This window comes from Plecotus auritus (assembly GCF_963455305.1).
Source record: "Plecotus auritus genome assembly, chromosome: 4".
Taxonomy (NCBI): Eukaryota; Metazoa; Chordata; class Mammalia; order Chiroptera; family Vespertilionidae; genus Plecotus; species Plecotus auritus.
This window is the reverse complement of record NC_137775.1, coordinates 138,767,170-138,828,117: the sequence shown is the minus strand read 5'-3', so window position 1 is coordinate 138,828,117 and position 60,948 is coordinate 138,767,170. Positions and strand designations below refer to the sequence as shown.

General features: G+C 43.5%; 1 protein-coding gene across 1 annotated transcript; it reads left to right on the top strand.

Moving 5' to 3' along the window:
* The first annotated feature begins 3,909 nt into the window (after positions 1-3,909).
* LOC308246283 (TRPM8 channel-associated factor 2-like) lies at positions 3,910-27,917 on the top strand. The gene is made up of 8 exons (XM_080664316.1): positions 3,910-4,360; positions 6,949-7,584; positions 15,126-16,117; positions 16,384-16,481; positions 20,726-20,939; positions 21,263-21,502; positions 22,173-22,510; positions 27,158-27,917. The coding sequence occupies exons 2-8, from the start codon at positions 6,962-6,964 to the stop codon at positions 27,410-27,412; spliced, it is 2,760 nt and encodes a 919-aa protein (XP_080520442.1). The 5' UTR covers positions 3,910-4,360; positions 6,949-6,961; the 3' UTR covers positions 27,413-27,917.
* Positions 27,918-60,948: the final 33,031 nt, after the last annotated feature.

Sequence of the window (60,948 nt, the reverse complement as noted above, 5' to 3'; positions counted from 1 at the left end):
CCAGAAAGAGCAGGCATTGCAGTGCAAAGGATATTCATTAGCATGCCTGGCTTAAGCCCATTCATATCTAGCCTTGGAACTGGAAATGGCTTCACTTTCCCCTGCATCCTGTAAGGAAGAGATGGGTTATCTGAACAGAGTTGGGGTTTAGTTAGAAAGGACAGTAAGGGTGGAGTAGGGAACAGAGTTGAGAAGGTGGCCTCAGTGTTTCCTACATGGCATCTCTTAAGCACCTTTCTCCAGACTGTAGACCACAATCCAGATTCCTTCGTACAACCTCAACACCTGACCCAGGGTCTCTTCAGAGCTAGCACTACGCGAGTCATGTTAACAAGTGTCAGTCACCATGAACAATTTGTCTTTCTCAAATCAAGCCTTTCGCTTTCACATCTCCACGCTGTGCCTGTGATGCAGTCTTATACTGCAATGCTCTCTCTGCCAACGAAGGTCATAAGTTCGGAGCTAAGTTTTAGTGCCACCTTCTCTGTAAGTTCTCCTCTGAAAGCTGAATTAGAAATAATTGCTTCTCCCTTTCTGTTCCCTCGTACTTAATTTGCAACCAATTTTGGCATCTATAGAAATTGATCTGATATGGTTGTTTTTCATGCCTGCTCTCCTCTAGACTTATTGACCATAGGATCATCGCCATCTCCCAAAATGCCTCCCAGAATATGTGCCTAATGAGAATAGGTTGACTTTCATGGAGTAGTTTCTATTTTCCCTTCAGTGGGATGAAAGGTCTGAGATCTGCACCTCCTCATGAGCAATGACCCTTTAGTCAGAACCCATGCTAGTCATCATCTTTTATTTCCAGGTGTCAAACAGGCCTTTATTCTGAATCCTATGTTGTTTTGTTTCCATTTTTTGGCCAACTCCTGATCCCAAAGGGCAAGTACCTTGGTGATGGTGGGCTTGCTTCTGCTCTCTGACCCTGGAAAAATCACCTTTGCTCAAAGCTCTTTCTTCTATTAGATCAACACCGAGATATGCTCAGGAGTGTTTGCAAGAGTGGGCCCAGGTGGCATGGCTCAGCAGTTGCGCGTCAACCTATGAACCAAGAAGTCATGGTTCTATTCCATGAGAGACTTGTTAAAACCTGAGAGCACAAACACACGGAAGAGATCCTGAGCTCAGCTTTTGTAAATATTTTTTTAATATATTTTATTGATTTTTTTACAGAGAGGAAGGGAGAGGGATAGAGAGCCAGAAACATCGATGAGAGAGAAACATCAATCAGCTGCCTCCTGCACAACCCCCACTGGGGATGTGCCTGCAACCAAGGTATATGCCCTTGACCGGAATCGAACCCAGGACCCTTCAGTCCGCAGGCCGACGCTCTATCCACTGAGCCAAACCGGTTTCGGCCTGAGCTCAGCTTTTGACAAGTCATACTTCTGACCCACTCCCTCCATATCCATCTCTCATTTGGCTACCCGAAGGTCAACTGTTTCCTGATATGAGACCTAAGAACTCAACTAACCTCACCTCACATTGGGCTTTCATCCTGAGTATTCGAAATCCTGATAGTTTTTATCCAAACTGTCTCCCTTGTGTGGGTTTCTCCTTGCTCTTTCTTTCTGAAACCTCATTGCATTTGGTCCTGTGCCAACAGGTTGCCATTAGTCCTCCAAATACTCAGTTAATTACTCACTAGTAGAACAGAAATTTCTTAAACATTCACTATATACTTATTCATTTATTCAACATACATTTATATATTTGTTAAGAATCTAGAGTCTCCAACATGCCAGAAATGAAACTAGGCAATGAGGACCCAATGGTGGCAAATGGAGGCAAACTCTATACTCATAGCATGAGATCCTATAAGAGAGACCAACAGTAACCAGAGGACCATACAACTAAATATAAAATTACTAGAGGCCCGTTGCACAATATTCATGCAAGAATAGGCCTTCCTTCCCCTGGCTTCGCTCCTGGCTGCCTGGAAGACGCCAAGTCCTCACTCCCGCTAGAGCCACTGCTCCTGTAGCTCCCTCCGCTGCTCCCCTCCCCCTCATAGCAGGTGTCCTGCCCCCTCTTGGCTGCTCCATGCCTGCATATGCAAATTACCCACCATCTTTGTTGGGTTAATTTGCATACTCACTCCTGATTGGCTGTGGGCGTAGCAGAGGTATGGTCAATTTACATGTTTGTCTATTATTAGGTAAAATAAGCTAGATGAGAACTAAGAAGAGAGGTATTGGGATAGTCAGGAAGAGACTTTGGTATAGTTTGCAGGTTAGGAAAGTCTTTTCTAGGGAAGTGGTGACTAAGCTAAGAAAAAAGTCATTTTCTAGGAGAAGGAAATTTCACTTTAGGAGGAGTGCGTGTCACATACTGAGTAAACTTAAAGGAAATCTATGGGGTAGAGTCCTGGGAGAAAAGAGAAACCACAGTGTTAAATCAGGCTGAAGAACTTAGCAAAGGTCAAGCCATGTGGAGGCTGGATATCTAAGTCAGTAGCCCAAGGCAGATGGGAAGACATAAGTATGCAGAAACTTTCATAACCAGACTTGAACTTTAGAATGAACACTAACTGCAGTGTTCATCTTATTATTGGAACACCAGCCATATTGGATTAGAGCCTCACCTCATCAGCCTCATTTTAATTTAATCACATCTTTAAAGATCTTCTCTCCAAATACTGTTACATTCCAAGGCTAGGCCGAGGTACTGAGGACTAGGACTTCAAAATATAAATTTGGGGGAAGAGATGAACACAGTTTAATCCATAATAAGAAGCAGTTCAATATGTATTAAAATAAGAATCAGCACTTCATTCCTGGTTGCCCCAACTCTCAAAGAAAAAATAACTATTTTAAAATACTGAAAGTATGGTTTGGTACAGTTCCAAAGAGAAATATAGTAATAATATAGCATTATGTCAATTTAAGAGAAAAGACTGAAAATGAATCAGCCAGCACTGCAAAGTGTGCATTGGAGGCAAGCAGTAAGGATGGAATGTGGACTTGTGAAGGAGTCCCCTGGTGACCTTGGAAGGAATAAAGTGGTAGAAGTAGAGGCTGCATAGCTGAGGTTTGAACCTCATTCTTGACAAAGGAGTTGGTGAACCATGGGGAAGAAATGGTGTGTTCTGCACAGGGATGCAAGGAAGGGAGTTTAACCAATATATATTTTAGTCTAGGAAAGAAATCACAAAAATGAAAACACAAAAAGGAGAGGGAACTGGACAGCAATATCGTGGAGGAGGTGCTATCTGTTTTATAAAGAGCATGACCTCCAGGTGTGGTGAAGAGACTGGTCTTGACAAGCCCCCAGACAAACGAGAGAGAATATGACTAAAGAGTCCACTACATGTTTGTGGGAGTAACTGCTGCTGATTTTAAAGGATGCTTATGAAGAGACAGTCATAAACCTTTTCTTAAAAAATAGGTACATCTGATAACTTTAAAAACAGAGTGATAATTTACTTGTAAAACCAAAGTAAACACTCACCCTTCCTGTATCCTCTCTCCCCCGCTAAAATCAAAGCAAAATAAAGCTTCACCGAATTAAAAATGGTGTATCTGTTATGCAAAGCTGTGCAAAATCAGAATTGCGCAAATCTCCTAGTACTACTCTCACACCTTGATTTTCACCTTCCCACCCCTTAGGTGAAATTCAAGCAGCAGCCACTCTATAGCTTTAGCGATAATTTCTGCAGCCACGCAGGGACCTATGTGTGCGGTGGTGTAACTGGCACAGTTCCTTCCCAGCAGCAATATCACTAGGCATGATTTCTGCGTATAATCCCAGGCCCAGTTCTCTCTGCTGAGTTCCCCGGACCTCTGCGAATGGCCCACAGCATAGGTTGCATGGCAGGTGCTGACCACCAGGGGGCAGACCCTCCCTCAACGCGGGAGCTGCCAAGCGGTGGTGACTTCCTGGGTGACACACCCCGGAACCAAAGAGGGCGGACCAGAGAGGACAGGGCCCAGTTCCTCCGGGCACCTCGATTCCACCTTCTGTGGTGCGTTAAGTTGTTGCTGAGGCACAAACGGCCCAAAATGTGGTTTATTGCACACTTGGGTTTGTGTTCCTCACCCTGTACCACAGCAACTTTGCAGAGTGCCCTCTCGAATTCCGGGACCCCTCAGGGGATGTGGGAGAGCCGGTTTCAGTCCGATACCCACAGGCCAGGCTGAGGGACCCCACCTTCCAGAGGGACCCCGCTCACTCTGCAGACTCCTGCCTGCTGATGTGTCACCCCACGTGCAGCCAGCGGGGGAGTGACCCAGGGAGGTTGGCTCCAGGGCGTGTCCCGCCAGTCTCACCTAGTCCCGCCCCACCAGCCACCACCCAAGACCGCCTGCATTAGTCCCTGCACCGGAGCCAGCGCTGCGACCCGGAAGACTCAAGCGTGAGTTTTCTTCCTTTTTTTTTTCTTCTTTTTTTAAACTATATTTTTTATTGTTGATAGTATTACAGATATCTTCCATCCCCCTCCCTTTTCCCCTTCTCCTCCCTGCCCCTACCCACCCACCGCAGGTTTTCACTACCCTACTGCTCGTGTCCATGGGCTGTGCATATAAGTACATAAATTATTTGGTTTATCTCTCCTCCTCCGGCCCTGAGTTTCCAATCGGAGCACCCCACACACTGCGGCCCTGGTGGTGGCAGGCGCATGCGCGGAATCTTCCTTCTAGCAGGGCTTCTGTCTCTTCTTCCCGCCAGGTTTTTATTTTGTTTTGTTTCGCCGGTCGGACGGTATTCACTATTTGTCTCAAAAAAACTTTTCTCTCGCCCCTTTGAACTTGTGAGTCAAGAATTTGACAAAGATGGGTGTATGTGCGTGCGCACTTTGGTCTATAGAGTTGGGAGTCAGTGTCCCAAGTTTATATTACTCATCTCCTGTGTTTTGTGTTTGTTTTTCCTGTAAAACGAGGGCTGTCCAGATTAATGAAAGACTTCCCTTGTCATCTCAGAGGTAGTGAACAGGATGTTGACCTCAGGCACCAGACCTCTTTCCTGCCTTTCCCACTCCTGAACCCAAAAGCTGGGATCACGCACCCACACAATCCAGGCAGGAGATATCTGTCTCTGTGAATTTATTGTCCTAGGAGCAATACTGAGAAAGAGGTGGTAGAAAAAAAAAAAGAAAGAAAAAGCCCTGGCCTGTGTGTTCAATGGTTAGAGCCTTCACCCACACACCACGGAAGGGTCATGAATTCCCAGGCAAGGGCACATAACTCGTTGCAGGGGCATGTGCAGGAGGTACCCAATCAATGTGTCTCACATTGATATTTCTCTCTCTCTCTCTCTCTCTCTCTCTCTCTCTCTCTCTCTCTCTCCTTCTCCCCCTCCCTCCTTTCCTAAAAATCAATGGGAAAAATATCCTTAGGTGAGAACTAACAGCAACAATAACAAAAAAGCACCCTGGAATTTTACAGGAAGTAGAAGTCAAGCCAACTAGAGATCTCGTGGAGAACCAACATAGCAGGAAAAGAAAGTGCAGAAAACAATGGAGAGTCCATGCACTGGAGACCTGAAAACCCAGAGTGAGGCACTCAACTTTAGCCATACGGACAGTGGATAAAAGTGGAGGGCTCTTATTAGGGAGAAATATCTGTAGGATGGCTTGAGAAAGATGTAGATAGGAATACATCTGGGAAGGAAACCAAATTGGTCCTGTCTAGATATATATGAATGTAAACTAAAGGGAATGATGTGAAGGAAGATGAAGGAATGAGGTGGAAACAGAAGGGAGGAAGGTGGCAAATGCAGCAGAGGGCTTTGGTATCTGTCTTAGACGCTTCCCCAGAGCAAAACTTGGCAGAAGAACTTGAGTACAGGTAGTTTATTTGGGAATTGAGCTCAGAACCCAGAGTGAGGATGTGGGGAGGAGGAGACAAGGAAGGTGGGAAAGGCAGTGAAGGATGAGGCATGTCGCTGAGCTGTTTTCCACTGTGGGCAGCCAGAGCTCAGTTCCTCTGAGGACCCTTTAAGGACTCTAGGATGCATCTCAGGCAGCCACTGAAATTAGAAGTGGGCGGACAGGACATGGCACCAGCACCTAAGCATCTATTACGGGACCCTTGTTACTTGGGGAAGATCCAAAGGGAAGCAAGGGGACAGAAACATTTTCTCAGTGCCCACTGTGGACCCAGCCCAGGACAAGGCGTTTTTACATGCATTCTCTTAATCTTCAAAAACAACCCTCTAAGAGATGTATGATTTTTTTCTACAAATGGGGAAACTGAGGCTTACCTAATTTATCTAAGAGGAGCTGTTCTGAGGGGGATAATGAGCTTACTTTTAGGAGCAGTGAATTTTAAAAGAGCTCCAGAAATTACAGAATGCCACCCAAATGGAGGTGGTGAACTCCCCAGTTAAGATAAATTGGGAGGCATTTCTAACTCATTTAGTCAAAGAAGCTGTCAGAACAAATGCAGTTTCTGAAAGGTCACCTGACCTTTTTGTCCTGGGAAATGAAATACTAAGTCACCAGTTGCATTGATCTACCAGGCCCCGCAGGATCAGCCCCTACCCACTCCACTCAGGTCCTGCTCCTCCCTGCCCAGTTCTCTGCGGCCACCCTGTCACTTCTCTTTGTGGGACTGCTCTTCTCCTGCAGCACCCTGTCAGGTCTCAAATTACATGTCGGGTTTCAGCTTCAATGTCACTTTCTCATAAATGCCTTCCTGTTACTGAGTCTAAAGCACTTTTCCAGTCATTCGATGACACATCACTATGTTTTATTTTCATCATAACACTTATTAATTGCTGCATTTTATTATCTGTTGGTCTACCTATTTATGGTCCTTCCCCTTCTAAAATACTAGGTTCAGAAAAGTGGGGACCTTGTCTGACTTGTTCCTTGCTGCACCACCAGTGTTGGCACACAATGGGGACCCAAGAAATGGTTCCCATCCGAATATATTCAGTCCTTCTTGTGTTCATTCACTGCTTCACCTATTCTGATCCCACTGTCTTTGCTTTTCTCTGCAGAAGCTGAGTGATCATGGCAACAACTCCCACAGTGGCTTTCGAGGCCCTTCTGAATGGAGTGACGAGCTGGGATATCCCTGAAGGTCCCATCCCGTGTGAACTGCTTCTCATTGGAGAGGCTGCCTTCCCAGTGTTGGTGAATAAGAAGGGTCAGGTCCTCATTGCTGCATCCTCCTATGGCCGAGGCCGCCTGGTGGTGGTGTCCCATGAGGGCTACCTGCTGGATGCCAGCTTAGCTCCATTTCTCATCAACGCAGTGAACTGGCTCCGTCCCTCTCCTGGGGCTCCCGTGGGAGTGCACACCTCCCTAAAACCACTAGTTACCATCCTGCGGGGTTCCGGGATTGAGGCACAGGTTCAGCCAGAACCGGGAGACCCCCCAGGGGTTTACTGCATCAATGCCTACAATGAAACCCTGATTGCAGAGCTGGTCCATTTTGTGAAACGTGGTGGGGGCTTGCTCATTGGGGGCCAGGCCTGGTACTGGGCCAGTCAGCACGGTCGTGACAAGGTGCTATCCAGGTTCCCCGGGAACCTGGTGACCAGTGTGGCCGGAGTGTACTTCACCGACACCCATGGGGACAAAGGCCCATTCAAAGTCTCTAAGAAGGTGCCCAAGATCCCACTCCAGGTCAGGTGAGTAATATGTCCCTTCAGGGAGTCTTCCCCAATGATCCTATTGAAATGAGGACTAACTTTCCATTCCCTTTGCCACAGTGTCTCCATTATTCCCTAAAGATCATGATCACAATCTGCAACTACCCCACCTGTGTAGTTGCGAGTGCCTGTCTAGCCAACCCGAATATAAAACTCCATGAATGCAGTAATGTTGTCAGTGCCCAATGGGTGCAAGAGAGAAACAATTATTTTAGTAGACTATAGAAATTGATGAATAAAATATATAAATGACTACCCATCCAATATCATAACAAGAGAAAGTGTGGCCTAGAATACTAGTGTGAACCATGCAGGCAGCCTCATGTTCTGGAATGTACTGCTAGGGGAGCTGAGAGTCCGAAGTGTCCAGCCTCAGCCAAAAGCAGCTGGAACTGACCAACCCCATCAACTCAAAGGGTCCAAGAGGCCTTTATATTGAACCCAGACTCTCAGTTCAGATTCCTGCCTCCTTCACAGGACATCCCCTCTAAGGTTTTTCAGTGAACTTTCCTGCAGACAAATCTTGGTTAGAGGCTCCTGGACTGACCTAGCAGGTTTGCTGACATCAGATTTCTGCTGAAGGCACAGGAATGCCTTCAGGGAGTTGCTCTGTCTTCCCAAGGGAAGAGCTGGCTCCAAAATACAACAGAAGATCCTATCACTTATCCTACCCCAAGTGCAAGAGCTGACTGCACACCTGGGTTACATACCTGAGGGGGACACTGCAGTTATTTTTGTAATGCAAAACCAGGTCCAAAGGCACTTGCTGCTTCCATGCCAAGCCACAGAATAATCTGGAGAAAACATTACACTCAGATCAATAGCTTATTACCCTTATAACTTATGTAACCTACAAGGTCTGGAACATATTAGGAGCTGCTCATATAAAAGTAAATGCATACTAGTAGCTTAGACTTATGCATCTCATGAAGATTTCGTGTTATTTCATTCGCTTCTCACCGCAGTCTCCTTAGAGTGTGAGGTCTTTGCCTAAGGACCCCCAGTTTATAAGCAGCACAGTTCTGTTTTCATATTCAAGATACATAAATGTAGAGTTTCCGGGTAAAGACTATGTAAAAAGAGGCTAGAACCTGAAATCACCCTCTCCACCAATTTGACCAAATGAATGAAAAATACAAAGTAAGAAGCTGAAATTGGAGGTTTAGTGCTGATGCCTGTGGTGCTGAGCATTGGCCAGTGGAGAGATGGCTGGCTGATGTGTTACTCAGTATACAGCATCTCCTAACACCATCCCCACACCAGATGCACAATTAAAAGCTAAAAAAAAACTTGAAACCACAAATCCAAGAATGATCATCAATGCCTTCTCATGTTGTAGGGGAATGAACAATTTTTGGGGGGCGGGGGGGATAAGTGGACATCTAAGAAGAAACAACCCTCAGGTATAAAAGCAGCGAAACGATTGCAAGATTTGGTGGAGGCAGAAGGGATGCTGAGTTTGCCCACTTCCAAGCACGGTGGTGGGTTGAACCCCACAAGTGCATTCCATCCCTGGTTGGGTGGAGTAGGCCTAAGCTTTAGGTTCCCAATGAGTGGAGGGACTAATCCCCAGCAAGGACAGCAGTTGGCCCCAGCTGGCCTTTGCCTTTTAGTATATGAACCTAAGGCGATAAGAAAGTGCAAAGAAGCAATATACGGACCTCAATACAATCTAAGAAGGCAGATGGATATGTGTACAGAAACAAACTGGCCCTGGGTGACTTAGAACATCACAGAAAATTCACCCACACTGTATCAGGACATACAAAAGACCTGCCTATGCCAGCTGTGAGAAAAATCCATATACTATGGAAGGACAACAGAATCTATCACACCTGGAAGAAAAAGGTGACCCCATGAACAGAAGCAGATTTTCTGAGAAGGCTTCAAGAAAGCCACAAAAGAACTTTCTAAAAAAACATATCCTATATAATAAAAGCCTAATATGCTAAGTATCTAGTCACCCTGTGATGGGTCAATTGTTCAACCAATCAAAGAGTAATATACCAATGATATGCTAAGGCCGCTCAACCGCTCACTATGACGTGCACTAACCACCGGGGGCAGTTGCTCCGACTGGTAGATTAGCTTGCTGCTGGGTTCTGGGCGATCGGGGACTGAGCAAGATGGGCCAGACATGCCCTGGAGCCCTCCCATGGTCCCTCCCCAGCCTGATCGTGCACCAGTGGAGTCTCTTGGCCTGGCCTGTGCCCTCTCAAAATCCAGGACCCCTCAGGGGATGTTAGAGAGCCGGTTTTATCCAGATCCCACAGACCACTCCCTCTGTCTCTCCCGATGGGGACTAACTGGCACAAGCCCACGGCAGGTGCAGTGGGGCCCAGATGAGCAGGAGTGGCAGATAGGAGCTGCAGGCAGCATTGGACTGCAGGTTTCAGCCTGATCCCGAGGAACCCCACCCGTGCATGAATTTGTGCACCGGGCCTCTAGTGTTAAAATAAAACCAGATACAGAATGAGATGCAAACTGGATTTCAGAGTAAAGAAAACAAATTAAGAACTAAGCAACTCAGGTAAAATAAGTCAATTTGTCACCACAAGGGACAGGACAAGGCCAATGTGTGGTCAAATGACAGCAACACACTTCACACTGAACTTTCTCATCATTGCTGGCGTTGCTTTGACAGTTTATTCAGTAGCATTCAGAAAGCCATTGCCCATATCACCTGCCTGCTCATGTGTGATTTAGTGCATGACCTAAACATCACCACCTCTCCCTTCCTGCCTTCCTCCAGGCCTTCTGCTCTTCCAACTCTGAAGGAAGACACTTTGCCTTTTCATAAATGCAGTACTGTTTGTACCTTCATGTCTTTTTTAAAAAAATATGTCTTTTTTGATTTCAGAGAGAGGAAGGGGGTTGGAAGAAAGGGAGAGAAACATCAATGATGAGAGAGAATCATTACTTGGCTGCCTCCTGCATGCCCCTTACTGGGAATCTCAACCAGAAACCCAAGCATGTGACCTGACTGGGAATCGAACCGTGACCTCCTGGGTTCCGGGTGATCGGGACTGAGCAAGATGGGCCAGATACGCCCTGGAGCCCTCCTGGGTGTCAACGCTCAACTACTGAACCACACCAAGTGGACTTCATGTCTATTTTTAGAGCCTTTTTTGCACACAGTAGACCTGTTGGTTGCCATACACCCAACTGTGGGCTTCATGCAAAGACTCAGTAATTGAAGATAAATTTCTGGTGTGTAGACAACATTGGCTGTAGAGCCACCCTGGATTTGCTTCCTGTCCTTGCCACTTATTACAAAGAAACATGGGGTGAATTGCTTAACTTTTCTAAGTCTCATTTATAAAGTAAGAATACCTTTCAGGTTTATTATAATGATTAAAAGAGATAATCCCTATGTATAAATGCCTAGCCTGTATTAAACCTCCTTAAATAATAGCTACTTCCATTATGTTATTATCCAGACTTAAATATTGTAAACAGATATTATACAAGACTTATATTGGTAAATTGATATCTGAGATCATTAACATTACCCTTACCTGTTGAGAATTACCCAGCCTCCCCATCACCCTTCTGGCCTCCAATTCCACCCTGCTGTGGCCACACAGACCTCCTTTTAGTGCCATAAACTCTTCTGGAAGGCTCGGCACTGGTTTCTTCAGCCTGACCTCGTCCTTTTTCGAATATCTGTATGGTGGACTAAATCATCATCTACAACTCTGGGCTCAAATGTTGCTTTATGTGCAGCCCATCCTGATCACCTTGTGTAAAATTTCAAAATTGTGCCAGGCACTGTCAAGCATTTAATACAGAATGACGTATTGAGTACTGGCAACACTTAGAGGGTGAGTCCTTTTTTCAGAAGAGGAAATTGAAGTACATTCATAAGAAGTAGTGCAGCTCAGATGGCTCATCTCACCTGTTACATGTTAATTTTGCATAATTGCATCCACCAATCCCCTTCGTGTCTATGGCATGCCTTATTGTCTATAGATAGTGTCTCCCCCACCAGACACAGAATTAGGGGCTATTGGAATCAGAGACATATAAGATGTGGTCTGACCCCTGAGCAACTTTCTGATGATGTCAGTGTTTTTAAAAGTAGGTCCAAGAGCCCTAGCTGGTTGGCTCAGTGGATAGAGTGTCAGCCTGTGGACTGAAAGGTCCTGGGTTTGATTCTGGTCAAGGGGACATGCCGAGTTGCGGGCTCAATCCCCAATAGGGGGCATGCAGGAGGCAGCCGATCAATGATTCTCTCTCATCATTGATGTTTCTCTCTCTCCTTCTCCCTTCCTCTCTAAAATCAATAAAAAATATATCTATTTTTAAAAGTAGGGCCAAGAATGTTAGGAAACATCCAGATCAGTTTTACATATCACCTACTTCTAAAGTGTTTGATGAGGATCAATTTTCAGAATTATTACTAGTAGGTTCCAGAGCTGGTGGAACAAAGTACCACAAACTGGGTGGCTTAAACAACAGAAATATATCATCTCAGAGTTGGAGGATACAAATCTGAGACCAAGGCACTGGTAAAGTTGTTTCTTTCTGAGGACTGCAGGGGGGACCTGTTCTGGCAGTGTGCTGGCCTACTCTGGCCTTCCTTGGCTTGTAGAAGCATCACCTTGATCTCCACTTTCATGTTCACCTGCACTCTCCCAGTCTGTTTTTTGTGGCCAAATGTCCCCTTTTAATAAGGGCACTAGTCCTATTGGATTATGGGCCACCATACTCCAGTATGACCTTATCCTAATTTAGCTAATTACCTCTGCAATTATCTTATTTCCAAATAAGGTCACATTCTGAGGTACTGGTGGTTAGGGCTTCACATATAAATTTTGGAGGGACATAAACTCAACCCATAACAGTGACCATTAGGTATGAAGGTTCCTGTTTATCAGCTATAAAGTCCTATTTATATGATCAGATTCCGGGGCTATTTATGAATTTGAAATAATCACTGACATGTTGAAGACTTGCTATGTATCAAGCAGTGTATTTGCCAACTTAGGAATGTTCTCTCTATTTAATAAGCCCAGAAACCAATGAGCAAATGGCAACTTTGAGAGGGGAAGTAATTTTCACAGGGTCATCAGGCTGTTGGGTCAAGGAAGGAAGCAGGATCCTACCTTGCCCACCAGAACCAGGGCCCACCAGTGACCCGCTCAGCTGGATAGTAGCAGTTAGACATTTTTATAAGCACATGAGTGTAAACCCCCAGGTTAGCAATTTTATTAATGATGGCTCTCCATATTGAAGGTTTTCTATCATTAGGTGAAATTTTAGGAGGTGCTTTTCAGAACATTCTGGGAGAACAGTTAAGAATGGAAGCCAAGTCTACAAGCTAAGTCTTTTTTTTTTTTTAAATAAAATACTAAAATTTTATTGGCAATACATCTCTTAATAAGATATAATGGGAGAAAATAGTGTCTTTTTTTTTTCTTTTTTAAATTCTTTATTGTTTAAAATATTACATATGAATTCTTCTTCCCCCATTGACCTCTCCCTGCTCGTCCCCCCACCCCCCGCCATTCCCCACCCTCCGGCACATGCCCTCACTGCCCCCTACTGACTGTGTCCATGGGTTATGCTTATATGCATGCATACAAGTCCTTTGGTTGATCTGTTCCCCCCAAACCCCCCCTTCTTTCCCCTGAGGTTGGAAATACCACATGATCTCACTGATATCTGTCTATATATAAAACCCTAATTGACTGGAACGACTAGTTGCTATGACACACACTGTGGGGAGGAGGCCCCAGCTGGCCCTGGCCTGATCGCCCCCCTCCAACCCAATGGGGGTGGCTGGATGGCCAACCTCCCACTGTCCCCTCCCCCTGGCCAGCCTGGCCCTGATGGGCCCCGATTGGGGCGGGGCTGGCCGGACCCCATCCGTGCATGAATTCATGCACCAGGTCTCTAGTGTGGAATATAATGAACAACATAAACTGATGAACTAAAATAGATCCAGAGACATAGAAGCATCATACAAGCTAAGTCTTATAGCTCAATGGCATTACTTTCCAAAATAAGTCTAGAATCTGTATAAGTAAAAAGAGCTACAGGTAAAACTGTAGTTGTTGGTTGAGCATCGTCCTGTGCACCAAAAGGTCACTGGTTTGATTCCCAGTTAGGGAACTTATCCAGGTTGCAGGTTTGGTCCTAGTCGGGGTGTGTACAGGAGGAAGCCAATCGATGTCTCACATCAATGTTTCTCTCTCCCTCTCCCTTCCTCTCTCAAATCAATAAAAACATATTTTTATAAAAAAACAAAAACTGATGCCTGAACCTGTATGACATTTGCCATGTTAGTTTTAAAGTCAGATGCCAAAACTAAGATACAGTCCTCATTTTCACGCTGAGAAGAAATTAAGGAGAAACTGTACAAGAGCTACTTTTTTCAATAATGTTGTGTTACTCAAATGAATAAACTATTTTTTAACATTTGATTTTTATTATGAGACAAAGTTTTATAAAGATAGTTCAAATCACCTATAATCCCAATAGTCAAGATGCTTACTGAAGACATGTTGATAAATATGCTTTAAATCTTGTTTCTGTATCTGGTTTTGTTTTTTATTTGTTTTTGCTTTGTGTTTTGTTTGTTTTGCAAAATTTGGCTTATCTAGTGCACAGTAACTTTTAATCTGGTTAAAAAAATTTTTTCCCCAAAAACCACTTTCCACTATCTAATTATTACCTTAATAAGTACATAGTATGCTATCTAGGGTTACCATAATTTAACCAGTTTCCTGTTGTTTGGCATTAGAGTATCTACAAACTGGGGTTTTTTTAAAGAAAGAAAAAAACTGGAATACAAAACCTCTTCTGAATTCATTACATTTTGAACATTTCTCAATAAGAAGTAGTAAGTACATCACCAGATTTAAGTGAGAATTTAAAAAAAAGACTGTGCATTTGTATAAGTCTTCAAGTATAATGTTAAACAATGTACTTATAATGTGTTCCTAGATCAGAACTAGCACAAGGTGAGGGTACTTTGATGTTTTTTACAGCCCCACCTTTGCAGAAAATTAGCTCTGAGATATGTTTAAGTAGGCCTACTTTCTCAGGAATAATAGAACATTTCTTTTAATTTAATTCTGTCATATGCTTAACAATTTGAAAATATAGGAAATTCAAGCCAGACTAGTCCACATTCAATTGACTGACATGGGAAGAGGTCATTTGGAGAATGTGGATTTTAAGATGTGCAAATAAGGCCACTACCTCAGTCTTCAGTATTTCATCAAATCTAAGACAACATGAATTATAAGAGGCACCATTATTTTATGAGTCACTGAGAAAGAACAAACAATGCCAATTAAACAATGATATGCCATTGATTGTTAAGAGGTGACAAAATATGCCTTAGATGTGAAAAAAAAAATGGTTATGTACTAAAATCCTAAATGTTATCAGTAAGAATAAGGAGTTTGGCATGAACTTTGTAATCTTTGTACCCACACATTGATTTCTCCATGTAGTGAACTCATTTCAGTGGTTCATTGACTGACTGTGACCCCTTTGTCACTTTCCAGGTGTGGGGAGGACCTCAGGCAGGACCAGCACCAGCTCCTGGAAGGGATCTCAGAGCTGGACATCAAGACAGGAGGAATCCCCTCGCAGCTGCTGGTGCACGGGGCCCTGGCCTTCCCTCTGGGGTTAGATGCCTCACTCGGCTGCTTCCTGGCCGCTGCCCGCTATGGCCAGGGCCGGGTGGTCCTGGCTGCCCATGAGGGCATGCTCTGTGCTCCCAAGATGACGCCCTTTTTGCTCAATGCTGTATGCTGGCTGTCCAGAGGCCAAAAAGGCAAAGTTGGGGTGAACACAAGTCTAAAAAACCTGTGTGCCCTACTGTCGGAGCATGGCCTGGAATGCAGTCTGGAGCCCCATCTGACAAGTGGCTTGGCTGTCTACTGCTGTAGGGCTTACAGTGACAGTCAGGCTAAGCAGCTACAAGAGTTTGTGGCTGAGGGAGGGGGCTTGCTGATCGGGGGCCAGGCCTGGTGGTGGGCCTCCCAGAACCTGGGCCACTCCACGTTGGCTGGTTTCCCTGGTAATGTCATCCTCAACTGCTTCGGCCTTAGCATCCTACCTCAGTCTCTCAACCCAGGGTGTTTCCCCGTCCCCACCCCCCAGATGCTGAGCTACCACTTCCGCAAGGCCCTATCGGAATTCCAGGCTGTCCTGAACCAGGGGAGTAGGAACTTGGAAAAGAGCTGGCTGGCAAAACTGCGAGCTGATGGGGCCGCCTTCCTGCAGATCCCTGCTGAGGGGGTCCCTGCGTACATGTCCATGCACCGACTTATAAGGAAGATGCTGCAGTTGTCCGGCCTCCCAGCTGTGAGTCAGAAAAACCCAGTGGCCAGTGATTCCCTTGAGGCTGCAGTGCTCTGCCTAGCCACTGAGCTGGTACATTCTGGGACTGACTGTTCCAAGCTGGTGCAGGGTTGGGGAACCAGGACCTGCCACTCCAGCCTGGACCCCTCAGTACACCCCATTGCTGTGGACATCGATGGAAACAACCCAGGTATGGAGCTAGAGGAGAGTGCTAGGAGCTTTGCAGGACCCGGGGAATGTTGGGTTAGCAGGTGCTGAAGCCCAGGCAGGCAACTCTATTCTCTACCAACTACTTTCAGGAAGAGGGGTTGGGGGTCTTTTTAGAGTTTAGAAGGGATGAGAAGAAGAAGCATGGATGAGTTAAGTAAGGTATGCTGGAGAGGGCCTGTACCTGTGGAAAGGGCTGTGATGCTCCAGCAGGGAAAAGAACTCAGCCTTTCTTATGGCTTTTCTCAGGCAACGGTGAGTGCTGGGTGAGTACTGGACTCTACGTCCTAAATGGACAAAATGCAGAAGTCTCGCTGTCCGAAGCTGTGGCCTGTACTGGCCTGAAGGTAAGGCCAGAACATCCACTGCCCACATCCCAAAACCTCAGGGCTGCTTCATTCTCATCCAGCTCATGGCAATGCTACCAGGAACATGGGAAGGGAGTATTCTGCCCATTTTACAGGTTTCCCAGGGGATGCAACTAAATTTCAGGGGGCCTAAGGCAGTGAGTGACGACGTCAGAGTACTAAAATCAGATCCAGCACTCAGGCCTAAGCCGCGATTTCCACGCATGCTGTTTGCCTCCCGACAGGAATGTGGAGAGACACCAAGTGTGAGAGAAACCATTGCATATTCATAAGCGCACCCATTTTCCCCTGGCACACTGCCTTCCTGGGTTTTGCCTCTTTACCTTGACACCTGAAGGGTATATTTAATCTGGTCATTCACTACACTCCGAATTTAAATTCCTCCTACCTCAATTCCTGAAGGTCACTTCCTTCCACAGCTAGGGTCTCTTGTATCAGGCGCCTTTCTGGAACTCACATTAAACCTAAGAAAAGGAAGTCCAGGACTCCTAAGAGAGAAGTACTCAGTCCTTCAGACCTGGGGGGTTGGGAGAGAAGAGCCTGACAAAAGAGAGAGACACAGGCCTCCCCCTCAGGCTAGATCCTGCTGCCTGTGGTCACGCCTCCTGTCTGTATACAGGACCTCTCGGGCTCATCCTCAGCATCAAACTCAACACACTGGTTTAGGATCCAGTAGAAGGCATGTGTGACCTAGTCATAATCAGCCTCGGTAGCTGTTCTAATCCCTGGAAAAGTGACTCTACGTGCTTCAGTCCATGTTACTTTTGAAGTGCTAAAATATCATAGGTTTCCATGCGTAGCTCAGAGAAAAGGGAAGCTGGAGTTTGTCTAATTTTTTTATTTTTCTATTATGATTTACAATACAATATTATTTTATATTAGTTTCATGTGTGTAGCATAGTGGTTAGACAATCATATACTTTATACATAGTATTCCCCTCAATAAGTCAAATCCCACCTGGCACCATACATAGTTGTTACAGTATTATTGACTATATTCCCTATGTTGTACTTGACATCCCCGTGACTACTTTATAACTACCGATCTGTACTTCTCAATCCCTTCAGCTATTTCATCCAGTCCCCCAAAACCCATCTCCTCTGGCAACCATCAATCTGTTCTCTGTATCTATGAGTCTGTTCCAATTTTGTTTTTTCATTATTTTGTTCTTTAGATTCCACACATAAGTGAAATCAAATGGTATTTGTGTTACTCTGACTAACGCATTTCACTTAGCATAATATCTTTTAGGTCCATCCATGCTATTGCAAATGGTAAGATTTCATTTTTTTTATGGCTGAGTAATATTCCACTGTATATTTGTACCACAGCTTTTTTATCCACTCTCCTATTGATGGTATTTCAGTTGCTTTCATATCTCAGCAACTGTAAATAATGCTACAATGAGCATAAGGATCATATATTTTTTCAATTTAGTGCTTTGAATTTCTTCATACACACACACACACACACACACACACACACACACATACTAGAGGCCCAGTGCATGTAAATTCATGCACTGGAGGGGAGGGGGGTCCCTCAGCCCGGCCTGCCCCCTCTCACAGTCTGGGAGCCCTCAGTGGCAGGAGGCAACCTGACGATCAGGGGAAGGTGACACCCCATCACACCTCTGCTGCTACCACTGCTGGCAGCACAAGCCTCGGCCGGCCATGGTTACCTGAGCCTTGGGCGACCCTGGATGGTTGGGCAGCCGCCATCTAAGGCTTGCCTGCACCTCTTGGGCCGGCCCTGGTGGCTTGGGGGCTCAGGGGACCGAGGGACTCTGGAGGCAGGCGTGCAGAGCAGCTGAGCCTGCCTGGGGGCAGGCCTGGCCTTGCTGTGCGCCTGCCACCCCAGAGGAGCTGAGGGGACTAGGCGCTGCCAGCTTGTAGCTGTGGGTATCGCCATCTTTTGAGGGCATGACAGTCAATTAGCATATTCCCTCCTCATTGGCTGTGGATGCCGCCATCTTTTGCAATGGCGTGAGGGTCAATTAGCATATTCCCTCTTTATTAGATAGGCTATGTATCCTATCTAATAAAAGAGTAATATGCAAATTGACCATCACTCCAACACACAAGATGGCTGCCCCCATGTGGTCAAAGATGGCTGCCCCCATATGGACACAAGATGGCCAGCAGGGGAGGGCAGTTGGGAGGGACCAGGCCTGCAAAGGAGGGCGGTTGGGGGAGATCAAGCCTGCAGGGGAGGGCAGTTAGGGGTGACCAGGCTGGCAGAGGAGGGAAGTTGGGGGCAACCAGGCCTGCAAGGAAGGGCAGTTGTGGGGGACCCAGGCCTGCAGGGGAGAGCAGTTGGGGGGACCAGGCCTGCAGGGGAGGCCAGTTAGGGGTGACCAGGCCTGCAGGGGAGGGCAGTTAGGGGCAATCAGGCTGGCAGGGGAGCAGTTAGGCATCAATCAGGCTGGCAGGGGAGTGGTTAGGGGGTGATCAGGCTGGCAGGCAGAAGCGGTTAGGGGCAATCAGGAAGGCAGCAGGCGAGCAGTTGGGAGCCAGCAGTCCTGGATTGTGAGAGGGCAGTTGGACATCCCTAGAGGGGTCCCAGATTGGAGAGGGTGCAGGCTGGGCTGAGGGACACACCCCCGCCCCCTGCGTGCTCAAATTTTGTGCACGGGCCTCTCATATATATATATATATATATATATATATATATATATATATGAAGTGAAATAGTGAAATCACTGGTTCATAAGGCAGTTCCATGTTTAATTTTTAAAGGAAAATCCATACTGTTTTCCATAGTGTCTGCACCAGTCTGAATTACCACCAACAGTGCACAAGGGTTCCCTTTTCTCCACATCCTCACCATATTGTTTCTTGATATATTGATGATAGCCATTCTGACAGGTGTGAGTTGATATCTCACTGTGGTTTTAATTTGAATTTCTTTGATAATTAGTGACATTGAGCATCTCTTCATGTCTTTTGGTCATTGTATGTCCTCTTTGGATAAGTGTCTATTCAAGTCCTTTGCCCATTTTTTAATTGGATTGTTTATTTGTTTTTGCTGTTGAGTTGTATAAGTTCTTTATAACTTTTTATATTAAGCCCTTATTGGATATATCATTGGCCAATATCTTCTCCCATTCAGTAGATTGTCTTTTTGTTTTGTTGATGGTTTCCTTTGTTGTGCAAAAAGATTTTTCATTTGATGTAGTCCCTTTTGTTTATTTTTTCTTTTGTTTCCCTTGCCTGAGGAGATATAGCAGAAGAAATATTGCTACGAGAAATATCTGATACTTTAGTATGTTTTTTTCTAAGATTTTTATGGTTTCGAGTCTCATATTTAAGCTTTAATCTATTTTGAGTTTATTTTTATATGTGGTATTAGGAGGTAGTCTGGTTTCATATTTTTGCATGTAGCTGTCCAATTTTCCCAACACCATTTATTAAATCGACTGTCTTTACCCCATGTTCTTGCCTCTTTTGCTGTGTATATAGGCATGGGTTTATTTCTGAGCTTTCTAATCTGTCCCATTGATCTATGTATATGTTTGTATGCCAGTACCATACTATGATTACTATGGCCTATAATATAGTTTGACCTTTTGCTGCATGAAACAACTCTCAATCAAGTGAGCCACACAGGCCAGGGCTAGTTCCTTGCTTTTCATCACTGAATATTTCATGCCAATCCCTTCTGGCTGGAAATGTTTCTGTTGAGAAATAACTGACAGCTTATGGGAGCTCTCTTGTAGGTAACTATTTATCTTTCTCTGCTTTTAAGATTCTCTGTTTTTAAACTCTGATTTTTACAGTCAGCTGTTATGTGGGCGACTCTTCCCAGCACTGGTGCTCTGGGCTTGGGAGCCCGGAGTTGAGTTGATACCCACGTTCGTCAGGGGGTACCTTTGCAGATGAGATATCCTTTGGTATTCTCAACTGCTGCACATGGCTGCGAGACCAGCCCTTTCACCTCTCTGCCCTTCCTATCAGTCTCCATGTGGATTCTGAAAATCCTTATTTATAAGACTTCCGTTCCGGTAGTCTTTAGTTCATCATTCAGGTTGATTATTCTGTATTTAGTTTTAATTTTGATTTGGTCCTGGGAGGAGGTGAGTGTAACTTCCACCTACTCTACCGCCATATTGGAGCTCTTAGAGTTTTTCTAATATTCTTCATGCACACAACCCTGAACACAACCCCACACTCACACCACAGGGTCATAGTTCCTCTCACACATAGTGGAATCACTTCTCCAGGTACAGATTGGCTGCCATACCGATGACTTGAACAATGCCAACAAGCTGTCTCGAGCCCCTATGGTGTCTCACCGATGGTGTATGAACAAGACCAAACAGTCAGTCTCTTGCCTCTGGGGTGGCCTTTTATATGTCATCGTGCCCAAAGGCAGTAAACTGGGACCCATGTCCATCACTATTAAGAGTGCTGTGCCTGCCCCATACTACAAGCTGGGTAAGTGAACTGAACATTGAGGGAAGAGGGAGCACTAAGGATGCTGCAGTAGTTTAGGGGCTGATTGCTAAGGAGGAGAGGGAGAGGGATGGGTAGACTGTTCAAGGATGAAGTGGAGGCAGGAGAAATTGAACACCTTGTGCCTGTGGAGAACTTCAGGGTAGAACCAAAGGAAGGATCTGGAAGCCTGTCCTTCCCTTCATAGGGGACCCACATGATAATAATTCATTATTTCAGTGTCCTCTTCCTAGAGTTCAAGTTCTGTTTTTCAGCTCAAGGGAAGTTGGAGAAGTGGTTGAGAGATCCATGATATTTATTCCTAGGTAAGACATCCCAGGAGGAGTGGAGGAGCTGTATTAAGGAGAGCTTGGCTCCCTGGGGAGAGCTGGCAACAGACAACATCATCTTGACGGTGCCAACTGAAAACCTCCGGACCCTGGAGGACCCTGAGCCTGTGCTCTGCCTCTGGGATAAGATGATGCAGGCTATAGCCAGATTGGCAGCTCAGCCTTTCCCATTCCACCGTCCCGAGAGGATTGTTGCTGATGTGCAAATCTCAGTGGGTAGGTGTTCTAGGGAAGGATCCCTAGTTAGTGGACACCATTTATTACTTTGCCTTTTTTAAATGTCCAATATGGGAAAGGCATCATTTTACCAATAAAAGTAAAAAGCTATAAAAGACGTGGACCTTGATGGGATGCAAAGATGTTACACGTGAGAAGGTAAATCATTTACATCTACAAGGTGAGATTTCACAGGATGGGTAGAACAATCTCAGGAAAAATGGTATTAGGACTTCACAGATGACACTGAGGGTTGTTTCAAGGAGAGGCTAAGTCTGGTTCCAAGTGGAAAAAATTCCTCTGGATTTCAGTGTTATCTTTTAAAAATGACAAGATTCTCTCTGTTAAAGAGTATACATCTGGACAGCAGTGGTTTGCACCGGTGAAGAGATGATGCTGTTCTAGCCTTGAGTATCTCAAGTTCAGACACAGGATATAATGTCACAGCCTTGCACCCACAGGAAACACACACAAATGAAGAAATAAATTATACCAAGAATGACTATGTGAAGTATTTAGGAAAGCCATTTACTTCCCAATGAGGATAGAGACTCTGGAATTACTGGATGCAGCCAGGATAGTAAGGAAAAGTTACACAGTAGAGAGGAATGAAGGGAGATGGGTTTGGGTACCACACCTCATGCCTCATCTCTTTCTTTTTGGTTCCCAGGCTGGATGCATTCAGGGTACCCCATCATGTGCCACCTGGAGTCGGTGCAGGAGCTCATCAATGAGACCAACATGAGAAGCAGAGGTCTGTGGGGAGCCATCCATGAGCTGGGCCACAACCAGCAGTGGCATGGGTGGGAGTTCCCCCCGCACACCACTGAGGCCACTTGCAACCTCTGGTCAGTCTATGTGCATGAGACAGTTCTGGGCATCCCCAGGGCTCAGGCCCACCCTGCTCTGAGCCCTCCAGAACGAGAGAAGAGGATCAAAGAGCACCTGAGCAAGGGAGCCCCCCTGTGTAACTGGAACATGTGGACAGCTCTGGAAACATATCTACAGGTACTGAGCCAAGATTCAGTGAGGTAGGGGCCAGAAGACCCCTCTGTCAGGTAACATTCTTCACCAGCCCAGGCCTACCACATCCCCTGGATATGAGAGATTGGGCCATATGGTGATGCTTCTCAGCTTATACATTTCTACATGGAGATAGTGACACCTGTCCCACTCGCCTCCTATAATTTTGCAATCATAAGTCAGAAGAAATAAAAAGTGTTATGAAAAAATAAGTACAGAAAAATGCAGCCTATTGGTATTTTGGCCAAGGACAGAAGTTTGAGTTAGGCATTCTTGAGATTGAATCACACCTCTTCCACTCACTGGTTTTGACCTTGATTGCCTAGTAAGTACTCCAGAAATGGTCATTGTTTGCTTTGCTTTGTTTTACCTCACCTTAGTTTTATGGGTCAAGTGAGTGTTATATTCCTTCATAGTAACAGTGACATATTTGTCTATGGGACAACTGCAAGAATGTATGGTAGGATATCAGGCTGTTAAGAAGATTCTCAGACTTCCATCACCCCACTTGAACCCATAATGTTTTAAGAATGAATAAATAAAAAACCAACCAACCAAGTGGAAGGACGCCCTGAACCAGATCTGCTTTATATGAAATTAACGCAAGTCCTTGTCTCCTTCCCCAGTCCTGCTTGAGATTTTAATGGTTTGGAGTTGTCAAAGCTTTTCTTCATATCAGATCTCCTATGCTGTCCACTTCAACCCTATAGACAGGCACACTTTTTACAGAGGTACATACTAAGTTGAGGAGTTTAACAGCCAATCCAGTATCATACATTTAAAGGATGGACCCAGAACTTAAAATCAGAAGTTAATGATGAGTCCCTCTTTTTTATTTCTTCTTTCACTCATTTACTAAAGAATGGATGTCAATGAAATAACTTTGCATTGCATCCATTCTGTATTCTTATATAGCCACTTCAAGGGTCTACAAGGAAACAGACCTTAAATGATAGAAAGTTGCCATTGAAGTTGGAAGTTAAAAGCCTAATTCTGCCCTCCCCACGTACCCACTCACCATGGAGCCCATTTTGCAAAAGCTATGGGCACACTTACCATCTCGGAGTCTGAGCCTCTGTCTTAAGCAGACACCTGCTTCCTGGATCTGAGAGATTTCTGCTCACCATCACTTCTCCCACTCAGGCCTTATCTCAGGTCCTCCTTATTCTTCCTTGTCTATTCCTGAAGCCTCCTAAATTGTTCCAGCATCTTGCCTCTACCTCTACCACCCACCTTCCAAACCAATCTTAATATTCCACATTTAACACTTTCTGAATGTTCTCCTTTCCATACAGGATGAAGTGTAGAAGACCCTTTTTTTTTTTTTTTTTTTTTTATTTTTTTTATTTATTTATTTATTTATTTTTTTTTTAAATAAATCTTTATTCAGATTACAATTATTTCTCCTTTTTTCCCCCATAGCTCCCCTCCACCCATTTCCCACCCCACCTTCTGCCCTTACCTACCCCCCACTGTCCTCATCCATAGGTGTATGATTTTTGTCCAGTCTCTTTATGAACCCCCCCATACCCCTTTCCCCCTGAGAATTATCAGTCCACTCCCTTTCTATGCCCCTGATTCTATTATATTCACCAGATTATTCTGTTCCTCAGGTTTTTAATTCACTTGATTTTTAGGTTCACTTGTTGATAGATATGTATTTGTTGTTCATAATTTTTATCTTTCCTTTTTTCTTCTTCCTCTTCTTTAAGAATACCTTTCAGCATTCCATATAATACTGGTTTGGTGGTGATGAACTCCTTTAGCTTTTTCTTGTCTGTGAAACTCTTTATCTGCCCTTCAATTCTGAATGATAGCTTTGCTGGGTAGAGTAATCTTGGTTGTAGGTTCTTGCTATTCATCACATTGAAAATTTCTTGCCACTCCCGTCTGGCCTGCATAGTTTCTGTTGAAAAGTCAGCTGACAGTCGTATGGGTGCTCCCTTGTAGGTAACTATCTGTTTTTCTCTTGCTGCTTTTAATATTCTCTCTTTGTCTTTTGCTCTTGGCATTTTAATTATGATGTGTCTTGGTGTAGTCCTCTTTGGATTCCTTTTGTTTGGGGTTCTGTGGGCTTCCTGGACTTGTAAGTCTATTTCTTTCACCAGGTGGGGGAAGTTTTCGGTCATTATTTCTTCAAATAGTTTTTCAGTATCTTGCTCTCTCTCTTCTTCTGGCACCCCCATAATTCTGATGTTGGTACGCTTGAAGTTGTCCCAGAGTCTTCTTACATTATCTTCAACTTTTTGGATTTTTTTTTTTGCTTTTTGCTTTTTCGGTTGAGTGTTTTTTGCTTCTTTGTAATTCAATTCTTTGACTTGATTTTTGTGTTCCTCTTGTCTGTTTTTGGGTCTCTGTATAATATTTTTTATTTCAGTCAGTGTATGTTTAATTTCTAGTTGGTCCTTTTTCATCTCTTCGAGGGTCTCGTTATATTTATCGGCCTTTTCTAGGATATTCTTAAAAAGCCTTATAACCGTGGTTTTGAATTCTATATCCAGTCGTTTGTTTTCCTCCATTTCTTTTGTTTGTGATCTGATTCTTAGACGCCGCATTTTCACTGCTTCCCTGAGTTGGTAGATTTGTGTGCTAGGTTTCCAATTTGGCCCAGTGGGTCTGCCTCCCCAGTTAACCTGAGGTGGACACTCTTGGTGCACCCCTTTGTGGACTGTGTGTACAGCCTTGTTGTAATTAAGTCTTTATTGTTGTTGGTATCACTGGGAAGAATTGACCTCCAGGCCAGTTGGCTGTAAGGATCAGCTGTGTCTATGCTGGGAGAAGTCCGGTGCTGGAGACAGCCTTATAGGATTAGGCTTGCCAAATTGCAATAGCCTCTGTGCTCAGCTTGGATGGGGTGGAGTCTCAGTCTTGGCTTCCCGTCAGCCTTGCCCTTGCGCGCACGTGTGTGCCTTCAGTCCTCTGCTTTCCCGGCTCCCGATTCTCCGCCCGAGAGTCCAGACTCCCCCCACAAGAGCGTGGGTCCCCAGGGGCTCACCTGGAACTGGGGTTCACTGCAGTCAGAACTGGGGCTCACTTCAGTCAGAACTGGAGTTCAGTGCCGTCAGTAGCCTCTCACTCCCTTCTGCTAGGGAAAGCCTGTGGCAGCCTCCGCAGCCTTTGTGCGCACTGGCACGAGCGGACTTTCAGTCCTCCGCCTTCCCCGGCTCCTGAGTCTCCGCCCGAGAGTCCAGACTCCCCCCACAAGAGCGTGGGTCCCCAGGGGCTCGCCTGGAACTGGGGTTCACTGCAGTCAGAACTGGGGCTCACTTCAGTCAGAACTGGAGTTCAGTGCCGTCAGGAGCCTCTCACTCCCTTCCGCTAGGGAAAGCCTGTGGCAGCCTCCGCAGCCTTTGTGCGCACTGGCGCGAGCGGACTTTCAGTCCTCCGCCTTCCCCGGCTCCTGAGTCTCCGCCCGAGAGTCCAGACTCCCCCCACAAGAGCGTGGGTCCCCAGGGGCTCGCCCGGAACAGGTGTTCAGTGCAGTCAGAACTGGGGTTCAGTGCGGTCGGGGGCTCCCTTCCCCCTTCCGCCAGAGAAAGTCAGCCAGGCTCTCAGCCACCCTTCCTCTCTGCGTGCACAAAGACCCTTTGCCGTACCTCCAATTCTCTGTGAGCTTTTCTCTATCCTTCTAGTTGTAGAATTTTCACTCAGTCAGCTTTCCTGCGGTTCTGGATGGTGTCCGTTCTGTCTTTTAGTTGTAGTTTTGAAATTGTTGTGCGAGGCAGCAGTTTAGGTGTTTACCTATGCCGCCATCTTGGTTTCTCCTCTAGAAGACCCTTTATCAGCGCCTCCAGCTCCAGCTCCAGTTTCCTCACCTCCATAATTACCCTCACTTGGGGACTCTAGTATACCAGGCAGCTTCCCGCTATGAGCATATCTCGCTTTTCCAGGTTTCTGTGCCTCCCCATGCTTCCTTCCTGCAGCCGCAGCTTGTTTGGACATCCTGTCTATTACCTGTCAGATCACCTGTCAAAATTCAGCTCTATTGCCCTCTTCTCCCCATATCATCCCAAATATGTAAAAGTGAAGGTTTCTCATCTCACTGAGGCTCAAACCTGTCTGATGCCAAGGAAAACAGTTAGGATCTGGGGATCTAATTTTTTAATTAAAGATAATAATAATAATAACTGTCATTTATTGAGTATATACCCCTTGTCAGATATTAGGTTCTCATGATATCCCCTACTGGATTCAGGGAGTATAGGTTTGTGGCCAGGAGGTTGGAATGAGCCAATGGGATTGTAATTATGTGCAGAGGTCAGGTGGTGAGACTGGGACAGATAATAGGATGGAGCTAATAAATGATTAAGAGGCAATAATCACCATAAATGACATATCCTTTTTAAAAAAATATATTTATATTTATTTCAGAGAGGAAGGGAGAGGGAGAGAGAGATAGAATCAATGATGAGAACCATTGATCGGCTGCTTCCTGCACGCTCCCTGCTGGAGATCAAGCCCATAACCCGGGTATATGCCCTGACCAGGAATCGACTGATCTAGTTCATAGGTTGATGTTCAACCACTGAGCCACACCGGTAGGGCCATAAAGGACATATTCTTGTGAACAAGCATGTTGCCGTTACTTTCAGAAACTTGATGTCTCATCCTGCTCCTTCTTTCTCTTCTCAGCTCCAGGAGGTCTTTGGGTGGGAGCCATTCACCCAACTCTTTGCTGAGTACCAGACCCTTCCCAGCATCCCCAAAGACAACACTGGCAAGATGAATCTCTGGGTGAGAAAGTTCTCTGAAAAAGTGCAGAAGAATCTGGCTCCATTCTTTAAGGCCTGGGGCTGGCCCATCCAGAACGAAGTGGCTGAGAGCCTGGCTTGTCTGCCTTGGTGGGAAGAAAACCCCCTGCAAGTTCACATCCACACTGAGGAATAAAATGTACAGAGTCACTTGGGGACAGGAATGGCCACTGGCCAGCTCCACCACCCAGGTACCTTGAGCCTGAATCCTACTTCCTTCCCTGTCTTCAGAAAGGCAGTGAAAGTCCAAAGCCAACTTTCTCAAGAAAATACTTTGGTACTTCTCTGTATTGTTTCTCTGCTTATACTGTCACTCTCTCCAGGAGTTGTGCTTCACCATCCTAGTCCTCCAGTGGAAGAATTTTCATCTTGGCATCTTGAGGTCCTGCAGGCTCTTGGTTTCTATTTTTGACCAATAGTTCTAAAGACCATGGATTACCATAATAATCTGATATCACTCCCTCACTACTGCCAGCCCTGAACAAGGACCTTAATTTCTTGTGGTCTGAGAACTTTTCTAATAGCAGGAGAGACAGGCTGTTATAGTGGAGAGAGCCTTTGACTCTATGGAAAACCACTTCACCTCTCTGTGCTTCTGTATTCTTTTTTTCTTCTTCTTTCAAAGTAAAAGTAGTGATTTCATAAATGCTTACCTTTTAATGTTTGACCCCAGAGCACGTTCAATATACATCTAAACTTAAAGCCCTCATAATGACTCAGGTATCCATGACCTGGGGATAAAAATGTATTTCTTGATAATGGTGAATGTGTTTGTGCACCATAATATGTATCCATGTGTAAGGGTATCCTTAAGCTTTTTCCAGGTCCCAGTTTTATGTGGACAACCTGAAAACAAAATCTCACTTCTGAGTTGACCACCTCGAGGTTAGCATTCAGTCCTCGTGTAAGAGACTGTAATGAATATCAGTGTTGCTCCTACTGCATTGTTGAGATCCTAGCTCATCCTCTATCCTTTCTCCTCTCTCTGGAAGGATTCTTGACTATAATCTAAACCTGTCATCAGAAAAGCTCAACTAAAACATTTTCCACCTTCCTCAAGTCCTCTTAAGTTTGTGATTAAAGTGATGTGACCCCTGTCTTTGCTCACAGAGGATTTACCCTGGGGCAGAACCTGCTGGTTTCACATCACTTTCCTCATAGTCAATGGGCTCCAGATATGTCATGACAGGGAGAACACAAGCCAGTTTCCCACTGATGGTAAAGATAAGATAGCAGATGGTCACCACAGCCTCTGCCTCTGGAATTCCATGATTCTGAAACCATATACTCTTGTTGTTGTTTTTTTAATTTGTATTCATTGATTGATTTTTAGAGAGAGAAAAAAAACATTGATTTGTTGTTCCACTTATTTATGCATTCATTGGTTGATTCTTATATGTGCCCTGACCAGGATCTAACCCACAACCTTGGTTTATCAGAAGGATGCTCTAACCAATTAAGCTACCCAGCCAGGACACATTCTTGATTTTAAAGAAACCTTTGTATAAAGAGGGGGAAATTTGTCATAAACAAAGAATTTGGGGTTTTTTCCAGCTTTGGAAAGACAGGAATCTGATCAGAATGATCAATGGTTGTGTGTCTCCTCTTTTTTTTTTTAATATATTTTATTGATTTTTTACAGAGAGGAAGGGAAAGGGATAGAGAGTTAGAAACATGGATGAGAGAGAAACATCAATCAGCTGCCTCTTGCACACCCCCCACTGGGGATGTGCCCGCAACCAAGGTACATGCCCTTGACCGGAATCGAACCCGGGACCCTTGAGTCTGCAGGCCGACGCTCTATCCACTGAGCCAAACCGGTCAGAGCTGTGTGTCTCCTCTTTTAAAGTCTCAATTCTATGCATACTGTTTACCTGAAGTCATGCCTCTCATCATGCTTTATTTAATACTTCTTATCACATTTGAAATTAATGCTTGTTTAATGTTCTATTCCCTCACTAGGCTGTGTATTTCATGAAGGCAGGGCTAAGCCTGCATTTTTCAAAGCCTGGCACATCAAAACTTTTCCATAGGTATTTGTGTACTCAATAAAGGTATAAAAGACTGATTAAGGATTCCTAACTCCTATCCCCACTAAATATCCTATAGAGTCCTATGATAACTACTGAAATTCAAAGAAATCTTCCCATTAATCTAGAAGGAAGTTTCTTATAACTTTAATCTCTCCTCCACTTTTTTCTATCTCAGACCTGGCTACATAAAAATTTTGATCATTTTGGTTGACAGATTGGATGAAAGGAAACTTTCCTTTGGTTTCCTCCCTACCCCATTTATATATTAAAGATTCAGTGCCAGAAGCTAATTCCAGCATGTCATAAATACAAGAAGTTTCATCAAAAGGTTGATGGAACCTTGTGGATTGCCTTCTGGAAATGGCTAAGGGCATTTCCCCACACCTAAAGATTTGCATAGATGATTGCTTGCTGTAAGACAGCTTAGGGCATTTCAATCTACATGTTATTGCCTTCTACTGGCCAAACACCTGAATAGCCATAGGCAGTTCCCCCAATCTGACAATGGATTCTGTATACTAAACCTTGCCTTTGATGTGTATATCTACCTTGCCTTAGGACAATTTGTGTTAATAAAGAGCAAGGGGTCTGGAGATTCAGGGGAGCTTGGTTTCTTTAGCTAAGTCTTCTCTGGCTCCCCAAAATGCCTTCCAAAATTATGTTTTGTCTCTGGACTCTTGATTAATTTACAACAGCTCCTTTTCCAGATTCCTGAACCCTTCACAATGCTGGATTAAGACCCCCGGCAATTCAGTATTTTCAAGAATGTATTTAGAAAATTTTTTGTAGGGATGATGATGGAAACTTTCAAGGGAAATCATCAGTTATTAATTTTTCAGGCCTTGACATTTTATGGTCTCTGTCTTCACTTCTTCCCACACCGGTTTCTTTTCTCACCTTATCTGAACTTCAGCCAGAATTAATTTTTGAGGGGTTTTCCTTTCCTATGAAAGATCACTTTTCCTGGCCCTGCTATATGTCATTATATTCCAGATCAAAGGCATTCCCCTAAATCAAGATGATCCCCAAATTTCTTTATGTCATCAACCAAAATAACTTGAGCTCTTTTCTATCTGTCCTCAAGATGGCAAACTAAGCACTGACTCCAGCCTCTTCAACCCCTGGCTGTAAATTACTAGAAAGACAAGGTCTTTTCTAAACCTCTAATACAGCAATGGAAAACCAGAAAGCAGGCTCCTTCTAAAAGATTTAGGGAGATGGTATCACATGGTTAAAGAAAACCAAGAACTTGCCTGCCTAATACAAACTGCTTTCAGAGAAGCTGTGGCCATAAGAGTTGGCCAAGTCCAGGGCACGTGGATTGAAGGAACTGGTAAATCTCAAGTATGAAAAGGTGATCCAATTCTAATATATCTAATATGTTTGCTAAATTCAGATTACACGAGAAAAATTTATGATCCTGCCAAAAGATAATTTGCAGCACAGTCAAGTAGAAAGAAATGTCCCGTAACAAATAGTGCATCTATCAGAAACCTTCAGCAAGCATTATACTCAGTAGTAAAAAGTTAGAAGCATTCACATTAAATTTAAGAACATGAGAAGAATGTTCACTCTTAATGCAATCTTCAATATATCCTTGGAAGTCCTTATTAATGTGTGGAGAGCGACTATAGTGTTTGGACAGGTTCAAGCCTCAGACTAATGAGAGGGCACGGTCCTCTCATTGCATGCAAGTCCTAGCTTGGAGGGCAAAGCCCTCCCAGCACAATTATAGCCAAAGGCTATAGTTGTAAGCTTGACCTTATGGTCCGAACCTGTGTCCCACATGGCTAAGTGATATAGGCTATGGTAGGTGCAGCAAGTAAATAAAGCTTGATCAAGTGCATGTAATTGAGTAGATTTGAAACCCGAGAGAACATTTGTAAACATATTGACCACACCTTTACTTTGCCTTGTGGAATCTGGCTATAAAATAAAGACTCGGGTTGCAGGCTGTGGTGCTGTCTCTTTATCAGAGAGGGCAGTGTCCCACCTAGCCCCAGCTTTATTCTCTTGTCTGTCTTCTCCATCCTTCACCGCCCCCTCTCAAGTTCACCCATGGCTGTGTCGGCTCAGCACATTAATGCATTAAGATAAGAAAACTAAGCAAACTGAAAAGAAAGAGACAAAATAGTTATTATTTTCAGAAAAATATGGTCCTCTATATTTGGGGGTATAGCAATAGACTTAGCTGATAAATTGGAAGTGATGGGGACAGGTAAAGAGAGATCAAGTATGACACCTAGGCTCTCGGCTTGAGCTGTCAGAGTTTTTCATACTATAACTGAGATAGTGGGAAATTGAGAGTATGAGATTAAGAGAAAATATCAAATAGACAGTTTGATATATGAGTCTAGACTTTAGAGGTTTAGAATACAGAATTAAGAGAAGATATTAGATAGGCAGTTTGATAGATGAGTCTAGACTTCAGAGTAGAGGTCAGGTCTGAAAATGTAAATTTAGAACTTACCAGAATATAATGGTATTCAAAGTTTTAGGCTGAGTTAAATTATTTAAGAAGGAGAACACTGAGAATGCTGCAGGCCAACATTTTGAAGCAAGCAAATGGGATTGGGAAGGACTAGCCTGGTGAGATAAGAGGAAAGCCCAAATTTATGATAGTATCACAGAAATGTGGGAAATAAAATATACTTTTAAAGCAGAGGGGGACGGCAATGACAACAGTCATATGCTGTTAAAAAGTCATAAAAATGTCATGTAAAATGAAGGTTTAGAGGTAACTTTAGGATCAGTGCTCATGGAGGCTGTTGGTGATTTCATCAAGATAGGTTGTGGCTGAGTCAGAAACCCAACTGGAGCAGGATGAGGAGAATGGGAGATGAGTGATTCAAGAAAACTCATATTCAAAATGCTTTAATTTTTCTTGGTAAGGAAGCAAAGAGACAGGTAACTGGAGGATTAAAGGGCCAAGGGAAGAGTTTGTTTTTTAAAATAATGACATATTAGAGAATACTTATATATAGTTGTGAATAATCCAGCATGGAGAGAGAAATTGTGGGTTATATGTTTTAAAGGGGTGAAAAGTATATTTAGTTTATATGAAAATATAGTTTTTAGGAGAAACCAAGATGGCAGCATAGGTAATCACCTATACTTGCTGCCTCTCACAACAACATCAAAACCACAACTAAACGGCAGAACAACTACCACCCAGAACCACGGGAAAGCTGGCTGAGTAGAAATTCCACAACTAGAGAGGTGAAAAAATCTCATTGAGATCGGTAAGAGGTGCGGAGGCATAGAAAGTGCTGCACCTGAATGTGCTGCTTTTTAAACCTGGAGGGAGATACAAGATCCCACTTACTCTGAACTCTAGTTCCGGGCAAGACTCTGGGGGACCCAGGCACATACGGGGAGAAACTGGACTGTCTGGCATTGGGACAGGAACACAAGGGTGGCTTATTCTTAGAGGTGCTCACAGCGATCATTGTTCCTGCACAGGGGACATAGAGAACCAGGGACTTCTCAGGTTCAGGGCAGCCATTGCTGTTTGCTCCGCCCTGGTGATTCCCAGAGACCCCGCCCCACCCAATTTACAACCACACCCAAGCTGTGAGCAGTGGCTTTTGCATATGAATGGCCTGTTCTTTCACCTAAACCAGTGGTCTGCAAACTCATTAGTCAACAGACAGTTTGCCGACCACTGGCCTAAACAAACTGCAGCTGGGTCAGAGAGCCCCAGAGATTCCAAAAGAAGGCCCACTACCTGGCAGCAGCAGCAGCAGCAGCCTTGCTTCATAGCTGGGCCTCGTCTGGATACTTCCAAACCCCATACAAAGAGAAGGAATCTGCATATGTCTCTGTAGCTCCTGTTGGGCAGCCCCAGACAGTGGCTGAACTTGCACCTCCTTGGAGATCTAAGAGTTACTGTACCCAGTGGTCAGAGTGAGACCATATCGGATAACAACTCTTCACACCCATAAGACACACACTCAAGGGGCAGACTCAGTAAGCAACAAAGCCCCACTGAAGCAAGTCCTGCCCCATAAGGGTATCCCCTGTGCAACAGATCTTCCAGTATAGACACAGCAGGTCCTCACAGCCAATTGGCCTGGAGGTCAATTCCTCCCAGTGTACCAACAGCAATCAAGGCTTAACTACAACAAGACTGTGCACTCAGCCCATAAAGAAGTGCACCAAGAGTGTCCACCTCAGGTGACTGTGGAGGCTGAACCACTGGGCCCTATAGGACACGTACCACACAAAGTCACTCCATCAACACACGGAAGCATCCAAAATGCGGAGACAAAGAAACATGTCATGAATGAAAGAAATGGAGAAAAGCAAACTACTGAACATAGAATTCAAAACCACAGTTATAAGGTTACTCAAGAATCTTCTAGAAACCTTCGAGGAATTTAGTGAGATCTTTAAGGATCTTAATGAGAATGCCAAAAAAATAGAAAAGGACCAGTCAGAAATTAAGCATACACTGTCTGAAATGAAGAATATACAAAAATTCAACAGTAGACCAAAGGACCCCAAGAATCAAACCAAAGATTTGAAATATGAGGAAACAAAAAACACCCAACCAGAAAAACAAAAAGAAAAAAGAATCCAAAAATATGAAGATAGTGTAAGGAGCCTCTTGGACAACTTTAAGCGTACCAACATCCGAATTATGGGGGTGCCAGAAGAAGAGAGAGAACAAGATACTGAAAACCTATTAGAAGAAATAATGACAGAAAACTTTCCCTACCTGGTGAAAGAAATAGACTTACAAGTCCAGGAAGCGCACAGAATCCCAAACAAAAGGAATCCAAGGAGGACCACACCAAGACACATCATAATTAAAATGCCAAGGGCAAAAGACAAAGAGAGAATCTTAAAAGCAGCAAGAGAAAAACAGTAACCTACAAGGGAGTACCCATATGACTGTCACCTGATTTCTCAACAGAAACTATGCAGGCCAGAAGGGGGTGGCAAGAAATATTCAAAGTGATGAACAGCAAGAACCTACAACCAAGATTACTCTACCCAGCAAAGCTATCATTTAGAATTGAAAGTCAGATAAAGAGCTTCACAGACAAGAAAAAGCTAAAGGAGTTCATCACCACCAAACCAGGATTATATGAAATGCTGAAGGGTATTCTCTAAGAAGAGGAAGAAAAAGGTAATGATAAAAATTATTAACAACAAAGTGATAACAAATACATATCTATCAACAAGTGAATCTAAAAATCAAGTGAATAAAAAATCTGATGAACAGAATAAACTGTGAATATAATAGAATCAGGGGCATAGAAAAGGAGTGGACTGACAATTCTCGGGGGGAAGGGGGTGTGGGGTGCAGGAAGATATTGGACAAAGATCTTACACCTACAGATGAGGACAGTGGGGGGCGGGTAAGGGAATGGGGTGGGATGGGAACTGGGTGGAGGGGAGCTATGGGGGGGGTGGGAAAGAGGAACAACTGTAATAATCTGAACAATAAAGATTTATTCAAAAAAATAAATAAAATAAAAGAGAATATAGTTTTTAAGTAAAGGAAAAGAGATTAGATAGATCACAGGTCAGCCAGAGAAACTGATTTTCTATCATCTCAAATAGATTTTATTATATGCTTGACGTTTAGGAGACTAATGTATAAATGATATTTTTTCTTTTAATAAACTATAATTCGCTGAGATATTTTTTAAATCTTCACCCAAGGATATGTGTCTTTGAAATTGATTTTTATAGAGAGAGGAAGAGAAAATGAGAGAGAGATAGAGAGAGAGAGAGAGAAACACTGTGTGAGAAACATTGATCTGTTGCCTCCCGTACACACCCTGATCAGGGGTCGAACCCACAACCTGGGTATGTGCCCTGACCATGAATCAAAGGTGTGACCTTTTGGTGGATGAAAGGATGCTCTAACCACACCAGCCAGGGCTGTTTTTATAATAATAAAACATCTGGGGGAGGCAGGTTCCCCTAATATTAGCACCTTACTTCTCAATATATCTTTTGGGTCTAGGATGAACATATCCTATATAATAAAAGCCTAATATGCTAAGTGTCCAGTCGTCTGGTCAGCCATTCAACCAATCAAAGCGTAATATGCTAATGATATGCTAAGGCTGTTCAACCGCTCGCTATGATGTGCACTGACCACCAGGGGGCAGACGCTCCAACCAGTAGACTAGCTTGCTGCTGGGGTCCAGCCGATTGGGACTGAGTGAGACAGGCTGGACATGCCCTGAGCCCTCCAGCAGTCCCTCCCCGGCTGGCCAACCTCCTGCATCCCTCCCCAGCCCCAATCGCACACTGGTCTGGCCTGGCCTGTGCCCTCTCGCAATCCGGGATGAGGGACCCCCCCCCCTCAGTGCATGAAATTTCGTGCACCGAGCCTCTAGTATTGATAATAAATTTGTTGAATCACATCTAAAAACCTATGACTGAAAAGTGGAAATTTGACTGGAATCACACAAACTATCTGCTCTCAACTCACTGAATTCTCTTGAATTTTAAACAGGCACAGGGACTTTTAGTTTTCCCTTTCTTTCTTTTCTTTTTTTTTCTTTTCTTTTCTTTTCTTTTCTTTCCTTTCTCTCTCTCTCTCTCTCTCTCTCTCTCTCTCTCTCTCTCTCTCTCTCTCTCTCTCTTTCTTGGCTACTCAGCTTTTGGATCCTGGTCCTGTTTGGGATCCCATTCAAATATTCTGAGTCTGAGTGCAAGGTCCTTCTTCACAGATAAAAATGCCATATATGTATATTCCTTATCCTCAACCCTTGTAACTAAAGTATAGTCAGTCAAGTCTACTGGGATGTTGGGTCCCCAGCAGATGACTTGAAAAGAGTGTCAAGTATGGAATTAATTCTGTTGGTGGCATCCAGTGACCAGTAGCCACAGCACCCACATCCTAACCAAATTTTTCTTGTTGCATAATTGTTGCTGTACAGGCAGATCTCATTTTACTTTTCTTCACTTTATTGTGCTTTGCAGATAACTGTGTTTTTTACACATTGAAGTTTTCTGGCAACCCTACATTAAGCAAGTCTACCAGTACTATTTTTCCAAAAGTATTTGCTCACTTTGTGTCTCTGTGTCACATTTGATAATTCTCGCAATATTTCAAACTTTTTAATTATATTTGTTATGGTGATCGGTGATCCATTATCTTATTATTGTAATTATTTGGGGGCACCATGAACCATGTCCATTTAAGATAGCAACCTTAATCAATAAATGTTGTGTGTGTTCTGACTACTCTACTGACCAGCTGTCTTCCCCACCCCACCCCCGCTCCCTCCTCACGCCTTCCTAGTCCCTGAGACACAACAATATTGAAATTAGACCAATTAGTAACCCTACAGTGGTCTCTAAGTGCTCAAATGAAAGAAAGAGTCACACATGTCTCACTTTAAATCAAAAGTGAGAAATTATTAAGCTTAATGAGGAAGGCAGGTCAAAAGCTGAGTTATGCTGAAAGCTAGGCCTCTTGCATCAATTAGTCAAGTTGTTAATGCAAAAAAAAAGTTACTGAAGGAAATTAGAAGTACTCTAGTGAACACACAAGTAATAAGAAAGAAAAACAGCCTTGCCGAAACTGGTTTGGCTCAGTGGATAGAGCGTTGGCCTGCGGACTAAAGGGTCCCGGGTTCGATTCCGGTCAAGGGCCTGTACCTTGGTTGCAGGCACATCCCCAGTGGGAGGTGTGCAGGAGGCAGCTGATCGATGTTTCTCTCTCATCGATGTTTCTAGCTCTCTATCCCTCTCCCTTCCTCTCTGTAAAATATCAATAAAATATATATATTAAAAAAAAAGAAAGTAAAACAGCCTTATTGCTGATATGGAGAAAGCTTTAGTGGTCTGGATATAAGTTCAAATCAGCCACAACATTCCCTTAGCCAAAGCTTAATACAGAGAAAGGCCCTAATTCCCTTCAATCCCATTAAGGCTGAGAGAAGTGACGAAGCTGCAGAAGACAAGTCTGAAGCTACCAGAGGTTGGTTCATGAGGTTTGAGAAAAGAAGTCATCTCCATAACACAAAAGTGCAAGGTGAAGCAGCAAGTGCTGAAGTAGAAGCTTCAGCAAGTTATCCATAACCTCTAGCTAAGATGATTAATGAATGTGACTACAGTAAACAACAGATTTCAAATATAGACAAAGCAGCCTTGTATTGACATCTTGGAAGATGTCATGTAGGACTTTCATAGTGAGAGAGAAGTCAATACCTGGCTTCGAAGCTTCAAAGGACAGGCTGACTCTCTTGTTGGAGGCCACTTGGATATTTATAACATCATTCACGGGCTGTACAAAATTATCAACTTAAAAATTAGCCTACTATATTTGGTCAAACATTTAATTAACTCAACCCTAATGCCTTGGCAGGGCCAGACCAAATTATTTCACAGGCCTTATATGGCCCTTGGGCCAGACGTACCCCACCCCTGATTTACAACATGGTTTACTGAATATTTTAAGCCCACTGATGAGACTTACTGCTCAGAAAATATATTTTTTTTGGTCAAAATAGTACTGCTCATTGACAATGCACCTAGTCACTCAAGAGCTCTGATGAAGATGTACAAGATTAATGTTGTTTCCATGTCTGCTAACACAATATCAATTCTTCAGCTCTTAGATCAAGGACTAACTTTGACTTTCAAGTCTTATTCTTTAAGAAGTACATTTTGTAAGGCTATAGCTGCCATAGACAGTGATCCATCTGATGGATTTGGGAAAAATAAAAACCTTCTGGAAAGTATTCATAATTCTCGATGCCATTCAGAACGTTCGTGACTCATGAGAAGAGGTAAAAAGATCAACATTAACAGGAGTTTGGAAGAAGCTGCTTTCAACCCACAAGAAAGCTATGATCAGTTCAAGACTTCAGTGGAGGAAGTAACTTCTATGGAGGAAATAGAAAGAGAACTAGAATTAGAAGTAGATGTGACTGAATTGCTGTAATCTCATGATAAAACTTTAATGGATGAGGGGTTGCTCCTTATGGATGATAAAAGAAAGGGATTTCTTAAGATGGAATTTACTCCTGATGAAGATGCTATGAAGACTGTAGAAATAACAACAAAGGCCCTAGCTGGTTTGGTTCAGTGGATAGAGCGTCAGCCTGCGGACTGAAGGGTCCCAAGTTCGATTCCAGTCAAAGGCACATACCTGGGTTGTGGGCTGGGCTTGCTCCCCATTAAGGGACATGCAGGAGGCAGCCGATCAATGATTCTCTCATCATTGATGTTTCTATCTCTCTTTCCCTCTCCCTCCCTTTGTGAAATCAATAAAGATATATTTAAAAAATAAGAAATAACAACAAAGGATTTAGAATAATATGTAAGCTTAGTTGATAAAGGAGCAGCAGGGTTTGAGAGGAATGATGCCAATTTTGAAAGAAGTTCTGTGGGTAAATGCTATTAAACAGCATTGCATGCTACAGAGAAACTGTTTGTGAAAGGAAGAGTCAATCAATGCAGCAAATGTCATTGTTATTCTATTTTAAGAAAATGCCACAACCAACACAATCTTCAGCAACCACCAACCTGATAAGTCAGTAGCCATCAACCCTGAGGCCTGACCCTCCACCAACAAAAATGTTATGACTTGCTGAAGACTCAGATGATAGTTACAATTTTTAGGTTCCCAACCTTCTCTATGCAATCCTTTTCTTGCTTGTTGTGCAGAATCTATTCAAATGGCTCAGAGTTGTCTCTCAGGAGGATTTGCTCTACATGTAGGTGTATATTTGATGTGTTCTTGTGAGAGAGCAAGTTCAGCTTTCACCCACACTGCCATTGTAGACTGTTTCCAATAAAGCATTTTTAAATTAAGCTATTAATGTTGTTTTTCTAGATATAATGCTATGTCACCCCTTGTAGACTATAGCATAGTGTAAACATAACTTTTATATGCACTAGAAAACAACAAAAAAAAATCATGTGACTTGCTTTATTGTGATATTTGCTCTATTATGGTGGTCTGGAACTGAACCTGTAAAAGTATGCCTGTACATCTGAACATCTAGGTCCTGGTTCCAAATATGTCTGGTAAATTCCTTTCCTACAGAAGTTAGCCAAGGCTTTCTTTTCTATTGCTCGACAGCCAAGATTCCTCAGTGCCACATTAGATATACACACAACTGTGGCATATGCAGGCCAACTTGACAGCCTCTTCCTCCAAGAATTCTACCCAATTCTTAGAATCCCTGGAAGCCCATATAATACCTACATCTTTCTACTTTGCATTAGTTCCTATTTGGCTCACAATGGTCTAAATATTGGCCACCTACTAGTAAAGTTGGCTTTAGAGTCAGGTAGAGGAATGAAAAAGATGAGTATGAGACCACTTATATCCAGAGTGCATCTCTAGAAAGTAAAATTCATTCCAGTTTTGTCTTTGTGCACCACCTTCCCCAATCACTAACCAGTGCATTGCACATAGGTTTTCAATAAGTATTTGTCGAATAAATAAATCCAGGGGGGGAGAAAAAGAAAACAATATAAACTGGTGGAGAAATTGCTGAAATAGGGGTCAGGAATTAACATATTCTCCACCCTTCTCTACCTTTCAGCTTGGAAATGCTTTGATTTGGAATAAACATACTTAACGATTATGAACTAGGACTTGGAACTCAGTTACGTAACTTGTTAAAAAACATTCTTTGGTGAGTAAAAAAAAATATATATATATATATATATATATATATATATATATATATATATATATGTCTCATTTATTTTTCCCAGCACTAAGCAGAAGCAGAATAAATATAGGTTTTATTAATTTGTAAAATTATAAATGTGTTCATATTTGCACATACAAGCATGAGTTCCCACAGGAATGTACTAAGTGCCTGCCATAAGCTGTACTGCAAAGTCTATTGAAAATGTTACCTCGGAGGGGCCAAGCAAACCCATATTCCCACAGTATTTTCTAAGGCTACCCTCTCCTTCTCAGGGTTAAACTCACTGATGCAAACTGCCCAACTGGGTTTTCATTAAAGCTCCCACTCTCCCTTGGGTTTTTCTATCCTAATACATTTCTCATTCTCCATTTTTCTTCCTTCGCCATGGCTCCCCTTTCCCTTAACTCCCTCCACATAGGTCCATGGTGAGGAAAGCTGACAATAATGAGCCCCCAGGAACCAGTGCAAAGCCTGCTATAAAACTTTTTAAATTGAACCCTCGAGATTTGAAGAGTTGTAATTAGAATGCATGATTTGAAGTGAACTAACATAACCCTGCCATCTAGCTGGCACAAACCTGTGCCATGGGCCTGTGGGGCTCTGGTGCTAAAACCCTGGCAGGGAGGGCTATTTCCAACCATTGACCATCCTGCCCAAAAGTGGGCCAAGTCTCCCTTGAACATTTTTTGAAGTGTCCCAAATTCTCCTCTTGTTGAACATTAGTATGTATCTAATTTTCCGCTATTAGTATCAGTTACTTTGATGAATATCTATGGGACTAAGTATTTGCATTTGTGAAAAATTCCTCAGAATAGTTTCCAGAAGAAGAATTAGAGACTGAAATGGCAGAAGTATATTAAGGACTCAATATAGATGCCATTTTCCTCCTTTCACTCAGTCATGCAAACAAACATTTACTGAGCCTCTGTATGTGCCCGACACTCTTCTGGGAGCTGGATTATGGCTGTGACAAGATGGACAAGGTCTCTGACCTCACGGAGGGCCCATTCTAGCAGTAAAGGAAAACAATACACAAGTAAAAAAATATATAACAAATATTGAGAGTGCTATAAAAATACATAAAATGGGATGATAGAGAGTGGGTGTGGGCTTCTTCCCTTCTTCCAAACCCTCACCCAATTATCATAGATTTGGTCTGCTTTACTTTATAGCTATACACAGAACAAAATATGTAGAACAGAACTCAATCACTGCTCACCAGCTTTACTGCTCTCTCTCTAATCTGAGCCACAACCACCTTTGCCTGGACGTTTGCAATACCTTCCTTTGCCTCCATCTTATTCTCCCACTGCAGTCTAATTGAGTCTTTTAAAGTATAGGTCAGATCATATAACTTAGCTGCAAAAAGCACTTTTTCTCAGAGTAAAATCTAGTCACTGCTATGGCCTTGAAAGCAATCCATGGGCTGGATACTGCTACCTCTCTGCTCGCATTTCTCCCATCCCTCTCCCTCTATGTGTTCCTCTCCAGTCCCAGATGTGATCCTGCCTCAGGCCTTTGCACTGGCTCTTTCCTCTGTTTGGAATGCTCTTTCCCCAGCTATTTCTCATTTATTCAGCTCTTTGTTCAAATATTAGTTTTTTAAGGTAAATAATCACTGGTGATTGCAAATGAAATAGCATAGCACTCCCATGTCTTTCTTCTTTATCTTGCTTTAGTTTTTCTCATTGCACTTACCATCGCTTGACAAGCTTATTTGTATATTTTGTTATTTACTGTTTTATCCACAAAAATAGAAATTTCATAGGTAAATGATTTTATCTGTTTTATTCACTGCTGTATCCACAGTGCCTACATTGATACCTGGGGACAATATTTATTGAATGAATGGATAAACCACATGCAAAGTATGTTCATTAATAGCACTGTTTCAACCTGGTGAGAGATTTCTAGAAATACTCTGTAGGACTAGATAATGTGCCATATTTTGTTTTTCATTTTTAGCAATGACACGGATCAAGAAATGGTAAAGGGTTTCACAAAATGCCCTATATATAACCTGTTATCAGAATCATCTTCAGTAATGTCTTTAAAACTGTACATCACTAACCATTAGTAGGCAGTGAATATAGTTCACCATGTTCCGAACAGAATTTTCTTTTATTTTTTACTTTATTTTTATTGTTGACATTATTACAGATGTCCCCATCCCCTCCCTTTGCCTACCTCCACCCAGCCCTTGCCCCCCTCCCTCTAGCCACACTGTTGTGTCTGTGGACTATGCATATACATTCTTTGGCTAACCTCTTCATCTTCTTTCATCCTGTGCATCCCACCCCCCCTCCCTTCTGACATCTGTCAGTCTGTTCCATGTATCCATGTCTCTGGTTCTATTTTGTTCGTCAGTTTATTCTGTTCCTTAGACTCCATATTAGTGGGATAATAAGGTATCTGTCTTTCTCTGACTGCTTATTTCACTTAGCATAATACAGATTTTTCTTAACAAAAGATAATATAGCTAGACTGGAGCAGAATGGAATAGAACTGGAAAATATGAAATTTACCACACTTAATACAGGTAAAGTGTTGTTTTGTGAAAGCTTGTTAAAATTATATGTGTGTGTGTGTGTGTGTGTGTGTGTGTGTGTGTGTATACATATATATATATATGGGGTTTTTCTGTACATACCAAAATATGACATAAAAAGTTGTTATTATAAATCACAATATTTTTAAAGTTTGAAACACAATGACCTATAGTGTTGGTTCTGGAAAAATCAATCCAGAATTCCCAGGACATACTAAGAGAAATAGCATAAAACAATGAGATGGAAAAAATAGAGAAGGAAAGAAAAAAAATCAATGAATCAAAAAGCTAGTGTTGCAAAATATGGTGAAGAAGTATTCTGAAGAACCTCCGTTTATGCCTGAAATTTACCTCTGCTTCCTGTCAAACCTCACTAAAATGACAAGTAAGGGATTACAAAAGGCATACATCCTCAAGGATCAAGAAAATGGGAGTGGAGATAACAGCAACAAAATTTTAAACTTTGCAAAACAGACAGATGAGCAACCAATTTAGCCAACCAAGGAAAACAAACCTAGGCTGGAAACACAGTAGCCCTGAAGCCCAGATTTACAGTGCAGATTCCTAGGAAGTCTCTGGAATTGGGGAGAATTGGGTTTGAGGGGTGAAGAACATGGGGCTAGTTTAAAAGTCTGCACAGAAGTAGTTAGATCCCTACAGTCAACGCCCATACTTTACCCCAGGTGAAGATGGCAGAGGTTGAACTAGAGTACTTTGTGCTTAGGGACAGTATACTCTCCAAGGACAAGGAAGTGCTGGAAACAGGGGCATTGAGTGAGACTTCTTCCCCATCTCACTCTCAGATCCCTTTCCCTATCAGAGTCTCAGGATGGTGGTAGCCCGACTATACTATAGGCCAGAGATTCATACATTTCTTTCTGAGTATACTGAAAAGTCAGTAGAAGAGACTGATAGATCCTAGTTAGAGGACCCCCATCAAAGTAGCTGAGGAACCACTCAATGTGGAAGCCCACCAATCAATAAGCTTTGTCTGTACAAACTGTTCTTTTAAATGGTTTTTATTGACTCATCATATGAACAGAGAGCTAGGAAGCACCAGGCATTTTAAAAACCTCTAATATTAGAGAATATATACACACACAAAGAAATCTCAGGGAAAAGAAAGGTGATATATATATATATATATATATATATATATATATATAAAATTTTCTCGGATAAATTAGAAAAGACATTGCATATATCAAATGAAAACAATTTGAACATATCATCACACAGGCAAAAGGAATACCAGAGAATAAAATGTTCTCTAAAACAATAAATTTGACAATAGATATGAAAAATTAAAGTGTTGGAAGGTAGTCAAGAAAATCTCCCATGCCAGGCCAGCGTGGCTCAGTGGTTGAGCATCGACCTATAAAACAGGAGGTCATAGTTTGATTCCCAGTCAGGGCATATGCCTGGGTTGCGGGCTTGATCCCCAGTGTTGGGCATGCAGGAGGCAGCCAATCAATGATTCTCTCTCATCACTGATGTTTCTATCTCTCTCTCCCTCTCCCTCTCCCTTCCTCTTCCTTAAATCAATAAAAACATATTTTTTAAAAAAGAAAAATCTCCCATAAGTAGAGCAAAAAAGACAGAGAAGGAAAATTAGAGAAAATACATATTTAAAAAAAGAAAATGGAGGAGTACCCAAAAGGTTCAATACCTAAATAGGGGTCCCAAAAAGAAAAAACAAAGAAAATGGAGGAACAATATTAGCTAAAACAAAATAAATGAATATTTTTCAGAAACAAAGGCAATGAGTTTCAAGAATGAATGAACATACCAATGCACTCATGATTCATTTTAAAAATGGCCCACCCCAAGGCAGATTATCATGACATCTCAAATTCCTCTGTACAAAGACACCAATTGTTTTCAGAGATAAAAATAGGTTATATGAAAAGCAACACTGGAAGCCAGGAACGATGAAATGATCTTCACAGTTCTGAGGAATAATCATTTTCAGCACAATATGATACACTCTTGCAAATTATTAATCCGTTGTTTGGACAGATAAAGACATTATCAGACATTAAAGGTCTCAAGACCTTTATTTCCCCCCACTCCATTTTTCAAGGAAGTTTCCAAAGAGCTCTTTTCCAACCAATAAGAGAGTAAAGGAGAAAAAAGAAAACCCAGCATCCAGGAGACAGGGATCCAGAGAAAGCGAGGAAATCTTCAGTGCTACAGGCAGATGCCAGGACAGCTGTGCAGATAGCAAAGACCCACAGGACCATCTTGGAACAGGAGGATGAGGCTCTAGGAGGGACATCTCTATGACAATGGTAAAAGGGACACATTGTTGACATGTTCAAATGTACTCAGAGACTCACATCACTGACTGTGTTCTGGAGTAAAGTAGTGATAGCTACACAGAAAACTAAGCAAACAGCAAAAATGAGGTAATTATGAACTCCAGGGAAATAAAAGTTTTACAAGAAGGCAAATGTAATAATTGGTGGTAACAGTATAATCTATGGCTCATCTGTGAATAATATTAACATAACTATAATCAGCTACATAGTGAATATTGTTCTATACCAAAATTATGACTTAATTATTATTAAGAGACCTGGTGCATGCAATTCGTGCACAGGAGGGGGGGGCAGCCTCTCAGCCTAGCCTGCACCTTCTCCAATCTGGGACACCTCGGGGGATGTCCGACTGCTGATCTGGACAGGACGTCCAGAAAGATGTCTGGAAGATGTCTGGTCTAATTAGCATATTACCCTTTTATTAGTATAGACTAGAGGCCCGGTACATGAAACTCATGCACGGGGGGGGTCCCTCAGCCCGGCCTGCACCCTCTCCAATCAGGGACCCCTCGGGGAATGTTCAACTGCCAGTTTAGGCCCGATCACACAGGGATCGGGCCTAAACCGGCAGTCAGACATCCCTCTCGCAATCCAGGACTGCTGGTTCCTAACCGCTCACCTGTCTGCCTGCCTGATCGCCCCCCAACTGCCCCCCTGCCAGCCTGGTCTCCCCCCAACTGCTCCCTGCCAGCCTGGTCTTCCCCCAACTTCCCCCCCTGCTGGCCTGCCTGGTCATCCCCCAACTGCCCCCCTGCTGGCCTGGCTGCCCCCAACTGCCCTCCTGCTGGCCTGGTCACCCCCAACTGCCCCCCTGCCAGCCTGCCAGGTTGCCCTCCAACTGCCCCCATGCTGGCCTGGCTGCCCCCCAACTGCCCCCTGCCAGTCTGGCCACCCAACTTCCCCCCTGCTGGCCTGGTCGCCCCCCAACTTCTCCCTTCCAGGCCTGCCTGGTCACCCCCCAACTGCCCCCTGCCGGCCTGGTCTCCCCCTAACTTCCTCCCCCTGCCGACCTGGCTGCCCCCCATCTGCCCCCCTGCCAGCCTGGCCACCCCCCAACTGCCCCACTGCCAGCCTGGTCGCCCCCCAACTGCCCCCCTGCCAGCCTGCCTGGTCACTTCCCAACTTCTACCCTGCCGCCCTGCCAGGTTGCCCTCCAACTGTCCCCCTGCTGGCCTGGCCACCCCCTAACTGCCCCCCCTGATGGCCTGGTCACCCCCCCAACTGCTCCCCTGCTGGCCTGGTCGCCCCCCAAATGCTCCCCTGCTGGCCTGGTTGCCCCCTAATTGTCCGGAAGGAAGTTGGATGTCTGGAAGATGTTCGGTCTCCCAGTCTAATTAGCGTATTACCCTTTTATTAGTATAGATGGGGAAAAGAGGTATGTGTCTGTCTTGCATATGTTTGTATTGGGAAAGAGGAGTACCAGAAAGCCAAATTTCTGTCTTCCACAGAAAGAAGTTGAGAAATAATATGTAAAACATAATAGGTTCAGATGGTTTTTAAGTACATTGCTAGAAAGAAGTAATTAAAAGAGTTGAGGCTGAGCAGAAGTCAGAGGTAGGAAGGGGCAAAGTAGAGGACAGATACTTTTTTCAGCTTTACCTGATTACTTTTTAACTTAGATAAAAATAAAGTTTCAACTAAAAAAGAAGTGTATTTTCCTGCCATGAGGTTGGGATGATATAGGGTATGCAGTGAGATTCATGAAACAGACTTATAAGGAATCCCACGGCCAACAGCAGGGAGGGGTATCTGACTTGCAAGCCATGCCCTGTCCAGCTCCTCCTGTGGAATAGGCCCCTAGCTGGGAAGCCTTCATCACGCTGTGAAGGGCAGGAGAATTCTCCAAATGAGACCACAGAAGGGAGGTAGGAAGATGCTGTCCGGAAGCCAACTGATCTAAGACAGAAATTTCTCTCACTACCTTGGAGTCAGTGACAAGATTGAATTTTAGATTCAAGCCCACCTGAAGGCCTTCTAAATTCAAGAGCCAGACCCCTGGACTCAAACTGTGTGATTCCAAAGCCTATTCATGCAATCATCACACACAATGCTCACTTATAGCCACACATGATAAAGCTGAGGCTTAGAGAAAAGTAACAAGCCAAGTGCTCACAATCACCAAGGAGTGGAGCCAGTGCTCAAACCCAGACTTCTTTGAACCCATGGCCCACCCTGCTTTGTTATGCTGCCCCCATAATCAAGGATCCAATAATATAGGAAAAGCAAGTTACCCTTTGTCATAGGATTAACACTCAGAGTGATCATGAATAAAGGAGTATGAAGAGCATCTATACTAATAAAAGCCTAGGTGGTCCTTGCGCCCTCACGCAATGCCCTCACATCATCACAAGATGGCCACCGCAAGATGGCCGCCCTCACATCATCACAAGATGGCTGTCACAAAATGGCCACCACAGATGGCCGGCAAGGGAGGGCAGTTGGGGCAAACAGGCCAGCAGGAGAGGGCAGTTGGGGGTGACTGGGCCTGCAGGGGAGGGCAGCTGAGGGTGACCAGGCTGCAGGGGAGGGCAGTTGGGGGCGACCAGGCTGGCAGGTGAGGGCACTTGGAAGCTATAGTTAGACATCGTTTGGGCCAGCAGGGGAGCAGTTAAGGGGCAATCAGGCTGGCAGGTAGAAGTGGTTAGGGGCAATCAGGCAGGCAGGCAGGCAGGCAGGCAGGCAAGCAGTTAGGAGCCAGCAGTCCCAGATTGTGAGAGGGATGTCCAACTGCCGATTTAGGTCTGATCCTGCTGTGGGATCGGGCCTAAACCGGCAGTTGGACATCTCCCAAGAGGTCCCAGATTGGAGAGGGTGCAGGCCAGGCCGAGGAACAACCCCCCCCCACCCCACCCCACCCCCGGTGCATGAATTTCATGCACCAGGCCTCTAGTAGAGATATAAAAAAGTACCTGTAGAGATTAACAGTAAGAATCCCTAAATCCTGGGAATATGGATGGCTGAGTGGGTTACCTGTCTTCTGAGGAACCCCTTTTCCCTTCTAACATTAGTAGCTGTGGCACAGAGGTAGAGGTGAGGCTTGGAGACTACTGCATGCAAGTCCTAACTCTGCTACTTCCTAGCTGTGTGAACTTGGGAAGTTCTTATACTCTCTGGCTTCAGTTTCCTCATCTGCAAAATGCTAATAATAATAGTGTTGTTTGAGAATGAAGTGATTCAGTCAGTAAATATGAACTTATAACCCTAGCCGGTTTGGCTCGGTGGATAGAATGTTGGCCTGCGGACTGAAGGTCCCAGGTTCAATTCTGATCAAGGGCACATGCCTGGGTTGTGAACTTGATCCCCAGTGGGGGGCATGCTGGAGGCAGCCAATCAATTATTCTCTCTCATCATTGATGTTTCTATCTCTCTCTCCCTCTTCCTTCCTCTCTGAAATCAATAAAAATATATTTTAAAAATTTTTTTAAATGAACTTATAATAGCACCTGGCACACAGTAAGAGCCAGAGGGTTGATGATTATAATTGCACTTTTATTACTTAAGGTCCTCCTTAAGTATCCTCTGCTCTTAACCCTGGGACTAATTCTTGCTATTAGTTACCTCTTTGGCATCTCCAGGCTTGCTTTGTTTCTTTTCTGCTCTTGGTAGTCCAAGGACATGGTGTCCTTCTCCTCCACCCCAGGCCTAGTGCCTGGACTGCTTACCTCATATAGAGCACCCTGTGGCCTGCTCTTCATGCCCCAGGTGCCTAATGAGCAAATCTCTAATCATTGCTAGCAGAACTCCTTGTTACAAATGATTTGCCCACTTTTAGCCTACCTTACCTCCCCACAGAATTCCATCCCACAGATCCTGGCATTTGTGTAGATATGAACATAGTAGTCTTTAATCACTTACTCTGGGGCTGATCTCTGCATCTCGGGGTTTACATGTCAGGTTCCTATCTCACTAGGTCTAACACTCATAATAGTTAACTAAAAATTGGTACACTTTATATTGCACAAACATTATCTAATTCAACCTTCACAACAATCTTTGAGATAGGCATCTTTATTGCATCTCAATATCTATCTATCTATCTATCTATCTATCTATCTATCTATCTACCATCTATCTATCTTCAGGCAAGATAGGTAATTTATTCAAACTTGGCAGAGATAGAACTAGAAACTGGGTTTTTAATTTCAGATACTGTATTCTTTGCAGCATATCACACTACCTATAAAACCTGAATAGACCTCCACCACTTGGAAACCCAGTTATGAATATTTCCAAGGCTCCAGGCCAGCCCTGCCCTCACTCTCCTAAACTTCTGCACTCACATCAGCAGCTGCTGCTCACAATCACCTGATTGGCCACATGCAGCTCAGTGTGCTCAGTCTGACTGCGGCATCCTCTCAAGCTCTAACTCTGTGTAAATGCCTCCATTTCTGTCAATGGTTTCACATTCTTCCTACACACAAAAACTCATCATAACATTTGACTTAACCCTCTACCTCCCCAGCCCCATTCAGTCATCATTGAAAATGAAGATGCTTTCTGTGTGTTATCTCCCATGTGTGAGATACATCCCTCAAGGGGTCCCAGATTGGGTGTCCCTCAGCCCAGCCTGCACCCTCTCCAATCTGGGACTAGGATCGGGCCTAAACGGGCAGTCGGACATCCCTCTCACAATCCAGGACTGCTGGCTCCCAACTGCTCGCCTGCCAGCCTTCCTGATTGCCCCTAACCGCTTCTGCCTGCCAGCCTGATCACCCCCTAACCACTCCCCTGCCAGCCTGATTGATGCCTAACTGCTCCCCTGCCAGCCTGATTGCCCCTAACTGCCCACCCCTGCAGGCATGGTCACCCCTAACTGCCCTCCTCTGAAGGCCTGGTCACCCCTAACTGCCCTTCCCTGCAGGCATGGTCCCCCCTAACTGCCCTCCCCTGTAGGCCCGGTCCCCCCAACTGCCCTCCCCTGCAGGCCTGGTCTCCCCCAACTGCTCTCCCCTGCAGGCCTGGGTCTCCCCAACTGCCCTTCCCTACAGGCCCGGTCACCCCCAACTTCCCTCCTCTGCCGACCTGGTCACCCCTAACTGCCCTCCCCTGCAGGCTGATCTCCGCCAACTGCCCTTCCTTGCAGGCCTGGTCCCCCCCAACTGCTCTCCCCTCCTGGCCTGATTGCCCACAATTGTCCTCCCTTGCAGGCCTGGTTCCTCCCAACTGCCCTCCCCTGTTGGCCTGATCGCCCACAACTGCCCTCCCTTGCAGGCCTGGTCCCTCCCAACTGCCCTCCCCTGCTGGACATCTTGTGGTGGCCATCTTGTGTCCACATGGGGGCAGCCATCTTTGACCACATGGGGGCAGCCATCTTTGTGTTGGAGTGATGGTCAATTTGCATATTACTATTTTATTAGATAGGATAGAGGCCTGGTACACAGGTGGGGACTGGCTGGTTTGCCCTGAAGGGTGTCCTGGATCAGGGTGGGGGTTCCCTTGGGGCATGGGGTGGCCTGGGCGAGGGGCCTGTGGTGGTTTGCAGGCCAGCCATGCCCCCCAGCGACCCAAGTGGAGGCCCTGGTATCTGGGATTTATTTATCTTTTATTATTGAAACTTTGCAGCCTTGAGTGGAGGCCAGGGCTGCGGGAGCTTGGCTTCCTCCATTGCCGGGGGCAACTCAAGCCTCCTGCTCTCTCTAGCTCTGTGGCTGCTGCCATTTTTGTTGGTATTTATTTATCTTCTATAATTGAAACTTTGTAGCCTTGAGTGGAGTCCACGGCCGGCCAGCGTGTGCAGGAAGCTTGGCTTCCTCCATTGCTGGGGAAACCCAAGCCTCCTGCTTGCTCCATGGCCGCAACCATCTTAGTTGGGTTAATTTTCATACTCGCTCCTGATTGGCTGGTGGGCGTGGCTTGTGGGTATAGCAGAAGTATGGTCAATTTGCATATTACTCTTTTATTAGATAGGGTTCATTTTAGAAAAAATCTTTATTAAATTACATATCCTGATTTCCAATTTATATAATCAGTTCACTATAATTATTGAGCATACCTATTTTTCTACTGTTTAGTGGAGTCACTATATGCAGTACTGTATTGTTAATTATGTTTCTATCCTTTCATATCTTGCCTACTGGGTTAGTCCATGTATCTCCAGTACTTACGTATTTTTCAGAGTTAGCAGCTTAATAACTCGGGTGGATTATAATAATGACTCTAAGGTTGCCTATCAGGCTAGTTCAGAGACTTTCAAGTGGCAAAATCCTTTGTACCCAAAATACAAGCTTCAGTTTTAAAGACCAAGCTGACTGCCTAAGAAAGAAATACCCTGCTTTAATTTAAGGAATAAAGTCTAGTCTTCAGTGAGGGCTCCTGAAGCCACAAATTTTAATGGAAACCAAAGACACTAATAGTGTGGTGAAGACCTGTGGTGGGGCAGGGGCTGGGAGGAGGGCAGTGAAGGGGGGGGGAGGTAATTGGGGGACATCTGTAATACTGTCTACAATAAAATTAAATTAAAATTAAAACAAACAAAAAAAACCTTTAAAAAGGACACTAGTACCAGAGTCATTATCACATTCATTTGCAGTACCAGCTGGGCTCTTAGGCTACTGCTCTTTTTTAAGACTCATCTGGTATCCAAACATCATAAATGAAGAGCCACAGGTATAATTGTACAAAAACATAAAATTCACCTGTATATATGCAGATGCTTAGACACAAAACAAGTGATTGCACTAAATTATTTGTGGGTAAAATAATGGGATGTTTTGGGTTTCCTTTAAAATGTTGCAACAAAAACAAATATCCAAAGGATGTAGGGCAAAGATAGATTCAACAGGATTGGCAAATCTTGATAATTGCTGAATTGCATAATAGATAATTACTGAATTGGATAATAGAGGGTTCATTATTTTATATATATACTAGAGGCCTAGTGCACGAGATTCATGCACTCGAGGAGAAGGGGGATCCCTCAGCCCAGCCTACACCCTCTTGTAGTCCAGGAGCACTCAGGGGATGTCCGACTGCTGTGGAGGCAGGAGAAGCTCCCACCACTGCCACTGTGCTCACCAGCCATGAGCCCAGCTTCTAGCTGAGCAGCACTCCCCCTGTGGGAGCACACTGACCACCAGGGGGCAGCTCCTGCATTGAGTGTCTGCCCCTGGTGGTCAGTGTGCATCATAGCGACCAGTAGTTCCACCATTCGGTTGATTTGCATATTAGCCTTTTATCATATAGGATATGTACATATACATATATATATATGAAAATTTCTATCATAAAAAGCTGTAAAATGTGTGGATGACTGATGTTTATCAAAGAGGAAGGAGAATGATGGTCCAAGCACCTTGCTCAACAGATCTGTACCTCTAACAAGCTCTATTCATTCCAGTGCTAATAATCAGCAACCAGTTCCTCACCTCGCTCTCACAATTACCTAGCCTGCTACTTCATACCATCAACCCCGGTTCTGAGCAAGGCCAACCCAGGATGAACTTCCATCATTAGGAGATAAGTAAATGGAGCCAAGACTCTTTATCCTTTTTTTTTTTTCCTGCTGTCCCTCTGTTCTGCCCCACAGCCCACCTACTTCCCTGTCATCCCACCCAACTGCCACCTACACGCTTCTGCCCTTCCTTGCTCTGGCTTCATCAGTTTTTATAAACTCTTTGACCAATTTGTTCACAGGCATACATAATATTTCATCTACAACTGCAGCTGTTTTAGCTACCAATTGATGTCAGGAATATGAACCTTCTGCCTTTGATGCCCTCCTGATTTCTCTCTGGCAATGTGAATACTGACCTTGCTGCTGTCCAACCTTGACCTTCTGTGCATGCTCTGCTTCCAAGATCCCTTAGATGGTGTCCTCACATGATACTTACCATCTGGCCTCAAAGAGGCAGGGAGAGGGAGGGGAGTGTGTTCAGAAAGGTATAAGAGAATTGAGAATGTATCCAATCATAAAATCCAAAGAAGATAAGAGTTTCAAGGACACAGTGATCAAAGGAGAAAAATGCACCAGAAAAATCTATGGAAGATAAGTAGTTAGAAGAAAGTTTTGATAACTATGAAACTATGACCAGTCATGATTAGTTCAGAAACAACAGAGGTAGGTTTCAGAAACAGAATTCAGATTAAAAAAAAAAAAAAAAAAGGCATAGGATAGAACACTTACCTAATGTGTACAATGATGGGAAGGAGGGATCCTGGATTGCGAGAGGGGCACACGCCAGGCTGAGGGACCCCACTGGTGCACAAAACCATGCACTGGGCCTCTAGTTATAATATAAGTGGTGAAGTCAATGAAAATGCAGAAGATGGACAGAAAAATCAGGAACAAGATTCTGCAGTATTACTTCATTAAAGAAACTAGTTATATGACTTCAAGGAGGTTGAAAGTGTTAGCCTCATCCCCACATTGTTGATACTTTAGGTTTACTCTCTTGCCCTTTTTCTTTTTTTTTTTTTTTTTTTTTTTTTTTTTATTTTTTATTTTTTTTTTTTTTTTTTTTTTTCAAATTTTTATTAAGGTATTACATGTGTACATATCTTATCATTGCCCCCGACCCCCACCCCACTCCCATATATGCCCTCACCCCCCAATGTTTTGCATCCGTTGGTTACTCTTATATACATGCATATAAGTCCTTCAGTTGATCTCTTATTTCCCCCACCTCTCCCTAACCTTACCACTGTAATTTGACAGTCTGTTTGATGCTTTACTGCCTCTGTAACTATCTTTTTGTTCATCAGTTTATAATGTTTTTCATTATCCCCAAATGAGTGGGATCATGTGGTATTTTTCTTTCATTGACTGGCTTATTTCACTTAGCATAATGTTCTCTAATTCCATCCAAGTGCCTACAAATGGTAGTAATTCCTTCTTTTTTACGGCAGCATAGTATTCCATTGTGTAGATGTACCATAGTTTTCTGATCCAGTCATCTGCTGATGGGCATTTAGGCTGTTTCCAAATCTTAGCTATTGTAAATTGTGCTGCTATGAACATAGGGGTGCATATATCCTTTCTGATTGGTGTTTCTGGTTTCTTAGGATATATTCCTAGGAGTGGGATTACTGGGTCAAATGGGAGTTCCATTTTCAGTTTTTTGAGGAAACTCCATACTGTTCTCCACAGTGGCTGCACCAGTCTGCATTCCCACCAGCAGTGCACGAGGGTTCCTTTTTCTCCGCATCCTCGCCAACACTTGTCGTTTGTTGATTTGTTGATGATAGCCATTCTGACAGGTGTGAGATGGTATCGCATTGTTGTTTTGATTTGCATCTCTCGGATAATTAGTGACTTTGAGCATGTTTTCATGTGTCTCTTGGCCTTCCTTCTGTCTTCTTTCGAAAAGCTTCTATTTAGGTCCGTTGCCCATTTTTTTATTGGATCATTTATCTTCCTTTTATTAAGTTGTATAAGCTGCCTGTAGATGTTGGAAATTAAACCTTTATCAGTGATACCATTTGCAAATATGTTCTCCCATACAGTGGGGTTTCTTGTTGTTTTGTTGATGGTTTCTTTTGCTGTGCAAAAGCTTTTTATTTTGATGTAGTCCCATTTGTTTATTTTCTGTTTGGCTTCCATTACCCTAGGGGCAGTATCACTGAAAAAGTTCTTTTGGCATATGTCTGAGATTTTGCTGCCTGTGGATTCCTCTAGTATTTTTATGGTTTCCCGTCTTATATTTAAGTCCTGTACCCATTTTGAGTTTATTTTTGTGTATGGTGTAAGTTGGTGATCTAGTTTCATTTTTTTGCATGTATCTGTCCAATTTTCCCAACACCATTTATTAAAGAGACTGTCTTGACTCCATTGTATGTTCATGCCTCCTTTGTCAAATATTAAATGCGCATATTGGTTTGGGTCGATATCTGGATTCTCTATTCTGTTCCATTGATCTATATGTCTGTTCTTGTGCCAGTACCAGGCTGTTTTGAGGACAGTGGCTTTGTAATACAGCTTGAAATCTGGTATTGAGATCCCTCCTACTTTATTCTTCTTTCTCAGGATTGCTGTGGCTATTCGGGGTCTTTTTTTATTCCAGATGAATTTTTGGAGAGTTCTTTCTAGGTCTGTGAAATACTCCGTTGGTATTTTAATGGGGAGTGCATTGAATCTATAGATTGCTTTGGGTAGTATGGACATTTTAATGATGTTGATTCTACCAATCCATGAACATGGTATGTTCTTCCATCTGTTTACATCTTCCTCTATCTCTTTTTTCAGTGTCCTGTAGTTTTCCGCATATAGGTCTTTTACCTCCTTGGTTAGGTTTATTCCTAAGTATCTTAATTTTTTTGGTGCGATGGAAAATGGGATTGCTTTTTTAGTCTCTCTTTCTGTAAGTTCATTGTTGGTGTATAGAAATGCCATAGATTTCTTGGTGTTAATTTTGTATCCTGCTACATTGCCGAATTCATTTATTAAGTCTGTTAGTTTTTTGATGGAGTCTTTCGGGTTTTTTATGTACAATATCATGTCATCTGCAAATAAGGACAGCTTTACTTCTTCTTTTCCAATTTGGATGCCTTTTATTTCTTCTTCTTGTCTAATTGCAGTGGCTAATACTTCCAGTACTATGTCAAACAGGAGTGGTGAGAGTGGGCATCCCTGTCTTGTTCCTGTTCTTAGGGGAAATGGTTTTAGTTTTTGCCCATTGAGTATGATGTTAGCTGTGGGTTTATCATATATAGCTTTTATGATGTTGAGGTATGATCCTTCTATTCCCACCTTGTTGAGAGTTTTTATCAAGAAAGGGTGTTGGATTTTGTCAAATGCTTTTTCTGCATCAATTGATATGACTATGTGATTTTTATCTCTCAATTTGTTTATGTGATGTATCACATTTATTGATTTGCGGATATTGAACCATCCTTGCATTCCTGGGATAAATCCTACTTGGTCATGGTGTATGATCTTTCTGATGTACTGCTGGATCCTATTTGCTAGAATTTTATTGAGGATTTTGGCATCTACATTCATGAGAGATATTGGCCTGTAATTCTCCTTCATTGTGTTGTCTTTATCTGGTTTTTGTATTAGGGTGATGCTGGCTTCATAGAAGGAGCTGGGAAGTGTTCCTTCCTCTTGAATTTTTTGGAATAGTCTGAGGAGGATAGGTTTTAGTTCTTCCTTGAATGTTTGGTAGAACTCTCCTGTGAAGCCGTCTGGCCCCGGGCTTTTGTTTGCCGGAAGCTCTTTGATGACTGCTTCAATTTCTTCCATAGTTACTGGCATGTTGAGCTGTTTAGATTCTTCCTGATTGAGTTTTGGAAGGTTATATTTTTCTAGGAATATGTCCATTTCCTCCAGGTTGTCCAGTTTGTTGGAATAGAGTTGTTCGTAGTAATTTTTAACAATCCTTTGTATTTCGGCGGGATCTGTTGTTATTTCACCTCTTTCATTTCTGATCTTGTTTATTTGGGTCCTCTCCCTTTGCTTCTTGGTGAGCCTGGCTAGAGGTTCATCAATCTTGTTTATCCTTTCAAAGAACCAGCTCTTGGTTTTGTTGATCTTTTGTATTGTTTCTTTGGTCTCTATGTCGTTTATCTGTGCTCTGATCTTTATTATTTCCTTCCTTCTGCTTACACTGGGCTTTTCTTGTTGCTCTTTTTCTAACTCTTTGAGTTGTTGGGTTAGGTAATTTATTACCCCTGTTTCTTGTTTTTTGCAGTAGGCTTGTAGAGCTATGAACTTCCCTCTCAAGACTGCTTTCGCTGTGTCCCATAGATTTTGGATTGTAGTGTTTTCATTGTCATTTGTTGTCATGATGTTTTTTATTTCTTCTTTGATCTCTCTGGTAACCCAGTCATGGTTTAATAGCATGCTGTTTAGTCTCCATGTGTTTGATTTCTTTGGGTTGTTTTTATTGTAGTTGATTTCCAGTTTTATGCCACTGTGGTCTGAGAAAATGCTTGATATGATTTCTATCTTCTTGAATTTGAAGAGACTTTGCCTATGTCCCAACATATGGTCTATCTTTGAAAATGACCCATGTGCACTTGAGAAGAATGTATATTCTGTGGCTTTGGGGTGAAATGTTCTGAAGATGTCAATTAATTCCATCTGGTCTAGTGAGTCATTTAGGATTGATGTTTCTTTGCTGATGTTTTGTTTAGAGGATTTGTCCAATGGTGATAGTGGGGTATTAAAGTCTCCTACTATGATTGTATTGCTGTCAATCTCTCCCTTGATATCCTCCAGGAGTTTTTTTATGTATTTGGGTGCTCCTGTATTGGGTGCATATATGTTTACCAGAGTTATTTCTTCTTGTTGGATTGCTCCCTTTAGTATTATGAAATGGCCTTCCTTATCTCTTGTTATGTCCTTCAGTTTGAGATCTAATTTGTCAGAAATAAGTATTGCTACCCCAGCTTTTTTTTCAGTTCCATTTGCCTGGAAAACCTTTTTCCATCCCTTCACCCTCAGTCTGTGTGCGTCTTTTTTTCTGAGGTGGGTTTCTTGTAGACAGCAGATATATGGGTCGTGTTTTCTTATCCAATCCGTTACCCTATGTCTTTTGATTGGGGCATTTAATCCATTTACATTTAAAGTCATTATTGATAGGTACTTATTTGTCGCCATTCCTATTCTTTACCCCTGTGTTACTTCTTCACTTCCTATTTCTTTTTTTTTTACAGCAGACCCTTTAGCATTTCTTGCATTGCTGGTTTGGTGGTAATAAATTCCCTTAGTCCTTTTTTGTCTGTGAAGCTCCTGATTTCACCTTCAATTTTGATTGACAGCCTTGCTGGGTACAGTATTCTTGGATTCAGCCCCTTCCTTTGCATGACTTTGTATATTTCATTCCATTCCCTTCTGGCCTGATGAGTTTCTGTTGAGAAATCAGTTGCTAGTCTGATGGGGGTTCCTTTGTATGTAACTTTCTGTCTCTCTCTTGCTGCTTTTAAGATTCTTACTTTGTCGTTGGTGTTTGCCAATTTAATTATAATGTGCCTTGGCGTCGGTCTTTTGGGGTTCATTTTGCTTGGGACTCTGTGAGCTTCTTGGATTTGTGTGGGTTTTTTCTTCCCTATATCTGGGAAATTTTCTGTCATTATTTCTTCAAAGAGGTTTTCTATTCCTTGCTCAGCTTCCTTTCCTTCTGGAACCCCTATTATGCGGATGTTGTTTTGTTTCGTGTTGTCCCAAAGTTCCCTTAGACTCTCCTCCTGCCTTTTAATTTTTTTTTCTAGAAGTTGCTTTTCTTGGGTATTTTTTTCCATCTTGTCTTCTAGCTCACTGATGCGGTCCTCTGCTTCTTCTAGTCTACTCTTGATGCTTTCTATTGAGTTCTTTACAGCAGCGATGTCATTTTTCATTTCTTCTTGGTTCTTCTTCATTTCCTCTTGGTTCTTGCTCATATTGTCGAATTTGTCTTCCATTCTTTTCAGCCACCTTATGACCATTTCTCTGAATTCTTTTTCTGGAAGGTTGCTTGCCTCCATTTCGTTTACTTCCTTTTCTGGTGATGCCTGCTTTTCTTTCATATGCGGGCTGCTTCTTTGTCTCCCCATGGTCTCTCTTCTCTGGGTGTCTGGTTATGTAGTTCTCTCTCTCCTGGGTTGATTTAAAGGCACAAAATACAGCACTACCAGGTACAACTCACAAGGCACTGAACAGAAATGTATTCACGATATTAATAACCTCCAATAAAGGTGACCACCAGAGAAAGGCAAATTAGGTGATAGGAGAGAAAGAAGAAGAGGAAAAAAGAAAGAAAGAAAGAAAAAAAGAAAAAAGGAGTGTGAAAATGAAATTGGGAAAAGGGAAAGTAAAGAGAAAAAAAAAAGTAAGAGAGACAAGAAAGTGACTAAGAGAGAAAGGGGAACAGACTATATATATTGGGGATAAAACTCCAATAGAACAATCACTAATCCCGGCAAATGCCAGCAACAAGTGCCTGGGGATTAATACAAACTACAACACCAACTAATATGGATTGAGGCAAGGGAAAGCTGAAGCACAAAACAAACAAAAAAATAAACAAAAGAAGAATAAGCAAAACAATCTCACAAAAACAGCATAAAAATTGGATATAATCTACATTCAAGCAAACAACAACAAAAGGACAGAGAGAAGGACAAGTTTATGGATAGCTCAGACAGCGAAGGGAGAGGTGTATGTGGACTTGGAGCAGGGGATTAGAGATTAGATATGTAAGTAGGGTGAAATTTTAACAAGGGGTAAACAGAAAGAATAGGGAAAATCTAAAGCAGTAAAAGGGTAAGACAAACAGGACACTGAAAAGGGGGAGGTTAGGAAGAGAGTGATGGCCTAAAGGTAGAGTTGAGATAGAGTAAAACGATGCTAAAGGAAAGATAAAAAATAGAATGTAGAACCCTAATCCCAAAATAAAATGAAGAGAAAATAAAATGACACTTTAAAAAAAAAAGATAAAATAGCAGTAGTAATAATACGGATTGAAAATAAAAATGTAATCATTAAAAAGGTAAAATCAAGTGATGAAAAAAGAAAAAAAAGTTTCTTGATTAAAGGATGCAAAAAATGAAAATAAAAAAAAAATAAAAAAAATAAAAAAATAAAAGGTAAAAATAAAATGTGAAGTAGTGAAGGTCATTCACTTCCTCTGTTTTTCTGTTTGGCACGCCTGTTTCTCAGTCCAGACAGTATTGCAGTTCCCTGCGATCCACTGCTCTTCGGTGTTGTAAGCCAGTCCTGATTTTAAGCAGGCGGTGTGTCTTAATTTCTCGTATTCCTTTATTTTTGATTACGCAAGAGTCAATTTGTGATTCAGCCCCTGGGTGGCAGTGTTTCTGGATTGACTTCCGGGTCTATCTATGGCCTCTCTAGGCAGTGTTAGAGCCTTTTTTCTCTGTGGCACTGCCACCGGCCTGTGGGCGTGGTCTGCCTCAGAGCTGACTCTCTGATGGTCACTCCCCGCTCCGATCCCCAGGTTCCAGAAAAACAACTTTCCCCTGCAGTCTCCCAGGGTGTCCCCAACTGGGTGATCCTATGTATTGGGCTTAGTAATCAGAAGCAAGGATTTGAAGAGGAAAAAGCCCAAGTGTGCGAACTCCAGGACTGCGAGTAAACCCAGGCACAAAGGGAGCGCACGGGCTGCGCGTAAGTCTGGACAGCCTGAAATTCTTAGGGTGTCCCTGCACTTCAGATCAAAATGGGTTGCTTTTTAGAGTGCCCTTCTCTTAGCAGCTCTGAGGACCCCTTTCCACAATCACAGATCACGCCAGCCCCTACAGCCACGGATTTTTCTAGGCACAGACTTCCCTGGTCCTCCAGCTCCCGCAAAACGCGCGTTCCTCTCTCCCGCCGGGACCAGAGACCTCACCTTATCCCAGGCGAAATCTGACCTTTCCGTGGTGGAGTGTAGAGCTCCTCTGAACCCGTGTGCTTGCGCCAGTTGGGGAGCGTTGTTCTGGGGCTCGCAGCTGTTCCTGGGGTGCCACAGTTGTGGATTCTCAGGCTTCAGATAAGCTCCACTTTCCGGATCAAGATGGCGCAGACTCCGCGTCCAAGCCCGCAGCTCCGGGAGGGGACCCAGCCGCAGTTGGTGCTGCCAGGTCAGGGGAACCCCGTTCAGCAGTCCCCCACCTCCTTCTGGAATTCAGCTGTCTCCCAACCAGCCAACAAACACTCCTTGTGCGTCCCTCAGCTGTTCTTTCTTTCTGCTCCGGGACAAGGCTCGGAACACGTCTGTCTATTCCGCCGCCATTATTCCCTCTCTCTTGCCCTTTTTCTATCATCAATATTTCCATAAATTTACCCAAAAACATATGCAAAGACCCCAAAGAAATGAACTTTTTTTCCTTACAGCCAGAGCCATAAATGTTCATCTAACTCAATAACTTAACCAACCTCTTCTCTGCAGAAGTCAGAAAGAAGAAGTATCTTTTCACCTGGAAGCAGACATCCCACTAGTCCAGTGGTCGGCAAACTGCGGCTCTGTTGACTAATGAGTTTGCCGACCACTGCACTAGGCAATGTGCAATCTGGTGACAAATGGCTGAGGAATGTGGAGATGATGTAAGTATTTCCAGTCTCTCCAAACACAGATCCCACATGACTCCAAGTCTGAGAAAACTCACAGCAACTCTCCAAGAGGGGATAGAGGAACCACCAATCTGAGGACTCCCTAAGCCCAGAGACTTCCCCTGTGTTGACACAACTCTTCACAGAAAGCCAGACTCCAGCC

What these genes read in the sequence shown, in the direction of transcription:
- LOC308246283 (XM_080664316.1), top strand. Translation starts at nt 6,962, where the DNA reads ATGGCAACAACTCCCACAGTGGCTTTCGAGGCCCTTCTGAATGGAGTG. An exon ending in CATCGATGGAAACAACCCAG is followed by an intron (nt 16,118 to 16,383) that starts GTATGGAGCTAG and finishes GGCTTTTCTCAG; the next exon opens with GCAACGGTGAGTGCTGGGTG. An exon ending in CTCTGGAAACATATCTACAG is followed by an intron (nt 22,511 to 27,157) that starts GTACTGAGCCAA and finishes TTCTCTTCTCAG; the next exon opens with CTCCAGGAGGTCTTTGGGTG.